At 43.9% G+C, this 51,149-nt stretch overlaps 1 protein-coding gene and 1 pseudogene across 1 annotated transcript; one reads left to right on the top strand and one right to left on the bottom strand.

The window, feature by feature from the left end:
* Positions 1 to 5,531: 5,531 nt before the first annotated feature.
* wu:fa25f02 (cell wall protein DAN4) lies at positions 5,532 to 18,878 on the top strand. Its single transcript, XM_037106886.1, has 3 exons — positions 5,532 to 5,679; positions 8,496 to 8,805; positions 14,732 to 18,878. Exons 2-3 carry the CDS (start codon positions 8,613 to 8,615, stop codon positions 15,781 to 15,783), a joined length of 1,245 nt encoding a protein of 414 aa, XP_036962781.1. The 5' UTR covers positions 5,532 to 5,679; positions 8,496 to 8,612; the 3' UTR covers positions 15,784 to 18,878.
* Positions 18,879 to 20,431: 1,553 nt separating this feature from the next.
* On the bottom strand, positions 20,432 to 37,996 carry LOC119024211 (annotated as a pseudogene).
* Positions 37,997 to 51,149: the final 13,153 nt, after the last annotated feature.

Genomic DNA, 51,149 nt, shown 5'->3' with positions numbered 1-51,149 from the left:
AGAGGTTTTTCAGCAGGCAGCAATCCCTGCCCTTCACTATGATGGAGCTAAAGCTGTAAATAACAAAGGAAAAGCAAATATGTTAGTTAAACAATTCCATAAAGTACATAGCTCTAACAATGTAAGTGACATAAATAGGAGAAGTATTAGGAAAGCAACTGGATAAACTGCAAATTGATAGTGATAATTCTAATGATATCAATCTGTTCTTCTCAGAGTTACAATAAGCTACAAATCAGGGATAAGATACTGCACCCCTCCAGGTAGGGAAGGATTGGGGTAATGTGTGGGAAAGTGGATGTCTTCCTAAAGAATGGAAACATGCGTTCATTGTTCCAACTGTGAAACCTGGAAAGCAATCAGATAACCCTAGTTCCTATAGACCAATTGCCTTGACCCCTGTCTTATGGAAAATTATGGAATGTTTGTTGTATATTATACTGTAGGATATTCTTTCAAAAGCTGCTACTTTGCCTAGCTCTGTAAGCCAGTCTTGAAACAACGGGCCTTCAGCATCATCATCTGTTTGCATATCATTATACTTGTCTGAATCAATTGACTAGGGGTTTTACAATATGGGCCGTGGGCTTAGGGTTGCCTAATCTGTAAAGACTGGGGCAAAACTCAAAATCCACTCTTATGACCTTCATGATATTCTCATGAACCCTTTTCCAAAATGTCTGAATCTTTGGATGTGACCATAGGGCATGTGTTAGTGTAGCCAGCTCCCCTTCACACCTCCAACAGTCTGGTGTTTCCTTTGGGTCTAGCCTGAATAGCCTACTTGGATACCAATAGAAACGATGATATTTTGATATCCATGGAGGCTTGTTTAGTGATTCCAGTAATTGTATGTCAGTTGTTTTTTTCAACTGTTATGTTCAGATCCCTCTCCCATACGATTTTCAGAGCTGTGTTGGATGGGTAACCAGTATGGTTCATAAGCATAGAGTAATAATGGGAAGCCCCATGTCCAATCTCTGCGAGCAGCCTGTCCACACTAGGAGTGTGAGGAGGTGGACTCAGGAGGCTGCTGATGCACCATAGGACTGCTTTGAGTTGACAGACTGGGATGTACTTATTGAGCCACATGGAGAGGATCTTGACAGCATGACCAACTGCTTCACAGAATACATCAGGTTCTGTGAACACACCGCCATGCCAACCCGGACTGCACGTTGCCTCCCTAACAATAAGCCGTGGATCACCAATGACCTGAAAGCTCTTCTTAACAAGAAGAAGAGGGCGTTCAGGTCTGGAGACAGGGAAGAACTGAGGAGAGTGCCGCATGAACTCAGGGATATACTGAGGGCCTGTAAAGACACCTACAGGAGGAAGCTGGAGGCCAAACTCCAGCAAAACAATGTGAGGGATGTGTGGACTGGAATGAAACAGATCACTGGGTATAAGGTGAGTGGCAGACAGTCATCTGCCTGATGAGAGGGCAGCTTGGAGAGGGCAACCGAGCTGAACAGATTCTTCAATAGGTTCACAGCCTTCTGTTGTTTCCCTGACACCCCCAGACCCCAACACACCCTTACTGCCCCATTTGCTTCCTCCCTCCCCCCCTCACTCCCCTGATGTGAGCTCTCCTGTGCAGCACCTCTCCTCCTCCACTCAAGACACCAGCACCCTGTCCTACAACACCTGTACAACCTGAGCCTGGGTCAGGAGAGAATACCAGTGCTTTGGAAGATGTCCTGCCTGGTTCCTATTCCAAAGAAGTCGACAACATCGGACCTCAATGACTACCGACCAGTGGCTCTCACATCTTACGTGATGAAGGTCCTGGAGAGACTGGTCTTGGCCAACCTGAGGCCACAGGTGAGAGCCCTGCTAGACCCTTTGCAATTTACTTACCAGCCCACTTGGGAGTTGATGACGCTGTCATTTACCTGCTGCAACGAGCCCATTTGTACCTGGGTGGTGGATCAGTTACTGTGAAAATCACATTCTTTGATTTCTCCAGTGCTTTTAACACCATTCAGCCACTGCAACTGGGGGAGAAGCTGCAGGCGATGGGTGTAGATGACACAATGACCTCCTGGATTACTGAGCACGAGCACGAGCCATTTCATTACACCGTAACTCTTTCACTTCTGCCTGAAAGAGTAATCTGATCTATTGTTTTTACTCATGTTACATGTTACATTACATGTTTACATCTGCATATTCTATGTTCTCTTAAGTCTATTTATCTATTCATTTTACCTGTGGTTATGCTGTTGCACATTCATACGAACTGTCTATTTCTTGTATAGTTGTGTATAATATTATTGTTTATAGTACTGTATATATACATATTCTATTCTATTTCAAGTGAGGATTGGAAATGAACTATCAGATGAGCTTGAGGTGGAGAATGGAACCCCTCAAGGAAGCGTAATAAGTCCAGTTCTTTTTAATATTCTACTTAATAGCATGTTTAGTAGAGTGCAGAATGGATTTGGATTATCGTTATTTGTAGATGATGGGGCTATCTGGAAGTGAGGGAGGAACCTCCCCTATCTGTCTAATACAATTCAAGGTGCTTTAGAGAAAGTGACTGAGTGGGCTAATGATTGAGGTTTTAAAATTTCTATGGATAAAACTGAATATATGGTGTTTGGGAATAAGAAAAGTATGCCATCAGCAAATACAATTATACAATAACAATCTTGAAAAAGTCAAGTATTTTAAATTTCTAGGAATGTGGTTGGAGGAACCAGGGAAAAACACATATTGAAATGGTTTCGTTAAAGTGTAGGAAAAATAATGTCCTTAGGTGTGTGGCTGGATCTGACTAGGGGGCTGATAGAGAATCGGTGGCAAAGATTTACAGAGGATTGATACAGTCATCAATTATGGATGTATGGTTTATAGATCAGCAGCTTCCTCAGGGATCAGTAAACTTGACAGAGTCTAAGCAAAAGCCCTAAGGGTGTGCTGTAGAGCATTCAGCACAACTCCAATATCAGCATTATTAAGAGAAATGGGGGAGATGCCATTAGAAATCAGGAGGCATAAACTTGGTTTGGGATATTCAATGAAGCTCAGAGGGCAAAATAAAATGTTATCAAAAAAAAAAAATCTGAGTGAGCATTGGGAGTTTGTGAATATCAAAAAAGACTAATTTTGCAGAAAAATTAAAATCTGTGGTGCAGGAAATTGTAATTTTGGGTACTAGTGCATGTCCTCCAGTTGTACCATCATAGTTGATTCTAGATCCCATTGTTGACCTAAAGTTTTTGAATAAAAGCAAATCAGTGATGTCAGAGGTTGTAGTAAAGGAGGTAAAAGTCTGGCAGCAACTAAAAAGGGGAGACCTACAAATTTATACAGATGGGTCAAAGGATCATGTGTCAGGTAAGGGTAAAAGGGAAGACTATGGAAAGGGGAAACAAAAGGTGAGCTTTATTCCACAAAGCTGAATGCAACAGTGTGTGAAACCAAGGGGGTCCCAAAAAAAAAAAAAAAAAAAAAAAAAAAAAAAAAAAAAAAAAAAACACAACTCACCCCCCCCCCCCCCCAAAAAAAACAAAGTAGCAAAGAAAGCAGCAAGACAAAAAGTACAAATCAAAAATTCAACTCAAACCCAAAACATACTAAACAGGGGACAGGAGTTCGAACAGCCAAAGACAAACAAACAATGACCGGACAGGAAGTGAAGGGAACACAGAGACTAAATACACAGACACTAATGACATGACAAGGAACAGGTGAGGAGAGAGGATGCCAGGTGAGGTAACGAGGGGGAGGAGAATATGAGAAAACATGAAGGGAACAAAAACAGACAGAGGGAGCCAGAGGGGAGAACATAGGAGAAACTTAAAGGACACATGAGGGCATGAAAAATCAAAACACAAGACATGGAAAAACAAGACATAGGACATAAGACCTGGAATAAAGACATGAATCAAATACAAGAAACCAAAAACTAGATACAAGAACAAACACAAGTCTTGACAGTAACCCCCTTAAGGGACAGCTCCCAGATGTCCCTAAAAACACAAGTTCAGAGTCCAAGTGAAGCCGGGAGGGTGGAGGTGAGGACTGGGACCCACTGGAGGCCAGCAACGAAGGTGTGACCTGGAACTCGCTGGAGGCCAGCAACGAAGGTGAAGGTGTAGGCGCAGGCTGGAACCCGCTGGAGACGAAGGCGTGGGCTAAGACCCACTGGAGGCTGGCGGCGAAGGCGTGGGCTAAGACCCACTGGTGAGCAGACCACTGGCTGGGAAACCCTCCAGGGTCTTGGCCGGGCCTCCGACTGAGAAGCAGGCGCTGGACTTGGCTGGGCCTCCGGCCGAGGCGCAGGCGCTGGACTTGGCGTGGGACTCAGCGTGGGACTCAGCCTGGGCTGGGGGCTCGGCTGGGGGCTCGGCTGTGGCTCGGCTGTGGCTGGCGCTGAGGCCCCTGAGCCTGACTTCAGGGAGCCGGGATGTGGACGAGACTAAATACACAGACACTAATGACATGACGGGGAACAGGTGAGGAGAGAGGAGGGAGGATGCCAGGTGAGGTAACGAGGGGGAGGAGCATATGAGAAAACATGAAGGGAACAAAAACAGACAAGAGGGAGCCAGAGGGGAGAACATAGGAGAAACTTAAAGGACACATGAGGGCATGAAAATCAGAACATAAGACTCAAGATATGGAAAAACAAAACATAGGACATAACAAGACCTGGTATAAAGACATGAATCAAATACAAGAAACCAAAAACTAGATACAAGAACAAACACAAACAGGAGTCATGACATCATGAGAGTGAGAAAGTGGCAGCTGGTATTAGCATACCTGAAATCGGATATAAGAAAGGATAGAGAATTTCAGATCACATGTCAGTCTTCACAGCAGAAATGGTGGCAGCATTAAGAAGGGTTAAGGATAATAAACAGGGAAATTCAATCATATGCAGTGATTCAGCAGCAACTTTAACCACAATAAAAGAAACTAAATCCAAGTCCAGACCTGATTTAGTTGTAGAAATTTTACAGTCTTTGTTCAGAATTCACAAGGTTCTTTGGGTTCTGGCACATATGGGTGTGAAAGGGAATGAGGAGGCGAGATGGCAAAGAAGGTGGTGAAGGAGGAAAGAGTGCAAATTCATTTAAATTCAATTTCATTTTCAATATGGGGCACCAGAGTACACAGAAAGAATAAACTGGGCTCTAAAAGAGAAGTGGCAGAAATCTTGGGAGAAGGAAAGGAAGGGAAGGGCGTACTTTTCAGTGCAGGAAAGTGTAAGAAAAGACAAGTGCACTTTTAGGTGTAGTAGAAAAGACTCATGTGCTACTCCAGTGCAAAATATACTCCATTCAAGAAGGACTCTCTTCAGGAAACTTGGAGCAGATGGGGAAACTGTTTTTAATATGTGCACGCTTCTAAATCTGGGTTCTTGGGTAAAAACAAAGAAACTGGTGGACTATCTTCACAAAACAGGATTGCACAAAAGGATGAAGGTTTGTTGTAGGTCTTGATAACAAACAGTAGGGGCAGCAATACACCGTAGCAGTGTCTAGTCTGCCAAACTAAGGAAGAAGAAGAAGAAGAAGAAGAAGAAGAAGAAGAAGAAGAAGAAGAAGAAGAAGAAGAAGAAGAAGAAGAAGAAGAAGACGTCACGCTAACAGGAAGTGTTGAGTTGGGCACTTGTGTGTGTGCGCTAGTTCTGTTTAATAAATCAGTTACAACGTATCGCTGGTAAGTCTCCAAAAGCCCAATTGTTGTTGACATGTTAACGGTAACATTTGATAAGAAAATTGCTCGTTAAGGCTTGGTTAGCTTGCCGTTACAATTTGGATGTTAGCTAACTGCCTCTCTCTGTTAAGGGGGATATATGTCCATCATTTAACGTTAAGCTAAATTCTTTAACCCTATCCTGTACACTGAACACCTGCGCCACTTGACACATTTTTAACTCGCCATTAATTTAGCAGGTTAAGGTGTTATCTCAGCAGTCTTAGGTTGAACTGTTTGGCTACATGTTTGTGTTAGTATTAGTTGAATGTGGTGTTTGGGAAGTTAACAGTTATATCCATCTCAACGTAAGTTGGCCATAAGGACTTAAATAGTTGCAAGCTTTTACTGAGCCAATCGTCAGCGCCAGTAATCAATAATTCCGTGTTGTATTTGTTATTTGTTAGCCTATTGACACAGCACACACATTGCCCAGTTGGGTTTGACTGGTTCACAGCTGAGATTTGGGTATTCTGTATTCTGATCAGTGTCATGTTAGCACGCCTCGAGCCACTACACAGCTCTTTAGCTCAATACATTCGTAGTGTCTGGACCGTTACAGGCTCCACACTGTGATCGCTGGCTTTGGGTAAGAGAAATTCCAATAATGAATTTACGTCTTGTTTGGTGAATCGCCCTCATAAACGTTACAAAGCCACATTTGTAATGGAATTTGGGTTTTCTCTTTGAGGCCCTCTCGTTTTAATGGAAACTCTGCTGACTCGGGCAGACCGCATGCTGTGGGTGTGTGCCCATACTTCTCTCCACGTAGGCAGCTGTGCTGACCTTTGAGTCCTGTCTGTTTACATTTAGGGCAGGCTGCCATGCAAAGTTGTGCTGAAGTTGAATTAGACCGTTCCGCACTGTGTAATTGTAAGAGCTCAGTGACTTTTCATATGAAATGCATACCTTTTGTCGTTAAAGGTAAAGGTCTACATGGTACCACCAAAAGCCGATTTTGACTTTTGTTTGTGCCAGTGGTGGATGTAGAAAATTGGTGGATCAAGCCATTTTGGCAGGTTGGCATAAGGAGTGGGTGGAGGTTCACAAATTTAAGTAAATTTTATGTCTGCAGGTAACAGAACACACTCAATAATTAAAACCATGTTACTGAGAAATGATAGATTACAGAGGTATAGCACACATCATTAATTGATAAATTGAGAACACCATGGGTCAGGTGTCTGTTTCCCTGTCCTCATCCCTCTCCATCAAATTCTGTGAGGTTATTTGCCTCAATTGACATTCACATCTTTGCGATGTGACCGTTGCACTTGCGCACATGTTATGTTGATGCTGAAGTTATACATTGTGCAACCCTACTTTCTATCCATCTTAGATCCTGTCACATCATTTTCACACAGTAATAACGATTGCATTTATTCACTGAACCAAGGAAATTCGATTGGAATGAGTCTTTTTTTTTTCCTAAATCAAACCATGTATTCATGAGGTGTTTCTAAAAGTTTTCTTTCTTCTTTAGGAGTAAGTGGGCGTAGAGCTTTATTCCACAGAAACACCAATGAACTTAGAAAGTATCGAGAGATGGACTTTGAGTTATTGATATTAACAAAAAGTATAAAAATTCCACACTTTTTCAAAGGTTGCTGTTCAACAGCTCTCTCATATATAATAACATAACTTTAACACCACAGTGAAAGGTGACAGTATTACAAATTTTAGACCAAAATGAGCGTCTACATGCTGGCTTTTTTAAAAAAAAAATTTTTAAAGATTTTTTTCAGGTGTAGACACCTTTATTTGACAGGAAATGGGACAGAGAGGGTGGTGTGACATGCAGCAAAGGTCCGCCGACCAGGACTCGAATGGGGGTCCACTGCGTATGTGGCATGCGCTCTTATCCACTCCACTACCTGTGCGCCCAGGTTAATTTTATCATTATAATTTTTTAAAATGTGGATAAACTAACTCCCCAGAACCAAATTTAAAGTCAGTTTTCGTAGTGGCCAAACTGTGTAAATACAGTGTCACATGATGATGCGCTGTGGCCCAAAGATATCTTTTTCCTATGAGCTTACATAGTGAAAGAAGTGGCTATAAGATGGTGCATACTTTTTTGGAGCCTCACAACCCCTACGAAATGACTAATTTCACAGTCATGATTAGAGCCAATGGGTCCAATAGGATTTAAGAAAGTTTAGAACAGTGGTGCACTGAAGTAATTCTATCCCTGTTCAAGTGAGACGGGGGCTAAAGTTAGTTGGCTCATTCGTCATAACTCCAGTGCATGCTCTATGGGCGCACATGGCAGAAGGTGCACATCATATCAAGCTTTTTTGGCTTCAGTCACCACTGAGCAGCTTTCAGAGGACTGAACAGAGCCCTCCCTTCAATGCTGTCTCTGGATCCATCATTAGATCTATGGGGTAAACTTGCTTAAAATGTTTTTCATCTGGGTTTTATTCATTTCTTGTTATGTTCATCATTACAAGTGTGGTGGAAGAGCAGGGTAACTTAGAAAGCAGTAGATCATATACATCATCAGACTCCATCTTCAACTGAAGTCAGAGCATCGCGTCTGAAGAGTGGTAGATATTAATGTGTTCACCTGGGTGTTCATCACAGCTAATTGAAGCTGGACCTGATGAACACCAGTGACTACTACACAGTGACAGACGCAGGAGTAATGTCAATTGTACATATTCACAGTTAAGTCAAAAGCACAGTGTTAGCAGGTCTAAGTGGGGTTTTCTCACTTTTTTATAGCAGTATATTTTATGGCTACTGTTGACACCTGCTTGTGTTTATGTCTTGTATAGGTTCAAGAATTGGATACCTTCACTTCCTCCTGGTCTCACATTTCATCAACTCCGTGTGTGTGCCCCTGACTGCATCTGTTGTGTGTGTAAATTGTATCCTGCCGTATGTGAGGGTGTATGTGTTTGTGTGTGTGTGTCTCCCACCACCACCACCACCACCACCAGCACCACCACCAGCACCACCACCAGCAGCCCAACATGTCTCTGTGTCTCCAGAAACTCCAGCAGAGTCCATGGGTATTTCTTTACCTCCTCTGCCTGCTGCTGCTCCAGACTGACTCCTCCGCTTCAGTAACCACAGATGATCCAGGTACAGCTGGCACCCTAACAGAGCTCAGAACAACACAAGCTAACTGCGCCATTGCATATCATTATGATAAGGATTCATTTATAAAGGAGCTGTGGCTACATGCTACAGCTGATATCAAACATCTATGTCAATACCTCCATCATGAGTGTGCTTGGCTCTTTGTTTAATTGAGTGGCATCAGCAAGAACCCAGTTGCCTTCAAGTTCCAGTAGCTGGTGTTCCAGTCACTTTCAGGCTAGGTGCACACACATTTGAATACATTCCCTCTCGCACACCTGTCACACATCATGCCATGCCAAGAAAACATGTCAACATCACAAAAATCATAGCCATAACAAAAGTTGCAGCATTTTTTTTTTTATTGCAAACAGGGTTCCCACGCATCCTGTAAAGTAGTTGACCAATTTTCCAGTCATGGAATACACATGGAAAATGAGAGGAAAATGAGAATATCCGGGAGAAGCTTTGTTTTGTCCTGGAAATGTATTTAAACATTTTCCTATTTGTCTATCAGAGCTCCCCAAAGCAGAAGACAGTTAAGTTAAGGATCATGTTAATGTTCAAATGGTAATGTTACTTTATGGAGTATTTTGATAAAGCTGCATGTTGTGAGCACACCCCAAGTCACATCACACAGCAGCACCTACAGGTTGGGAGACATCAGTGTAGGGGTTAGTTTCAAATGTTAGTTGGGCATTGTTCAGAGAGTTTGATGATAATGGATGGGACATCACGGTTAAAATTATGAATGGCAGCCCAACTCTATGCATGTCAAACACTGGCTAACAGTCCTTTTCCACTTTGCTAGTATGGTCCCTTCAAACACCATGCTGCACTGGAATGGTAAATAGGCTATAGTATGATATGAAATGTTTACGTTTTGTAGTGGTGTGTTATAGTAGTTGGTGTATGCATTGATAAACTGATTAGTGGCAGTTAATACTCTGAGCAGACTTGACTCTAGGGTCAACTTTAGAGTCTAACTTAATTTTTTTATCCATCATATGGTAAAATACAGTTTTACCATCTTTGTTACTTTTATTCCCTAAATGAGGATGCAGAGCTGCAGTGAAAAGACCAGACGGATGCACTATGGGTTTTACTCAGCACTGTGTGACACGGAGCGACTGATTTAAAAAAACATTTAATGGTACCATCAGTTTTTCTTTAAAGGAAACCGGTTAGTAGTTGGATTTAATGATGTACTGTAATATTTTAGGGGCGGCTGTAGCTCAGCAGGTAGAGCAGGTCGACTAGTGATCGGAAGGTCAAATCCCGGCTCCGGGCAGTGCTGAGCTGCATGTCGAAGTGTCCTTGAGCGAGATATGAACCCCACGTTGCTCACTAGTGAGGGCCCTGCGATGAGCTGGCGACTTATCCAGGGAGTACCCTGGATTGGCTCCAGCAGCAACATCCCCCAAACCACATTTTAAATTAGACTTTCCCAGAGATGATCATATTAGTATATGGGCCTGATCCTTGTCTGTCATGCCAGCTAGAACATCACTGAGAATGTCCTGGAAAAGTGCATGAAAATCATCTCAAGAAAAGAGTGGGAAGCCTGCAAAAGCAAAGGCTTAAGTGTTGATGGTCTTAGGATTTAAACCATATTTATTTTTGACTTAAAGGGTAAGGAGACCCACCAATGATGCCCATGGTGCAGGTGCAGGGTTTCATTGACAGTTTAGCATGGGGTTTCACCAGTTCACATCACCTCACATCACACTAAACCAGGGGTCTCAAACTCATAGAGCTGGGGGCCACTGCTCATATTGTTATTTTGTAGGTGGGCCACTTCAGCATTCCAGTTCTACAAGAACCCTCAATATTTCTGATTTAGTGTTCTATCATTAACAGAATAATAGAATAGAATTGAATAGAATAGAATATGCCTTTATTGTCATGTTACACATGTACAATTTACAAAGTAAGAAAAGGAAAGTATACTAAATGAAATATAGTCAAAATATACTAAATTTACTGTATACAGTATAGACAGAAGTAGCAGCTTTAAAAGTGTAATTGTGCAAAACAGTGGTGGTGCAAGATAGTGCAAGTATGTCAACCGCTGCTGCAGTTTCTGTGGGTAGGATTGTTCATTATGGGGGGTGGATGGAGCTCACAGCAGGGATAGAAGCCGTTTCCTTCCTGAGCAAAAACAGGAAAACTAATATTATACTACTTTTAAGAGTTCAAAACTTTTGTCCATATAAACAACTTATTTAAAGTAAACCTTGCACTGCACTAAAATATGCAATACCCAAATACACTTGTACTATCACATTTTTGCATTTCTTCTCATATTTTCTTCATACCAATACAATGCAAACAGCAGTTCCCATGCATTTTTTTGTTGTGTAATACTTGCAATAACACATATCACTTTACGATGTTGCAGTTGAGCTACATAGCTTTTTGGTAAATCTAGCTTTTTAGCTTGTATGCTAACTCTGGTGTTTAGCTTTGCCTTTATGGCTCCTGGTTAGCAAAAGTGTCTTTCAAGTGACTGGGCAATTATGATAACGTTAGTTTGTGTTCAGTATGCTCTGAAGTGGTTGAATTGGTTTAGAGAAATAATGTTACTCATGCTTCAGAATGGCAGAATGGCAAAAATGTTGCACCAGGTAATGATTACCTGGGAACTCCATCTACCGCCATGTAAGGAATATTCTTTGTTACTCTGGTTACTACAGTCTCTCGGCATGAGGCACTCGCCATTGTAATTTAATTGTATTGGTCAGAAATAGAACAATCAGGGCTTATTTTGTTGTTGTTATTTTGAATGCGCTGTCTTGGTTATCTGGTGTCCTCTGTTACCATGGTTTCAAGCCTGCTTATGCACAGCAAGCTCCTCTGTGGGGAGGGGCTGTGAAGGCAGGGCTGCAGGCAGCAGAGAGGAAGAAGGAGGGACATTGGAGCTGTATCATTCAAACTTTCTGGCTCCACTTTTTTCTCAAAACACCAGACTGCAGCTTTAACAATAATGAAGAGCAATAAGTATATTGACAGATCAACCCTAACCCTAAGCCTAGATGGAAACAAAAAAAACCTTTAAACCAAGGGAAAAAAGATGGAAAAAACCTCAGGATGAGCCACATAGGAGGGATCCCTCTCCCAGGACGGACAGACATGCAATAGATGTTGCACAACAAGATCCCACACTTACCTGCTCCATGGTTCTCTGATTTCTGACATAACTGATCTGTAAGACACTACATAGTGGGAGCACTGTTGGAAATGTGTCCCCCTTACTCTTAACATCCTTACCTGAGTCAATATAAGAGTTATTTGTTTTGGCCACTAGATGGAGCCAAAAGAATAACTGATGTGATCAAGTCCCTTGAGACACACACACACACACACACACACACACCAGCACATCAGGAGCAGTTGGGGTTCAGGTCACATCAGTATTTTGCCCAAGGACACTTAGGCATGCAGACCAGGGGAATCAAACCAGCGACCTGAAAAACTATTCCTGGACTTTTGCCCGTATTCTGTTTTCTAAAATATAAACTTAAGAATTTCCAAATTTTAAACCACTATTTCAGCACACTGTTTGTGAACTTGAGAGGTGGTCCCATCTCCCTATCACTTTGGCAGGTAGAATCACTGCGGTAAAAATTAACTTCCAAAATGTTCGTTCATATTCCAAACTATTCCTAAACTAATACGAAAATCATTATTTGTATCCATTGATACAATAACTTCTACTTTTATTTGGAGTAAGACGAGACCAAGAACCAGGAAAGCATATCTGCAGAGGTCGAATCCGAGTAGGGGAATGGGACTACCAAATTTTCAGCTTTACTACTAGGCGTGTAATCTTCATGCTTTCTCCTTTTGGTCCCATTTTGACAAGCAGGCAGAAAACCCAATTTGGATACAAGTGGAACACCACTCATGCTATCTGACATCTTTTACTGCCCTTTTGTTTTCTTCAATTCCTCTATCATTATAATATGTGAGGAACAATCCCATTGTAACACAGTCTTTGAAATTATGGTCCATTATTAGGAAAAACTATGGTTGGCAGAGTGGTTCTCTACTTGGTCCTGTTCACCCCAGCCACCTCTTCTCTCCGTCCATCAGGGATGACTCTTACGGCATTTGGAGTCAGGGTGGTGTGGACAACATGAAGGCTCTCTTTGTAGATTATATATTTCCTTCCTTTGGACAACTGAGGCATAAATTTAATTTACCACAATCACATTTTTCAGACTCCTCCAGGTTCGTAGTTATATTAAAGCTAATACTCCCTGTTTTCCCAATCTGCCTGATGTGTTGCCCATGGAAACCTTACCTTCCTTTGAGCCCTCCCGACGGGGTGCAATATCCTGTCTTTATAATCTCCTATCCAACCTGCAAAATCCTTCTTTGGAGACTCTTAGATCTGCATGGGAGGGAGATCTGGGGTTGGCTGTGGCAGCAGAGCAGTGGAGAAAGGCCCTAGAGGGTGTCTTATTCGGCATGGTCTTATTCAGTTCAGGGTGCTGCACTGCCTTCATTTCTCTAAAGATAAAACTCTCTAAAATGTTCCCAGGTGTGGACTCTACCTGTGACAGATACAAAGTATCACCTGCTTCTTTAGCTCACTCATTTTGGCATTGCCCTAAACTGTCCACCTATTGGAACTCAATTTTTGGAACACTGTCAGATGTTTCCAAATGGTGATTGAGCCAGATCCTATGAAAGCCATTTTTGGTGTAGCAGGAAAGAACAACAAGAATCTCACTGGAATTAAACTCAACGTGAGAAAATTTGTTACTTTGTTAGCTGAAGACTGACTCTTCTCCATTGGAAGTCTCCTCAGCCACCAAGCTGGATTCAGTGGCTGAGGGAGGTGAAGCAGCATCTCAAGCTAGAGAAACTGAGACACACAATTCACGGCCCCTCTGATAAATTTGATCGAATTTGGAAACCATTTATCGAGTATATCAGAGCTAAGTTATCCCCCCATCCCTCCCCAGTGTATCCCTAATATGAATTAAGTCAGGTTTATTTATTATCCTAAGTATGTCTTTGCCCTCATAGCACATCACAATGACATGTAATTTGCCTTTTATTTTGTATAACTGCCTGTTACTGTTTTATGTCGTATGTATGTTCCATCTTTTGGGTTTCTCTCTTGTAATGTGTTCTGAAAAAAAGCTAATGTTTTGGTTTTTTTTTTTAATTAAGAATTTCTAAATGTTAATTAGTCACACAAGGATTTTATTTTGTTATTCATGTCATTTTGAGCACGCAGCCAGAGCAGCCAAAATGCTCCTCACTGTGTTCGAGAGCGTGGGTCAGTGCGGTCTAGATGTTGACAAGAGCATGGTGTGAAGTAAGACATGTGACTGAATACACACTTCTGCCTCCAGGCCTATATGTCACAGGCTTTAAAACAGATCTGACCCAAGTGCTTTAAACCAGATCCAAACCCAGACATCTGCAACAAGATATTTTTGAAAGAATATGAGGCAATATATCTAATTGCATACATGTATATGGTCACAACGAACCAAATATTAAAGGTATACTATACTATGCAGGATTTTCATTAAAAAACATGTTTAGACTCAGACAAAAATAATCTTTCTCTACTATTAGTAAGGACCCACTGTGGTGTGTATCTACAGACACCCTTCACTCTGCCTGTATTTTCCCATTTTTTTTTCAGCATTTTGCTGTGTAGAGATGTTTGTAGGTGTCTCCTTTTGGGCACTTGGTGTGTAGACTCCAGCCAATACTGATGCACAGGATGAGGCTGCAAAGGATAGGTGCAAGAGGGCTGAAATCTATGGTGCATTGTCCTGACAAAGCAAGAGAAATTTATACTCTGCATGTTTGTGAATAAGATTTTTTTTTTTTTGCCTTTTACTGTTGATTGATCATATTTTATAATTGAGTGATGTCATTAATGGAACTTTTTCTTCCCCAGGTGATGATGACAGTGAAAAGGCACCAGTTAAGGATAACTCACAGACCAATGCCACTCAAGGGGCAAAATTGCCATTACCCAAGAATTTGGAATTCAGTCACAGATTAAATGTCACAGCAGCGTCCTTAATTCAGCACGTCCCAACTGCAAGAGGAAACCAGACATCCACAGTCTCATCATCTGATCAACAGCCAGTATCACCAGGCCGTCAGCTTCAAGCACCAGACAAGATCACCACAGGCTCGCCCACACAGACTACTCATACTGGATCGATTACCCGCACTGGTACTATTACATCCACAAATGCAGAGCCTGTTAGGAATGTACACACAACCCCTGTACTGGTGATCTCTACAACCACACCAGCATCTACTACAACAAACACAACCACACCAGCATCTACTAAAACAACCACAACTGCACCAGCATCCACTCCAACAACCGCAACCACACCAGCATCTCCTACAACAAACACAACCGCACCAGCATCTACTACAACAACCACAACCACACCTCTGATTACTACCACAACAACACTAGTGTCTACTGCTACAACAACCACAACCAAAACAACAATAGCAACATCTAGAGCAGCAACACCACAACGCCCTGCAACAACCGAAAAATCAGTTACACTTACAACTGTTGCAATCACATCAACTACAGGTAAAAGGAATTTGATTCTGCCATCATCTTCAGCTGCTACGCCACAGCCAAATGCCCAAGGTACTGGGGTACCACCAGTTCAAACCACCTCTTTAACTGCAGAGCCTCCTACCCTAACTGTGACCAGTACCATAACTCATCCTACCAATGGCAACAAGCTTGTTGCCTCGGGCACAAGGGTTGCAGTGGTAGAAGTAGCAGGAGCTGCTCTGACCAGGCAGCTGGTAGATACAGCATCTTTACTCGCTGTCCTGCTCTTTGGCCTGTTGTTCTTCTTGGTCACTGTGGCTGTGTTCATCACACAGGCCTATGAAAGCTACAGGAGGAAGGATTACACTCAGGTGGACTACCTGATCAATGGCATGTACACAGACTCTGGGGTATGAGGGGATAAGCACAACTGGTGGTAATAGTTTTTGCACTTGGAGTCAGACTGGATAGTATCACAGTGGTGCTGTGAATTCACAAGGTGATCAATGCTGCTGTTCGACAGTTCAGGGAGAAGCAGAAAGGGACTAAACTGCCCGGTAGCTCACTGAACTGACTCTGAAGCAATTACTGATCTGTTTCCATCATAATTGTTCCACTTAATGCTCTCGCCTTTCCTGCATCCGTCTTTTATAGTTTGATATGAAAAGTCTGGCTTTTCACATTTTTTCCAAATGTTGAGCAACATAAACAAAGGTTACCTGGATGTAACTCCTGTTTTATGAGTTCTTGCCAAGCCCTCTAACAGGGTTTACAATTGTGCCACAACAAATCTCACACTACTTGACAGTCCAGCACTTGGTTCTAGAGTGGCTGGACCAATCAGGATGTGTCTGAGGTGGTAGAAAACTCAACAGATGGCCTAATTAATGAGGTTTCATTGTTGTTTGTTTTTCCTTTTATAATCTCAGGCTGAAAAATGTAAACATTTGATTATTTCAGTTATTGTTCCTTTGCAGATGAATGTAGTCACACACAGGTCTAGTGCTCATTTAAAACTAGTTCTGTCACGATGTCAATAAGTCAGACAGGTCATTCTTTCAGTTTAATGTTACACAACCTGTATGGCTTAATGCACTTTTTCTTAGGGTTGAATGAACATTCAAATTTCAAATAAAAGTCACAGCCCTTTTAAGGACCAAAGTACATCTGTGTATACTATATCTGAGATTTTGCTTTCATTTTCTAGTAAAGGATTAATGACTTATTTCGCTCTGTAGAGTGCATACCTCTGCCAAGCCCCCACCCCCACCCAATTCAGTCAAACCTATTAAATATTAAACTCAATAGCCCAGCATAGCATAACTCTAAACCACCTTAAACCAACCATAGCTGCATAACTGTGAAGGTAAGGGGGAAAGAAAATGCCTGGATTCTCAGCTGAGGCCCTTCCTCCATCCAGGTTTTGTTGAAATTCACTCATTTATTTGGTAATCGTATCAATTAAAAAACAGCCAACACAAAAATTGATATGGTAGAGGTAAAGAACCTAGACATCTATTATGAAACATTAACACATGTGGAAAATAGAACATCAATAGGCCTAAACTGCAGCTGTCTGGTGAAATACCATCCTAACCAATTGCGGTAGTGTGCCATGAAAAAGGGCTGACCTTAGTGGCTTAAAGCATAAATTCCATTCTTTTTACATGCTCCTGCTAGGTGAACAGAGTGAAATATGTATTTCCGTTGCTCTTCAGTCCCCCAGCTGTGAACTGGTATGGTGATGCTCTTAGTCAGGGCCAGATTATAGTGTGGTGTCTGTTTTAGTCTGTATGCTAGGGAGACAGACTACTACTAGACAGTTAAGTCAAATCATGAAGTTGATGACTTTTTTTTTTTTTTTTTTTTATCATGGCAGTCTGTTGACATTAGCTCAGTGTTATTCTGCCATGCACAGCATAGGCCTTGTTCATTTTCATTGTTCATTTTCATTTCATTCATTGTCATTCTGTTGTCTGGATGGCAACCTTTTTGCTTGATGCAAGTCGGACATAAAACAAACTGCCTCAATAAATTCATACTGAGAAGTATAAGTATAAAAAAACATCCCTATTACACACTCCTCTTTTTCAGGAACTTGATCAACAATTTCAAAGAAATCACATCAGGCAGAACATTAGTGAGGTCTTTATTCTGCCCATTACAAAATCAGCTGTACTGGCCCTTAATCAGTTCATGTTGCACCTTGGATTGTTTGTAGGGGTCAAAATAATAATATCACTTTTCCACGGAAGCTTTCTTAAAACATTTCAATACAATCCAAATGGTGAGTAATGGTCTGAAGATGTTGATAAGAAAACAGGCTAATTCAAATGAACTTTAGTATAACCATGTGGAACCTGACTAACAGTGATGGTATGTGCAGACCTTTATATATTGCTGTAATAACATTTTGGTTGTTGCTGCTGTTTCTAGTTGTTCAACATATTTAATTTCATCACAGACATTATTGTCCAATATTTTGTGAAATGTTTTATTTGCTGTGAAATCCAGTTAAGTGCATGTGAAAATGCCATGCAGTTCATTTACATGTTCCAGGATAATTTTAGCTTATCTAAGTACAAAGCTGCATGGTTTGCTGGGTCAAAGTCCTGTGCTTGTTTGATTCAACTATGAAAGCAAGAGGTCACCAAAAGCAAATATTGGTGATCCGTAATAACCTGTTTTCACTGTTGCTCTGTATAGTGAGTCTTTTGGATGGGCAGTTTTGTTTTTTGTTTTTTTTTTAGATTCAACATACGGTTGCCTGGCTCACCCCAGGGGCTGATGCTGTATCATCTACAATCTGACTATCTCAGCCGCAATATAGCATGGGTTCAGCTAAACAGAACTTGCACATTCAAATTAAACCTCTGATGCTGAGACCTTGAGTGACATAGATGATTCCTAGATGTTACAGAAACCAGGTTTGGCAACTGGTTAATGGCAAATAAAACTTTCTCAAATACTGTAATGTATAAGATTTAATTTGCTTTACTTAATTAACATTTCAGCTGTTTTTCAGTGTTGACTTTTTTTGCACACATTTCCAGCAGTGGATCATAGGAGCATACTAGATTGTTTATTTTTATATATTTTATATTTTTGATCACAGCATATAAAATTTTTAACGCGCAGCTGTTTTTGAATATATTAGAGTTTATCTCTAATTCACAGCCAGTCCTTCTTCACGACCGACTCATGGGTTAAATTCAGTCAATAATTCTGCTTCCAGTTCCAGTTCATCCATCTTTCATCTAGGTAAAATGTGCCTCACTGTCCATTTTCCATAATGATGTGTGATATACTGTAGCTTATGAGAAAGACTGCTGGGAGAATATTTTTTTTAGCTCCCCTAATTATGAATCACAGTTCAGAGCTGGGGACATTGTAAATGTAATATGAATGCACAGATAACAATTGTCTAAAAGACTTGTCATGTTTTCCATTTTTTACATGAACAATATATGATATTAAGGACAGATGTTCCCATAGCTCCTAACATTTTTTTTTCTCCATTCCTGGAGCAAAATGCTGCAAACTAAATACTGTTGCCTTTTAGTCTTCTCTTGACCAGTTTGTATTAGTTTTTTTATTTACTTATTTGTTTTTTACTTCTGGGGGGTTTATGGTTGATGGACAATTGCCAAATATTCACTGAAGCACATAATTATATGATAAAGCCAAGGGAATCATAAAGCCATCATCAATATGAGACTGACTGAAAGAATGACATGAACTGTCCTCCAGAAATTGAAAGGGAAGAATTATGAGTGGATCTGAAAGCTTGCACATGTTTTCAAATAAAAAACTAATAATGTTACTAACTGTGTACTGTAAGCATTGGATTTTGACCTGTAGGTTAGACCCTAATCTTTTTTGGATTAGATCTGACATTTTCTTGTTAATGCTTAAAAACTACTCTGTGCATTATCTCAGGGGCGAGGTCTGAATCCTAATATGTCAAAAAACAACCTTTTGTTTTCTAATGAAAACTGAACTTTATACCATAGTTCAGCGAAAACAAGAGCTGTAACTCACTAATCCAGTTGATCTTTTATGATTTCATTTGTTTTCTCAAATGTACATGTATTCATTTCAAGAAAACTAGATTTTTAGACAGTTGCTTTAAAGGTCCCATATTGTGCAGTGTGAGACATCCATGTCTTTTTGATTACAAGCAAGTCTTGGTGCTATAAAAATCATATAAAAGTATCAGTCCACAAGAAATGCACACGGCCAGAAACTGGGCCTTCAAAACAAGCTGTCAGGGCCTCTGTAAGTTTGTGATGTCACAATGATGTCACACAGTCACCACCCTCAGCAAATACCATAGCATGGTCGTGTTTGCAAATACAGTGGCAGATATGATGCGGAAACACAGTGGGTGGTGCCTGCTCAGGCTTGTGAGAGCTGACCAATCTGAACAGACTGGGCTTTTAAAGAGAGGGAATTTTGAAGAGACAGGCACTAAAACAGAGCATTTAGAGAGAGGAGAAATAGAGGTCCCACAGCAGTGGACAGAATGAGAAATATAATGTGTTTGAACATTAAACATTGAAGTTTGTAAACATTTTCTTATAGACACTCAGAAGTATGAACTTGAATGGGAATTATATGGGACATTTAAAACAAATTTGATATTTTTTGTCTCGACCAATGTAAATGTAGGAGCAACATAACATCATGGCTGTCTGCACAGAGTTACCAAGATAATCCTAATGAGTCTTGCATAGGGCAGTGCTTCTGTTTAATAACATGGGGGGGCCGGATTGCACAACCTACTCAGTCTCTCATTCCCTGTCTGTCTGTCTGTCTGTCGGTGTGGTAGCGACGTCTGCAGCAGAGTGGCGCACCTGCAGATCATCAATTCATCAACCTCCCCTAAAAACTCCTAGTCACTTCTCCACTCTGATGCCAGATTGGTCAGTCTGATATGGTGATTATATCAGTGCTGCTTGCTATTGTATTAGCCATGTTCAAAATGTTTTCTGTTTTTTTTCTTGTGCCAGTGTATTTTACGAACTGGGCTTTGTTTCACTTTTTCCTTTTGTGTGCAGAATCTCCAGCGCCTCTGCGTTCTGCTTCCTGCTCCACTGGCTCACCTGAGAACCTAGTCTGCCCTCCTCATCCACTACTTCCACAACAACTCTGCCCTGAATTAAATTCCTTTAAACCTGATTTCCAGCCGCTGGTCTCTGCATTTTGGGGTCTAGACAAAACCTCTCCATAACAGAGGTGGAGGGAATGTAAACATATAGCAGCTTGTTCATATTGTGCTTCAGCAAGGATCACAAGGAGGGGCTTCCTCCTCCTTATGAAGCTGGGCGTAATGTCAACTATTCAGTCTGAGCAAATACACCTCTTCCTCGCTCCAGTCAAGGAAGGTGGTCTGGTGAGATACCTCACTCATGTTTCAGAGAACTGGGGTTCATTTCTTAACCTAATGATCTCTTTCAACATTTGTTTCAATATCTCACTATGGGATGTAGAGACTCCCGTATTGCCAGACAAGCTCGAAGACAGGCATACTTGCTGCTGAACCCATGCACAAAACTGTGTGAGACAGTGTGGGCGCAGTAACATCCAATTTATACAATCTAGAGAAAGTGTGAGGCGTAGCCCAGCTGGCAGTTGCGAATATCTCTTCAATAGGACTGCCCTGAAACAGTCCCCACGATGCAGCCACACCACGGGTGGAATGAGCGTGCAGCCCCGCAGGGGGTTGCAGCCCCTAGCTGTCATAGGCCAAGGCAAGAGCCTCCACGATCCAGTGTGACAAACGCTGTTTCGTAAGAGGCTTCCCCAAGTGTGATGTGGGACAAGTGTGACATGACACAAACAGCTGCTCTGAGTTCCCGAATCCAGCCGTCTTGTCAACATATGTGCGTAATGCACACACCTAGCAGAGCGCATTCAGGCATTCATGCTCCTGCGAGGAGAAAGGAGGAGGATAGAACGCCGACAGCTCAATAGGGTGGCATGACAATGCTGAGTTAAAAACCTTGGGCACAAACGTGTGGTTAGGCTTCAGTAAAACCTTCGACTCTCCCATTAAAAACTGCATGCATGTCAGGTTCACCGACAACTCGTGGAATTTCACTCACACGCTTTGCCGAAGCCAACGCAACTAGCAGAGCCGTTTTAATTGAAAGCAATTTGAGCTCTACCTGATGCAAAGGCTCAAAGGGTGGGCATGACAGTGCATCAAGCACCAAGGATAAATCCCACGGGGCAGCCAGGCTCCTTGTCACTGGTCAAAGGCATCTAGCTCCCTTCCTAAACTGACAAATGAGAGGATGCTGCCCTGCCGTCTTCTCTCCAAAGCCTACGTGACATGCCGATATAGCGATTAAGTACACTTTGACAGTGGAGAGAGCCAAACCTTTGTCCAGCAGCTCCTGCAAAACATCACTATTACAGGGATGGGGCTCTGGAAAGCTATCACCTCTGTTTTGACGCACCAGTCTTCAAATGCGCGCCACTTGCCATCAGAAGCACAGTGCGCCAAGGAGGCTCTGGCACTCTGAATAGTGGCGATGGCGCTCTGTGGGAGCCCAGTATTAGCCAGATTCAACCTTTCACGGGCCAGGCCCATAGAGCCATGCACTCCGGGTGAGGATGAAAGATCTCTCCGCACGCCTGCGTCAGGAGGTCCCTGCTGAGGGGCAGAGGCCATGTCCGTGCAGCAGCTGAAATATCTCTGCTAGCCAGTGTTTCCCCTGCCAGCAGGGAGCCATCAGGATGAGAGTCAAGCCCCTCTCCTGCACTCTGGTGAGAGTAGGAGTGATCAGCTCTAATGGGGGAAAAGCATACAGGAGAACACGAGGCCACTCATTCGCCAAGGCATCCAACCCCATCGGAGCATCGGAGATCCACCTTTGCTCGGGTGTATCTCTCCCAAATCTGAGCCACCACACTGCTGAGTTTTCAATCCTTGTAGCGAGGGTGGCCCCTGGACAGCAGGTCTGTCCGTAGGTTCAGTACTCCTGGTACGTGAGTGGCTCTCAGCGATAATAGGTGTGAGCTGCTCCACATTATTAGTCTTTGTGCCAGCATGTGGAGAAGTTAGTGGAGAAACTGACTGTTTACTGTTTACCCCCATCATGGGGTCCGCTGTCGACAGGCTAGCTTGGTGTGCTAGTCTGCGTTGGCTGGTCTTAATGGACAGGCGTGTGCAGTGCTGACAAGAGGCCTGGGATGCTAGTGCGGCCACGACATGTTGTAGCCCAAGGTACGCAGCACATAGTGGGTGTCTGCTCTTTTTGCCGGATGCACAAGTCCTCATCAGTGGCTTGACATCTTCCATGGTGAGGGAAGGTACAAGCTCCAACATATTATTAGCTCTGTAAAGAGTGGAAGCAGCTACTGTTTGGGACAGTCTAGCTGTTGCACTCAGCTACACCTGCTGTCTGAGAGCTTGCTTCTGGGAGCGAGAAGAGGTTTAAGACTGAATAGTTGATGTTACACCCAGCTTTATAAGGAGGAGGAAGTCCTTCCTCCAGGGAGCGGATGTCACGTCTGTCTGCCAGTCGAGACTGGTGTAGTAGAACCTTCTGGGGACAAGCACAGGGGGCGTTTCCCATTGTGAGTGAGTTTCTCTTTCAATGAATGTTGAAAGAAAAACTATATTACTGTGTCCCCCTCCTTACAGATAGATGCATTGTAAGACTGGGTTCAGAGTATTGCTGCAGGAGAAGGCAAAGAAGCACGTGCTCTCATTGGTCGGTGCATGGCTCTTCGACCCAACCCTTCCTGCTGCCAGTTCCCGCTTGATATCTTCAGGCCTCTGCAAGGCATCAGTAAGCTCTCGTATCGTTTCTGTGAGCCTTATACATTGAGATCCTTGCTCCCAATTTCCCAGTGCCTCTGATCTGAAGCTGTTTTCTGTGATCACCAAAAACTGTTTGTGAGTGGACAATCAGATCTAAAATCCTGTAGTGTTAACGTATTGCATTACATCCCCAGAAAATCTTGTCATTGCTGACCTTCAATGCTGAGGCTTCTCACTTGACTGCAGTCATGTATTCTCGAGACAGTGACATCTAGGGTGACCAAGTGCCCCTGAAAATGTCTGGATATTCCGGAATTAAAAGCAGTTGTCCTAAATCCTGCCCTAATTTTCCAGAAAACTTGACGAAACCAGAGTTTCACCCATTCACATCTGGTCACCCTAATGATATAACTGTTTGGTGTGGTAACTATGGGTGAGTGATTTGACCTAAAACTTACATTCAAAATAAAGAGATACTCCACTCAAACATGATTCTGTCTCTGTTCACTCTATTTGGCACTGTAAGGGAACACATCACAATAAAGAATTTATTATTTGTGTTTGTGGCTTGAAGTAGGAAAAAGAAGATATAGGCCTACATGTGTATAGAGAGGAGTAACTTGCCTGACAATGTAGGTAGGTTGTTAAGTGTAATGTGATTAATTCTGAGTTAGACAAGTGGTACGATAAAGCATCTAAACAGCATTTATTTGTAGAAAGCCCTAATAGAAAATGTCTATGTATACCATAGCTTTTCTATGAATATACGGCAGCAGCAGCCACACACTTACAAAGATCACGGAGCAAGAGGAGATTTTTAACAACAGAGCCAACTCGTGTTGCAGTATTAAGTTCCACAAAGAAAAATGAGAAGTAGCAGTTGCAAACTCTGGTTATTTAATCACCTCCAAACAAGGCTTAATACTTTAAACTCTAACACTCCTCCAGTGCACGACTACAAACACTAACCACATTAGCCATGGGACATGCTAACAAGCTAACCTGCAGAATAAACAGACTGAGTTTTAGGTACATCAGCTTCTCTGAAAAGAGGAGGATGGACAAGTCACCAGGTACTACTGTCATGGCCTTGAGCATGGACACCTTCCTTTTACCAATGGGATAGGAGGTGGTGTCAATCCCAAGATTCTCTGCTGTCGAACTGATGTTGAGAACAGTGCCATCCCATCTCTCCATCTGCAGGTGACATGTGATACCCACCTTCCAGCTCCAATAGACAATGAGCACAAACACATCAGTGTCATTGCTGAGAATATGGACAGTTTAAGCACCACACCTGGCTGCATCGAACATGTGTTAGATGAGACATCAGCTTTGTCATAAGTGACAATACTGACTGCTCTGCTGACCATCTCCATATGATCTCCTATGTTGTGTGTGCACAGGAGCTCACCTAGTCTCAGCTTGTTTGTCTTGTCCTTCATCACTTTATCGCGGCTAGGTAGGGGGGTTGTCAGTGAGATTTGGTACTCTGTTGAGCTCTCCCCAGCTCTTCTCTGCCTCTCATGGTCTTTGGCAGAGACGTACTCGTACCAGTCAAAGATAGCAAATGTTTGGGTGATGTGGCTATCAAGCCTGCACCCCAATCTGACTGCGAGGTCAGCCACAGTGCCTGATGATGGCTGAGATGAGCTGCGATGCATCGAGTACAACGTCTGGTGGGTGGAGATTGGGAACAAGGATTCCAAGACGCTGAACAATCACAGACTTGTTACCGTTTCTGAGGCATCCAAACTCATTGACTGTCATACTGATTGTCACCACCTTATTTGAGATGGGTGCATGAAATCCCCCAGGAAGCGATGAAGAGAAAAGTGTGCTCATGTTCTGCCTGATCTTCAATGCATCTTGCACATTCAACTTTCCATCCGCCACCTGGCCATTTATGATATGGTAGGGGGTAGCAGTCTCGGTGGTGAGTAGGTGAGAGTTTTCCCATAGCACTCTCATACCCTCTTCTTTGTGTCTGTTGGGCTTCATTGTGTTTTCCAACTCTTCAGCATCATCGTACAACTCATTCAGTGACTTGGAGAGATGGGAGCAGATGCTGAAACATTGGATCCACACTACGACCTGCTCAGGGTTGGTGGAGATGCCCCTCATGCCTCCTTCTCCCTTCCCTTTGCAGTAACAGGAAGGTGCTTATGCAAAAGAACTCCTACCATATTTTAGCAATTTAAACCACCCCAAGAGACAGTTTAGAAATAGGCTATAGAGATATTAGTCTTTATATAACATTTTAAAAATGAGATATGCACTATATACACACTAATCATGGTTATCTGCTTCTATTTGATCAACTTACTTGCACTGATATGATATGATCTGTTGGGCCTTACATTACGCAAGGCACAATTAAGCGTGCGTGCGTGCGCGTGTGTCTGGCAGAACAAAGAAACAATGGTGATCACATGCATTTACATGACACTCCAGAAAACCAAATTAGTCTGACTATGATTGGATTTTTGTGCGTGTGTGTGACGTGATGCCAGGTTATAGAATATGGTTAGTTGCATGCAAAGACCCTGAGTCTGTGTGAAGCACATCAAATTAGCCGTCTGGGAAACCAAACTACTAATAACTGAGAGGTCACAATAACACCAAAAACAGTGAACAAACACATAAATTGAACACATGTACATTACATCAACCAGAGTTTAAAGTCCTGTGCTTAGCTGTGCTATGCTATGGTATTGAAGCTCAGTTCAGCGTTACCAGTCTTTGAAGAAAAGCTGCTGGTGGTTGCAGGAGAAAGTTGGTGCTCCAATGATGAATGCTGTTCTTGCAACGTTTGATGAGAGTAGGCAGAGGAGGAAACTAGTTTCCTTTGCGAGGATAGCAGCTGAGCACTAACCTGCTGGGTGTTCCTCAGATCCTCAGATTGGCAGAACCTTGTGTCGCTGCAGTGAGTAGAAGTTATTTGGATCTGCTGCCAAGGCAGCTTGTAGCTCTCTACAGCTTGTTCGGCCCAGAAGAAGAGATCTTGAGGGCAGGCAGCCCTGTGGGGGGAAGTGGAGAGGTAGTAGTAGAAGTAGAGGGCATCGAGTGAGAGACAGCAAACAAGGAAGGCACTGGGATTTTGACTACCTGAGCAGCGGGGGGTTACCCTGACCAATAGTAGCTCAAACCTGAATTTTGCACCTAGGTGTGAAGAAAGGGGAATTCTGGGACAGTGAGTTCAGTTCAGAATCCATTTTGAAAGCCTCAATGAATGACTTCATCTGTGGGTCCCAACATATTCAAATATAAAAAGCTCTGTTTTGGCCGTCTTTCCATCCAGCCAAGTATTCTGCCTGACACAGTAACCACAGCGACAATGACACAAAGTTGTGCAGTCAAAACACGCAAGCAGAGCTGAATAAATTCAAAGAGGTATTGCATCTAAACATTAACACCAATGGCATTGTGCACTTTTGATTCTGAAATGCAGGTCCAAAGTATTAAGCATATATATAAACTCAAAATCGACTCAAAATTAATCAACATCGGTCCACTGGGAGTTGATATATGGCCACTTTAGATTTAAACTGCCAGGTTGAATTTTGATGTGGTACTTGCCTTTGTTATCGCCAGTGTCACCTCAGAGTTTAATGTTATGTGAATTAAAATGTACATATTCTGCATCATTTGGATAGTTGTGTTCAGAAATATTCTACAATTATTTGTTATAGATTCAGCCAAAACTACAAAACTGACTCAAAATTCATAAAAATCATCTCACTGGGAGATGAAATATGGCCACTTTTGGTTTAAACTGACATTTCAAATTATGAAAATGTCAGAAATGAATTCAGCATCCTTAATCACCCCCAAAACCATGCCACTATTGTCCAAATCAACCAAGCAGTTGCTGAAATATTGCCCATATATGCGATTAATGCTAATTCAAGCTAATAATGCTAATTATGCAAATTGCCAAACATATGCAAGTTAGCATCCGACAGTTTCTTAATGCTTGGGACCCATACTGTACATTTCTAACATAAAACTTTGTTGTACTCAACATTTCTAGGTTCACAATGGGGCTTTATGGGCTGGCAAACAGGCTGCATCTAGTTTGTGTAATTATCATGTACACCATATACGAAATGTACAAAGATATAGCTTCTCCTCGCTCCTCGAACGCCATCTTTCTCGAATGCCGAGGCATCCGATAACATTAAGGGGTCAGCCGGAGGTGGCTCTCTGTTACCGCTAGTTGAAATGGTTACAGCGCCACCTATTGTACCAGGCTATGAAATGCTTCGGCCACTAATTCGAATTTCTCACCGGCATGTATACTCGGACAATTGCCGTTGTCTGATTGACCAGCATAGTCAAACTATAGCAGTAATCTGACTAAGCTGTGCATGTAAATGCACTGACAGAGTTTGCTTCACTTAGCCCTATTTAGCAACCTGAACTAATGAAACGGACCTAATAAAACATCTGAAATGTCAACAGTTCAATAATCATGCGGACAAAACACTGGACTTTGGGAGATAAGCATAACTTTACCTGCTCTGTTGAACTCCACATAGACTTATCTGGCTGGAATAATAGGCTGCAGCTGTGCTCTCCATAGTTAAGTTCAGTATTAGCCAGGTAGATTACATATTATCACTCGAAAATTAGTAGTTTGAGGAGTTTGATCAGTAAAGAAGTGCTATCATCAAAATAGACACATACGCCCACAATCATCAGTAAGATGCTGATGGATAATGACTGGACTTGAGAAGGGATGTTAGCACATGTCTCCACTGCTTGACAGAAAATACTGTTTTATACTGTTAAATTACAGTTTCTTACTGTTAACTGAGCATTAACTGTTAAATATTCATGCTTACATGTAAATTAACAGTATTTTACAATTATTTTAAAATAGAGTAAGATCGGGTTGTAATCCACCATAAATTTACAGCAATTCATTACAAATACTGTTTTATACTGTTAAATTACAGTTATCTACTGCAATTGTTAAATTACTGATTTAACTGTTAATTTACATGTGAGGGATGAATGTTTAACAGTATTTTACAATTATTCTAAAATACAGTAGGATACTGTTGTAAATCCACCGTAAATATAAAGCAGTTTGTTACAGTGTTGTTTCAGTATTGCATCTGAATATGCATGTGTGCCTTTGGTAAGTAAAACTAGCCACTTGTCTGGGCCCAAAGGTTGGGACCGGTAGAGATGACACTGCTCCAGTAGCAAGGCATCCTTCCTTCCAAGTGTTAACAGTAAACTGGACTAAGGTTTTCACATTGGCAGTAGGAGTAATGCAGGGCAGGTACACCACACTGCTTGTGTTATTTCATACAGTTTAATCTAATGTGTTTCAGACTTACTCTCATCATAGTCATTATAACATTGAAAACACTTGAATCCAACCAAGAACACAATTCTGAGATCAACTTGTGAACAGAGCCGAGTTTGTTATTGTCTAATATTTTCATTAGGATCATTTGACTCCCTGCACTGGTGCTAGAAAGTGTGTTTAGTATGAATTTTTATTTGGATAGAAAGTGTTCTATCCCAGAGATTTAGGGGTGTTTTATTGGCGTGTTTTTGTGAGTCATGTCTCACAAAATTCAAGATTAAGCTTGAGACACAAAAGTAATCCAGTGGGATTTCGGATCACGAATTGGATCAAATATTTGAAATGTTTTTTTTTTCAAAAGGCAAAAGAGGGATTCTGGATGAAATGAGATCATGCAATCCGATCTTAAATTTGATCTGAATCGAACCTGCCCTTTGGGTTTTTCAAAACTTTTAACTCGGTTTGGGATCCATTTGATCCAAAAAAAAACCCCAGGATTATCCTGATACCATCAGAAGCGTGGATTGATTTGTGATCTTTCAAACCAAGTAAAATCAGAGAAGTTTTTTTTTAAGTGAATGATCACAAAATCAATGTTTAAGTTGGGGTTTAAAGGGGAAGGTGGACCCAAATGCAGTTACACATGGGAGGCAAGGATATGGGAAGACAAAAGACGAGCTTTATTAACCAAAGCCAAAATTCACAAAAAACAAGGAGGACTTTTGTGTATTTTGGGTTATAATAGGCCCCGTAGTTGGCATGCACCTGGTGCATGATGGGTAACCTTTCTATTGTTGTCAGAGTAGCCATGTGCTAGTAAGTTATGCCGCTATCAATAAACCTTTAACATAGATAGAGATGGATAGAGATAGAGATAGATAGAGAGAGATAGAGATAGATAGAAAGATAGAGATAGATAGAGATAGAGATAGATAGAGATGGATAGAGAGAGATAGAGATAGATAGAAAGATAGAGATAGATAGAGATAGAGATAGATAGAGATGGATAGAGCGAGATAGAGATAGAGATGAATAGAGATAGAGATAGAGATAGATAGAGATGGATAGAGATAGATAGAGATAGAGATGAATCGAGATAGAGACAGAGAGATAGATAGGTAGAGATAGAGATAGATAGCTTTTGGGGGAAAGCTTATGGAGCCTTTCTTACCAGTTCAGATTAGGTGTATCCATAATTTGTCAATTTGTTCCTGAAACATGTGAAACTATCTGCTATCTGCCGAGTGTTGAAAGAAAAATATGTGAAGGTAAGTATATAAGTAAGGGAAAATGCCTTTTGAGGTGTCCATAATCAGGACATATCAAATCAATATCAAGATTTACATGAACAAATGATTGGCCGTGTGTAATGTTACCATGGCCACAGCCTGAAGTAGAAAGTTGAACGGTGAATGGGATGTGATATTATTTGCTTTAGAGGGGAAGTGTACTTTATGCAGCTTGTGTGTTACAGTCACCACCCTGTGGTGTTCAGAGGATAAGGCACTGAAGGACTGATGGACTGCACTCAATGTTGGAAACCAATATACCTGCCCCTGCCCCACTTCCTGGTTCTGACCAGTTCTCGCCGTACTGCATTGTAGCGGATGAGGCATTTCCTTTGAAGGAGTACTTCAGGAAATCCACACTATGGGCTCTCTCTAGCACAGCATGTTTTCAACTAGCCCGGTCAGAATCTTGCTAACAACCATCAACTTGGAACACTGCCAAATTAGACAAGATTGTTTTGGCTTGCTGTGCTTTGCAAAACTTTCTGAGGACTCAGAGCTGCGAGGCATGTATGGCAGACATTGTGGATTGGGAAGGACAGGATAATGCCATTTTACCTGGAAGATGGTGAGAAGACCCTGCACTACAGCAACCCTCCCTGCCACGGGCCACTAATGCGGCTACAAGAGCCAAACAGACAAGAGATAACCTGTGTCAGTATTTCATGTCTGACTGTGATGCTGTGCCTTTTCAGTGGGGAAAAGTATAGGATCGACCTAAAGTGGTGTACCATGTACACCAGTACAGTGTATTGAAAGTGTACAAATGTATAAAAAGCGCAATGTAAAGATAACAGAGGACTTGAATTTGTTTGATCATTTGCACTGTTGTAAATGTGTCATCTGTCAATAACTGTATGATTCCAACACGCTCTATAGTCTGTGTGTTCCTGGGCTTCATCATATATCATAGTGCAATGTGTTGCAGTTGTGGTTCATATGCAGCTCTCAACTGTCTCAGTGTCCAGTTTTTCCAAGGCTCCCATCTCTATCTTAATTCTGATGCTGAAGGCCATTGGAACTAATATACAGCTGGTAGGACTTGGACGGCAGGTTCTTCTGTTAGTTATACCGTCATCAGACTGTGGGTGGGTTCATTTGATAAATCCTCCCTCAGTCTTTCATGTGTGCATATGATGTTAACTTTTTGTGAGCATAAAATGTCTTGTCCTGATAAGTTGATTGGTGTATTTTTTGAGTACAACAGGGGTGCTGTTATGAGTTTTTCTGTGATGAGCATCGGTATAGGCCACGTGACAGGTATTATCTGTGTCTTCCGAGAGAAGCCTACGGTCTCTACAGATGATCCTGACAGGGGGAATCTGGAGCCGGCATTTCCAATGCAGGAATAAGTTACCCCTGTGTCTATCATGAAAGATTAGTCATGATTTCATATTACTACCGGTATTGTCAGCTCATCTTGTGGTGGCTTGTGTAGCAGTATGAAGTAGTGTTTGATGGGTTTCAGCTGTGTGGCTCTTCACAGCCAATCTCTGTGGGGGAGCACCTTATAAAGGGAGGCAGAAGGCACCTGGTTGTCCTCTTGCCTGACAGAGCCTGGGTCATGTCACTTCCTGGCGCCCTTCACTTTCGCCTTCGCTTGGTGATAGGTAGGCTGGCAGCAGTGACAACAGTCTGGTTTCACGCTGTCCATCCAATTGCTTCATTCTGGTTATTTTATTTCAGCGGCTCGCTTGGGTGTTGCTGCTGGTTGCACGTTGCTCACTGCTTGTTGTGTGCCGCTTGCTGTCCGCTGCTGTTTGTCATGTAGCTGATCGCATTTCTCCATGCCGTGCTGACTGTGATTGCCTGACTTGTATGTAGCACAGTGACTTTAGCTTCCTCCTCCAGCCACTTTTAAGTTGCTAATATCTGTTCTTTTACTGTAGGTTAAAGACATCTGTGTAGCGGCATAGCCACCGCAAACCTGTCTGCAGGAAATCACTGCTGCTTTGCTTCACTGTTTTGCCTCATGGCTTGCTGCTTTGCCTCACCGCTAGCCGCTTTGCTGCCCGCTCCCAGCTGCTTTGCCTTGTAGCTATTGCTTTGACTCACTGTTTGGCTTCACACTGCGTTGACACAGACTATTATTTGCATCCGCGGTTGCGGTGCTCCAACACTGTCTACCTGGCTGCTCATTATGGCTGGCTAAAAGCATTAGCTATCGTCTAGGTCTTGTTTCAGCGTTGCCGTGGCCGAATTGTTGCACGGCAAGGCCATATCGAACTGTTTACTGTCAAACCTGTCACAGCTTAGTGTTTGTTTGTGTGTGTATGTGTGTGTGTGCGCACAGGAGAGAACAGTGGGAGAGTTCATTTCATTTTCTTCATTAGTAGTTTCTTTATCTTTTGTAACAATTTCTTTCACTGCATCCTGTAATTTTGATTTATGTTGGCTTTACGGTTATTTTGGACTTTGCAGGCTGCAGGTGAATTTCATTGGATGTAAATCTTGTTAATTCTATTTGATTTCATGAATTAAGTCTCCTTGTTTTTGTGATTGATTGCATTTAATTTTGTTTGTTTTCTCACCTGCTGTCCTCCCCCCCCCCCCATTCAGGTGCTGAGCCTAGGGTGGCGGATTGGTGTCTCGGTGGTGGTGTCCCTCTTGTGTTTTGCACTTTTAGGTTGACTTTGTTTCAATTTTCTTTACTTCTCGTGTGGTGTTCCTGGGATCCCCTTTGTTTTGGACCCATCTGCCCAGTAAGTCTCAGCCCTGATTGGTTCCCCGTTGTTCCCCCAGTGAGATTTCTTAAATGCTGACGCTTTTAAAAGATTTTTAAAGTTGAAACGAAATCAATAAATATTTTTGTAACCAGAAAAACTGTCTCTGCCTCCTTGCCTTGTAAAACAGACCTGAGTGCCTTATTTATTAAGTTGAGTTGTCATAATCCTTTAAAGATAAAAAAAGTCCCTGGGTGAAACACCCAGGGTGGCATTGTTTGGCGTAAAAGTGCACACTTATCCACGTGCTGCTTAGAGCACGCTCCTCATGCTGCCACAAACGGAGACCACTGGTGTCATGCGTCAGGCTCCTCTGGCAAGCCCGATTTCCACTCTGCTTGCTTGCCTTCTCTTTTGCTGCTTGTGTTTTTAGCTTTTTAGTATTTGATGCTGATTGCTGATGCTGATATTTTGATTACTTCCACCTTTTTATAACAAGCTGCTTTAAATGTTCCTTCCAACGGCCACTGTAATTTTCCCGATGTGTGTTTATACCACTCTTTTATACAGACTCTACAGACTAATCTACTTTTTGTGATTAGGCTGTAGTTTTACTAACAATGCGAGTGGAGTTAGCACCCCTTCCCCTTTTAACATTGTAGCCCCCATGTATCCTTTTCTTGCTACTCCATCTTGTCCAGAAATCTCTGGTTGTCCTTCCTCTTTTGTTCTTATCCACACCACTATTTTATTAACTGTCACACCAGGTTTGAACAAAATATTATTTTTTTTAATTAATTTATTTTTTATTCTTTTTTTTTACCATTTGGTAATATTCAGTGACAAACATAGACACAGTAACAACACATTGATGAGTGCACCCAGCCTTTGTTTCTCCCTTCCAGCTTTTTATGATGTTTACCTTTGTATTCAGTCACCAAATCATATTTGCAGATATTAAAGGCTCTGCTTAACTTTTAACTGTGGAGGCTGGGATGTTGAAGTGCAGGTTGATCTCTCCCCCCGCTGGCGGACCCCAGAAGTGGCCCTGGCTCCTCCTGGAAATTGGCTCGCCGAAATGTTGTGTATCTACCTTTTCGTTCTTCGTTTGAGTCTCAAAAATCACAAGAAGTCTTCAAATTTGAGTGCAGTAGAGTCTTATTGCTGGCAGCAAAACCTGAGATCACATACACAGACAAAGTCCATGAGGAATGACCAAACATTAAGCATTAAGTGTTTTATGTTCTTACTTGCTTGTCACAGGTATTTTTCCTTGGTATTCCCCTCCTCCTTTTTCTGAAATCAAGGCTGTGCCTGACACCAGCATCTCCTTGTAGTGTTGTATCGGTCGCGAACGTGTCGTTCGAATGAACAAATTGAAAGTTACGTATGTAACTACGGTTCTATGAATCCTGGATGACCGCCAGAGGCGGTGCTTCAGCACTGAATGTCTCCATCTTGCGCATGCACAGGTTGAGTGTTAATACCAACAAAGTCACCCGTGACCCCTGACGATAGCCTATATCTTCTGGTGACGTCAGAGGATCTGTTCCTGCAGAATCTTCTCGCGAAACCACAAGGATTCTGAGTGACAGAATGCTCTGGCGGTCATCCAGGATTCATAGAACTGTAGTTACATACGTAACTTTCGTTCTATTTCATCCTTACTGACCGCCCGAGGCGGTGCTTCAGCACTGGATGACCCATAACAACAAAGTCACGAGGAAAGCCAATACATACCTCAGTGAGAGGAAGCAGTAGCGGTGGGCAACACGGCCACACCCAGTGGGTGGGGAGTGGCCACATTCACCCGATAGAACCTGGAAAAGGTAGTTGGTGATGCCCACTATGCCGCATCACAGATGTCCCCCAGGGGCACACCACGCCATGATGTAGAGACAGCCCAAGTAGAGTGGCACCTCACCACGGATGGCAGGGGGCGACCACTGTGTTTATACGCCTGGGTAATGGTATCCACAATCCAATGTGACAGTTGCTGTTTGGAGAGGGCAAGGCCTTTCTTAGGACCACCATAACAGAGGAACAGCTGACCATCTTATGCTTGTGGTCAGAGTTATATAGGCTCTTAAAGCCCGCACGGGGCACAGCAGTCCTAACCTTTCCTCCCCTGCAGGGGGGATAAACTGTGCCAGGTGGATAGGTCGATTAAGGTTCGACAGTGACAGAACTTTAGGAAGGAAAGCTGTATTCGGCCACAGAGTGACCCCTGAGCCATCTGAGTTCCACCTCAGGCATGAGCCACTCAGAACATGTAGCTCCCCATCAGCTTTGCTGAAGTGATGGCAAGGAGAAAGGCGGTCTTAGCAGACACCCACTTCAACTCTGCCTGCGCCAGAGGCTCAAAGGGAGGCAGACACAAAGCATCCAGCACCAGGGGCAGATCCCATGCTGGAATTCTCTGTGCCTTCGGGGGTTGTAACCTCAGGGCTCCCTTTAGGAAGAGGGACACAAGTCTGTGGCACCCCACGGTGCTGTCATCAACTTGGGCGTGTCAAGAGGAAATGGCCGCCACATACACCCTCAAGGTAGCAGGGGACCGTCCGCTGTTCAGGAGTGACTGTAGGAACTCACCCCTGTCTGAGCACCAGATGGTGCCACCTGTTCTCATACTGCATCCGGGTAGAAGGTGCCCTAGCATTCAGTATAGTATGCTGGACGGTGTCTGAACACTCTGTCAGCAGCGGGTCGGGCCCTGCAATGGCCAGATCCAGAGCTGCAGACGATGAGGGTCGGGATGCCAGACCTGGCCCCCTAGCTGAGACAGGAGATCCATCCTGTCGGGGAGACGCCATGGTGAGCCACGGCAGAGCCTGTGCAGCAGGGGAAACCATGTCCTCCCTGGCCAGAAGGGAGCTACCAATAGCAGCCTGTGGCCCTGCTGGAGGACCCTCTGCAGTATTTGACGAATCAGAGGCATCGGAGGAAAGGCATAGAGAAGACCCTCTGGCCAATCGTGGGCGAGAGCATCCTGGCCCAGAGGGCTGGCCTCTGTCAAGGAGAACCAGAGGGGGCGATGGGTTGACTCTTCTGTGGCAAAGAGATCCACCTCTGCCCTGCCGAAGATGTCCCAGATATTGAGCACCACCTCTGGGTGGAGCCGCCACTCCCCTGGGGGTAACCCTAAGAGGCGCATATACTGGACGTAGCGCAAACAGCGGCCCTCCTGGAAGAGGAGAAGGAGGCGGAGGATGTCGTCCACGCGCCAAGGTGATAGACAGGCCTTCATGGCAATGGCATCCAGTGTCATCCCCAGAAAGAGTGTATTCTGTGAGGGGACCAGGCAGCTCTTTGTGAAATTCACTCTGACACTGAGCTGGGCCACATGTGAGAAGAGAATCGCTGTATCACTGGTCACCTGAGACCAGGACGGCGCACAGACCAGCCAGTCGTCCAGATACGGCAGGATCTTCATGCCCTGCGACTGCAGGGGTGAGAGGGCTGCTGCCACACACCTGGTGAACACCCGTGGGGAAAGGGAGAGGCCGAACGGGAGCACCCTGAACTGAAAATGGCGGCCCTTGAAAGGCAAACCGCAGAAATTGTCTGTGGTGTGGTGCTATGGGGACATGAAAGTATGTGTCTTTCAAGTCTATTGAGGTAAACCATTCCCCTCTGGCAAAAGTACGCAGAACCTCTGCAGTACTGAGCATGTGGAGCTTCAACACCTTCAGGAACCTGTTGAGTCCCCTCAGGTTGAGGATAGGGCGGAGTCCGCTGTTTTTCTTTTCGACAAGAAAGTAAGTCGAATAGAACCCCCCGGGTGACAGGGGGTCTACTGGCTCGATGGCACCCTTGTCCAGGAGGGCGGACAACTCCTGGTTGAGGGCATGAGCTTTTGCCGGGTCGCATATGATGGTAATCCTGACCCGGCCGAAGGCTGGGGGCCGGCGTCGGAACTGAAGTTTGTACCCGTGGGTTAAGGTGGAAATCACCCAAGGGTCCGTGGTGGAAGCAGCCCAGTAGCTGAGCTGCTGCTGGGAAAAACAGCTGACGACCGGCCCCGGATTCTCAGCGCCTGGTCCCCCGGCCTCTAGAGGCCCTGGGGGGATGATGGGCAGCGTCAAAGGTCTGAGGTTGTCTAGAGGGTGGATGTTCAGGGGCTCGAAAGCCCTGAGGACCTCTTTGAGCCGGCTTTTGAGCCAGTCGCTGAGACCTAGGGTAGCCACTGGGGAGAGTCTGTGGCTGAGAGCGGCGCCTGGGGGGAGCTGAGGAGCCCCCCGGCCTGCTGGGAGGAGGCATACTCCTATGAAGCCCAGAGAGCTGCTGTCGAGTCTGCCTGGCCTGGACTGTGTGCTCAAGCGCCTCTACAGCAGCTGACCCAAAAATCTCGCCGGGTTCCACTGGAACGCTGCAGAGGGTTCTCCGACATGCCTCGGTGAGAGGTGACTGTGCCAGCCACACCTGCCGTCGAGCCTGGACAAGTGTGGACATCAGGCGCCCCAGTTCTCTGGACATCAGAGCAAACGCCTTCAGAGATGCGTCACCAAAGCTGTGGACGGAAGCGTCCAGCGTAGCCTCCTGCAGGGATGCTGAGAGAGCGAGCATCAGATGCGAAAGGGAATTTCCAATGCATCCCATGCGTGCTGCTGCGTCATAGGCCTTAGAGAGCAGGTCATCTGTAGCCTGACACTGGGGGCGCGGACACCTGGCATCCGGCCTCAGAGCCTCATCAGGTGAAACGATAAGAGCCGCTATAGCTGGCTCAACTACTGGCATGTGGGCCAAGCCAAACTTGGCTGCATCCTGCATAGCTGCCAGGGTCCGGCCATCTGATGTTGCATGAGAGAGGGCTCTAGTAGCTCTCCAGCATGCGTGCAACTCCCTCAGGTATTCCTCTAACGGAGGCACAGTAAAGGTGGCAGGGGCTGGACCACGCCTGAAGAAAGCACTGGCGGGAGCCGGCTGAGCCTGCGGAACATCCAGCTGCAGGCGGGCCTGGGCCATACGAATGATGGCACCCATGGAGTTGTCCTCGGACCTCGCACTGCAACTGCGGGCTGAGGAGTGGGAGCTCGCCCCTGAGGTGTGGGAGGCAGCATCCTGGGGGACCACATCAGCCCCATAGTCAGTGAACTCAGTGGCTGAAGCCGCCAAGGAGAGCACATCCTCCTCTGGTTCGAGCATTGTAGCAGGGGAAGCAGGAGCACCCACATCCACTGCACCAGTCCCAGACTGGATGGCTAGGAAGAGGGATTTCATTTGATTTAGCTCCTCAGTCAATTGGTCCACCCTAGAGGCCAGTTTAGACTCCTTGACCCTCTTCCCGGAGGAGGCGCCTGCAGCCTCTGCTGCCCGACGTTTAGGTCGGCAAGGCTGTGCCGGAGGCAATCGCTGGGCTGGGGTCAACTGGTCCGGCTCTGGAACATGGCCCAGCAGGTGAGCAGCCTCAGCCAGTCTGGCAACACGCACTGCCCGGGGCATGAAGCTACAGTTTATGCAGAGGTCCTCTGAAAGTCCCTCCCTCAGGTGTTCGAGGCCAAGGCACGGAGGACACATATCATGACCATCTTCAGACTGCAGAGGGGCCAGACAGGCCGAGCAAGAGTGGTCACCAAGCATGGTGACAACTATTCAAATACAAACCAACTGAGAAAGACAACAGATGCTGGGAGAGGGAGCGAACACATTGCCTTCACCAGCAGGTGTCACACAACAAACACAGTCAGTCTTAGTGGCTAGCACATCTGCTAACTACAAGGGCAACAGCACCCGCCTATGCTGAGAGCGGGAGCGGGAGTGAGAGCACTGCCTTCACCAGCAAGGGTCAGGCTGCTGCGCAAAAAAAACAAACCAAACGGGCCCAACCGCAGGTGCCACGATAAAAAACTTAAGTAGGCCGAGCGAAAAACGCCGGCAAAACTGCCAGAGAAAACAAACACAGCTCAGGATGCAGCTTTTACAGAAAAATATAATAATATACACGTATGATGGGAGCGGGAGCGCACACACTTCACCAACACGGGAAAACTATAATTAAAGCGGGTACAAATTGTACAGATTACTCGCAGATGTAACGGTAGTACAGATGTCGGGAGAGGGAGCGAGTACACTGACTTCACCAACATATAAGAGTACAACGGAAAACGGATACAACCAACGGTGTACCGATTACACAGACAGTAGGTCAAGCGGACAACGCTAGCTGCTAATGCCCGTCAATAACAGCACAAATGTCGGGAGAGGGAGCGAGTACGCTGGCTTCACTGACATAAAAGACTTAAACGGAAAGCGGGTACAATCAGCGGTGTACTGATTACACAGACGCTAGGTCCGACAGGCAATGCTAACCGCTAGCACCCGTAACTAATAGCACAAATGTCAGGAGAGGGAGCAAGTACAGCGCCTTCACCAACCTTATTTAACAAAGAAAGAGATACCCAAAGGAAACGTAACACTATGTCTGGTATACTCAGCCAGTTGTAGAGACGAACCGATGGTGATCCGAAGGGGTGTCTGCGGCAAACCGCAACAAACCTTCCGTCTCAGCTCGTCACAGCCCTTGGAGGGCGAGCAGCTCACAGCTCCAACAGGTTGTCACAGGGCTACCAGCGACGAAGTAGCAGTGAAGTACACGTTTTAGTTCAGCTAGAGCTCACTGATGTACGTCTATCTGCAAAGCGAGAAGATGACAAGGAACAGATCCTCTGACGTCACTGGAAGATATAGGCTAGCCGGTATCATCAGGGGTCACGGGTGACTTTGTTGGTATTAACACTCGACCTGCGCATGCGCGAGATGGAGACATTCAGTGCAGAAGCACCGCCTCTGGCGGTTAGTAAGCATGAAATAGAACTTTTCAGTGAATGAAGTGAGCGGGATCACTTCATGGACTAATTCGTTCCTTTCTCAGTTAAGTTGAGCTCAGCCGCAAGCATGCCAGCCGGGAGTGGAACTGCCACGACTCACTCAGAGAACTGTCAGGACGTGATTCTAGTTCGCGCTGTGATTCGTTCATGATTCGTGAACCTCCTGCACACAGAGAACTGACGCTGAGGACATGAGCTCGTTCAGGTACTATGTTGAAAATGGCGCTGTGTCACTCACCCAGGGCAGAGGAGATGATTCACATTCAGTTACCGTACTGCTAAAATTAGCGCTGTGTTGCTAACATCCGTGTAGCATCATCTTAAGTGACTTTACTGCACAGTAAAAGTCACTCATGTTCGCGAACGTGATTCTCAGTAGCTGCCGTTGCGAACATGATCATATACGTGTCATATAGCACAATTTGGGAGGCATTTAAAGCGTATATAAGAGGGCAAATCATCTCCTACTCAGCCAACTTGCAATCAATGCATCACTCGCGACTTACTGATTTATCTAGGCAGATAAAAGACCTAGACTGTAGCGCTGCTTCTGATCCTTCGGATTCTGATCTGCACAAAGATCGTCTATTACTGCAGTCAGAGTAATATTGTTTATCCATCAGAGACACAGAACGGCTTCTCTTTAAATCAAAGCAAACACATTATGAACACAGTGATAAAGCAGGCAGACTCCTTGCACACCAACTACGCCAGAAAACAGCTAAGACCACTATCCCTGAAATCCATATTGCACCAGATAAAACCATCACCCATCTACATGACCAATTCAGACATTGTTATGCAGATATTTATACATCTGAGGCTAATGCTAATGCTGGGGAGATCCAAGAGTTCCTGGATAAACTTGTCATCCCACAGATAAGCCCAGAAGCACAAACATTTATTGATACCCCTATAACGTGTCAAGAAATTATACAAGCCATCAGCTCCTTGCAAAACGGTAAAGCAGCAGGCCCTGATGGGATATCAATTGAATTTTATAAAGCTTTTTCCAATAAACTGGCACCTATACTAGGTTCTCTATACGCTGACATTCTAGCCACAAAGACAATGCCAGAAACAATGAATCAGGCTATAATAATAAAATAATAATATAATAATAATAATAAAATATAATAATAAAAGTCTTACTAAAGACCGGCAAAGACCCCCTAGAATGCAGTGGGTACCGTCCAATTAGCCTTCTTTGCTATGACTACAAAATTCTTACAAAAATTTTAGCACACCGACTGGAAACTGTTATCTCTGCCGAAAAGGCTTTTGACTGCATTGAGTGGTCATACCTTTTCGAAGTGCTTGGTAGATTTGGTTTTGGCCCAGTATTTCTCACATGGATTAACCTAATTTACAGCACTCCACAGGCAGCTGTGCACACTAATTTTATAAATTAAAATTTCTTTTTTCTCCAACGTGGGGTGAGGCAAGGCTGCTGTTTGTCACCTTTTTTGTTTAATTTACCAATTGAACCCTTGGCCATAGCTCTCAGAGCTGACAACAGAGTGCCTGGAATTCTTAGGGGGAGTATTACTCGCAAGGTTTCACTTTACACTGATGACCTTCTTCTGTATCTTTCTAACCCAACAGATTCCTTACCTTATATCACCCATCTGCTGGACGATGTTAAAAGGATATCTAGCTACAAGCTGAATCTTTCCAAAAGTATTCTTTTTCCTATTAACAGTTTAGCACAGAATCTTAATTACAGTTCTTACCCATTTTGACTGGACAAGGAATCCTTTATCTACCTTGGTATTGTCGTCACACGCTCTTACAAGAATTTATATGAGGCCAACTTTAAAAAGCTCCTTGAAAATATGAAACTCAATTTGAAGCGTTGGTCTACCATCTCCATAGCAGGCCGTGTTAACACTGTGAAAATGACAATCTTACCTCAGTTTTTGTATGCATTTCAAATGCTACCACTCTTTCTTCCTTTCTCCTTTTTTAAAGATCTACATTCTCATATTTCGTCATTTATTTGGAACAAATCTGTCCCAAAAGCAAGAGGGGCTATTTTAGAGATGCCTAAATCAGCTGGTGGACTTCCCAACTTCATGTTATAGTATTGGGCAGCTAATCTCTCCAAATTGCCCTATTGGATTACATCATTCAGAACAGGGCAAGGCCCTACTTGGGTCGCCATGGAAACTGAAATATGTCCCTCTCTTTCACCATTACCTTTATTAGCCTTTGTACTTCTTTTTCTAAGAAATCTAACTACGCTTCTTCAAATCCTGTGACAAAACACTCTCTCAGAATATGGCATCAATTCAGGAAATGCTTTAACCTCACTCAGACAAGTGCCCCTGACTCATAATGATATTTTTCCTGCTGCACAATCTGATCCAGCTTTTCGTTCCTGGTGTGATAATGGCATAGTGTTTTTCAAAAATGTATTTGTAGGTGGCACCTTCATTTCATTTGAGAATCTGTGATTTTACATTACCTCAGGTTCACTTCTTTAGGTACCTACAGGCCCGAAGTTTTGCTAGGGAACACTACCCATTTCCACACCTACCTGATATTGATTTGCTTGACAGAATACTGGGGCGCGACCCAACCCTCAAGGGCAACATTTCTTTTATATACAACATCATTCTCAATTTCAGTATGCCTTCATCAGAGAAGACTAGATCCTCATTGTTTGTGATGTCGTCAAGGTATAGCTACTATTGGACAAATGTTCTGGTCCTGCCCAGCACTGACACATTTCTGGATCCAGATATTTGAGGCTTTTTCACATAAATGTGGCAGACCCATCTCATCAGACCCTATTACCACTGTCTTTGGTGTTACAGCTGGGGAGGCTCAGATTTCTACATCCCAAGCACGTGCCATTGCATTTGCTTCACTTTTAGCTAGGAGACTTATCCTACGGCAGTGGAAATCCACCAGTCCCCCATCTTTCCTTTGCTGGGTATAAGAAGTCCTCGCTCTTCTACCCCTAGAAAAACTTAGATATTCTAGGGGTAAATCCTCAAACAGATTCTATAATACCTCGAGTCCTTTCTTACAATTCACAGACAAGCTGCCCTTCTCTTGATCTCTGATTGCACACATGACAGCTGGACGAGTGAGAAGCCAGGTGCAGTACAATTATATTATGTATGAACTTTAACTTACTATCAAAACTTATAGGGTGTCTTTTAGTATGTCAAATTTTGCCTTAAAGGTGGCAGACCTGCTTGTTTTGTTTTGTTTTGTTTTGAATTGATTTATGTATTTATTTCTTCTTGTATTTGTGTGTGTATTATGGGTACCTTGGATGGGTGGGTGGGCTCGGGGTTGTTGTTTGTATAATTGTACTATGAAAACTTTGAAAAATAAAGTTCCAAAAAAAGAAGAAACTTGGTGATTTATTGAACACTGAATAAACAAACGCTTGAGCCCCCCCGATGGAGTCCCTGTTGGGTAGAGTGCAGACAGTCTGTGCAGGGGTTTTCCCCAAGGATGCCGGTGTTGTGCAGGGGACGCCGGGTGGCGCAGGGCGAGGGAGAGCCGGAAGAGGTGCGAGGAGCTGGGAGGCTGGAACAGGTTGAGCAGGTAGCCGACAGGTCGTGCGTCACTGGGAGAAAGGACACGAAAGTAATTAGTCTCAACAAGAGAGCGGAGAACACAGTTGAAGCCATAGTAGCTACAATCTATGTGGGCCATGTACCACATCTAGTCGTAATAATCATCTGGCAGCAGGCAGCACCTCCACCACGAACTGGCGAGCCTGGTCAGGTTGTTGTAGGACAGGGGCGTGAGTGAATAATGTCTTCAGTCTCTGGAAGGCTTGGTAGGCTCCTGGGGACCAAGTAAAGGGAGAGGTAGGAGAAGTGAGTTGAGTGAGCGGGGCTGCGACTCTGCTATAGTCGCGGATGAAGGTGTGGGCTACTCCTCGACCGCTCGTACCTTGGCAGGGTCCAGCTGAAGCTTTCCTTGAGCTAGCAAGAAGCCCAAAAAACTGATATCAGAGGTGTGAAACTCACATTTCTCCGGCTTCACATACAGTTTATTGTCCAAGAGTCGTCTTAACACCAACCGCACCTGTTCAACGTGCTCCTCCGTTGTTCTGGAAAAAATCAAAATGTCATCGAGGTAGACAAAAACAAAATGATTAATCATGTCTCTGAGAATATCATTGATCATTGCTTGAAATATGGCAGGAGCGTTAGAAAGGCCGAACGGCATCACCTGGTACTCAAAATGCCCCAGAGGGGTGTTAAAAGCAGTCTTCCATTCATCACCCTCTCGGATGCGAACCAGGTGATATGCGTTTCGTAGGTCAAGCTTGGTGAAGATCTTGGCGTTACACAGGGGCTCCAAAGAGGGGTCAATAAGAGGTAGGGGATACTTGTTATTTATGGTGATTTCATTTAATCCTCTGTAATCGATACATGGGCAAAGACTCCCATCCTTCTTCCCCACAAAAAAGAAGCCAGCGCCGAGGGGAGACGAGGCAGGTCGGATTAACCCGGAAGCTTGTGACGTATTTATGTAGTCCTCCATTGACTCCCGTTCAGGGCGAGACAAATTGTAGAGCTGACTAGAGGGAAGAGGAGCACCAGGGAGCAGGTCAATGGCGCAATCGTAAGGGTGGTGGGGTGGCAGAGACAGTGGTGAACACCGTGGCCAAATCGTGATAAACCTGGGGTACAAGAGACAGATCAGGTGAGGGAGGAGCGATGCAGTAGGACGGTTTGACAGTGGTGGCAGCGGAGCGTAGACAATGGGAATGGCAGAAAGCGCTCCAGCTAGAGACAGCGGAGGAACTCCAGTCTATGTGGGGATTGTGAAGGCGTAACCATGGAAGACCCAGCACTACAGGAGAGGAGGGAGAGGAGATGACGTAGACCTGTAGGTGTTCCCGATGATTGCCAGAAATTATCAATGAGAGGGGTGCGGTGCGGTGAGTGACAGTCGCCAGGCGCCGCCCATCCAAAGCATTAGCTGTCTTAGGGGCATAAAGGGTCTCAAGGGGAATCTGAGCACTTTCAACTAGTGAAGAGTCAATGAAACTGTCGTCTGCCCCAGAGTCCACAAACACATGCAGAGGTATAGACTCATGTGACCACTGAAGTGATGCTGGGAGGACGATGCATGTAGCAGGGCTGGGTACAGATGTAGTTTGGCTCGCCAATGTGCCCTTAATCACTGGCGAGCTGGACCTTTTGGCAGGACCGGACAGGTGGAGATAAGGTGTCCGGGCTGACCGCAGTAGAGGCACAGCTGTTGGTTAAACCGGCGTTGTCGTTCCTCAGGGGTCAAACGAGTCCTGCCCACCTGTATGGGTTCCTCCGGAGCAGGAAGAGTTCTGGGGGTCCAGGTGGGGTGTGAGAGGCTCGCTCTTGGGGAGCTCTGCGGTGTGGGCAGGGGGAGAGGGAGTTGGCTGGAGGTGGAGCCAGCTGATCTGTGGCTGGAAAACGATCTCTCTCTCTCTCTCTCTCTCTAAGCCGGTTATCTAGCCGAATTACAAAGGAAATTAGCTCCTCGAGAGAGTCTGGTTCGTCCTTAGAGGCTAATTCATCTAGCAACCTGTCAGATAACTCCCTCTTAAAAAAACTGATGAGCGCAGACTCGTTCCACCCTGTCTCGGTCGCCAAAACGCGGAAGTCTATGGAATGATTAGCTGCAGATATATATATATATATATATATGTTTTATTCTAATACTGGTAGCTAGTGGTTTAATAATTATAGAAAATGAAAAAGGAGAGAGGGAGCACCCCTGACGGGTTCCACGATTGATTGCAAAAGGGCATGAAATATTTTAGTTGGTGATAACAGAGGCAGTAGGGTGTGAATAGATGAGCTCAATCCACTTCATAAGGGAACGTCCAAATCCAGACTTTTTTGTAAGCAGCATATAGGGCCACTCCACCTGATCAAAAGCACGCTGCACATCTAAAGAGCTCACTACAGCCTCCTTTGTATGTTCTGTAAACAAAACATGGAATAAGTGGCGCAAGTTGAAATACATATGTCTACCTGGCATGAAACCTGTTTGGTCAGGATGGATAATAGAACAAATGTGCTCTTTTAATCTGTTAGCTAAGACTTTCCCTAGGATTTTGGTTTCAATAGGCAGCAAAGAAATAGAACGATAAGAAGAGACCAAGTTAGGTTCACGACCAGGTTTGGGGGTAAGTGAAATATTAGCCTTGTATAGAGTTAGAGGTAACCCAGTATTGAGTGATTTAACATGCGTAGTACGAGAGTAGGGCTGCGTATCGATTCAAATTTCAATAATCGATTTCGATTCTCAAGATTCAGAATCGATTATTACAATTCAAGTTGATCTGATCCATTTCCATCTGATATTGATTCGGGTTAGTGTTATTAAAACTGTTTTTTGGAGCTGTTACCTGAGATACATGACTGAATTGTTATGCAACATTTATACTAGTATTATACTGACATTCAACAATAAATTAATGAAGTATTGGTAGTTAATGATGGCTGTAAGGACCAATCCCCCCTCCCAGAATGTTGATACAATTGCTTTCACAAACATGCTATGGGGCAGAATTACCGAATAGATCCAGGGCAGCAAACAGAGGACGGCATCTATACCTGCAGCAATGGACTGATATTGGGACACTAACCTGGTGCATTATTAAAAACATGACATTAATAATTCACCCAAAAAGTGTTGCTGTTGAATACAAATGCACTTTTATTTTAATTATCTATATGAAAAAAAAAACAGACATTCTGTAAACAGAGTGCTCGTTAATGGTTTCAAAGTAACCTAACATTAGTCCTTTACTGTATGTAAATAAGAATTAATCAAAATGTACAGTACCTTAGGAAACGTAAGTGTCCAGGGTTCTCCCCAGACAATGGAACGGTGAAGCAGTGCCGCTATCCTGCTAGCTCAGCGCCACTATACTAATTGTCAATGTTAGTTGGTTTGTAGCGGGTGAGGGTGATGAGTGAGCGCCCGTCCGTCCCCCTGTCCAACGATAGCGACCGTTTCGACCTGGTAGTTGTAGAGTCTGCTTATGTATTGCTGTTAAAACATCTTTGTTTGTAGTTGGGGCTCTAGCGCTAGCAGCAATAGCATCTGCCTCTCCAGTGGTCTCTGTCTCGATGTAGTTTTTGACAGAATCTTCTCAGAAGGGATTTTTTTCAAGTCAGAGCCCCTTGCCTTTTCTTGACATTTTGTATATATTACTACTTCTCAGCTTAAGACTGCAAAAATAAAATCAAAATCTTCTGGGTGGGATGAATTAATTGTGTGAAGGTGGAGCTCCCTACAAACTCGTCTACGCCGTACCAGGGTCCGCCATCTTCCCTCTTTTATATGAAAATTTATGGTAATCTTATTACCAGCCCTCTTCTGCTCTGTGACCAATGAGCTGACAGCACACTCACACAAGAATAACATTGCAGAATCCAGCTCTCCGGCAGGGTACTCCCTGGACAAGTCGCTAGCTCATCGCAGGGCCCTCACTGATGAGCAATGTGGGGTTCAGTGTCTTGCTCAAGGACACTTTGACATGCAGCTCAGCCCTGCCCGGAGATTTGAACCAGTGACCTTCCGATCACTAATCAACCTGCTCTACCCGCTGAGCTACATCCGCCATGCAGATATGGTATCTTGGAAAAAAAACAAACAAACAAACAAAAAACTTGTTTTTAAGTCCAGTAAATGTCACATACAATTGATACATGAATACATAAAATAGATAATTAATACATAAAAGTAATACATAGATGAATAATAGATCAAGAATACACACTACACTGTATACATACATATAAAACCTTACACATGTCAGTTCAAACAGTCCATAGATAGATAGATGTAACGTGCATAATTTAAAATACTCCTAGCAAGTTAGCTACGTAGCATATCAACCGATAGCATAGTATAGCATAGTATAGCAACTCACCGGAGTCCTCGGTTAAAAAAACCCCAAACAAAACAAAGCAATTTCTCCAGTTACATCTGTCCAGGCACCCTCTCATATAACAACTTAAAAACACATACAGACTTGAGTCTTTGAAAGTTAACTAGTATTTCCCATAAAGTAACAATAATCTTGCTCATTAATAACTTGTGGTAGCATCAGTATCGGGGCTTTTCCTAGCGTGCCTCCTTCCCAGCATGCAGTGCAGGCAACATATTTCGAACACAATTTCCTTCATTGCATGTACATGAAGCGCCCTCTTGTGGCTTCTCAAAACAACTACAACCACACAGTCTTTATGAATTCTCACAAAATGAAACTATTTAGCAGGAAGCCAACAAAAAAAATACATTTATAGTAACTCCAACTGTATTTTCATAGAGGTTACGTCCACCTGCCCTTAATTGGCATGCGTCTCTGCATGTCAACTCACACTTAAATATCAATAATTGGACTAGTGTAAGGGAAAGGTGAAGGGCTTTGTACAATGGGCAAATCAAGAGCTTCGGTGAAAACTTGGTCAAGGCTATGCATTATGGAATGCATGACCAGAGTCAATGGATTTCCAAGATACTTGTATAATAATCTGTCAGGCTCTCTTCTAGTTCTGGTTGGCCTCTTGTTCCCTTTCGTCCTGAACAGAGTTGGTATCAGTCAATCCAATCTCCTTTCAGACATTATCTCCTTTGTTCTCCTCTCTCATCTCTCTCTGACTCTGATTTGCCAGTTCTGTGCTGGCAATTTTCCTTTCAGGTTCTCCAGTGACTGGTTCATTAGGTACTGCCAGACCTTTATCAACAGGTACACGAGCAGGTAGGTTTATTTTTTTCCACAGGAAAGTTTGTCTCGTCCGGTAAGGTATCCAAAGGTAGGTCTATCGACATCATCCACAGATAAGGGGTCAGCAGGCAAGTTAACATCTACATCTACTTCCACACTTGGAACCTGGGATATGTTTGAATATTTCTCTTCTTCCACTTGTTGGGGATGGAATTCTCTAGCAGTCAGGTTGAGATTTGACCCCTCTGGGTTCACATCCACTTTCAAGGGAGGCGTAGTCTTTGTTCTGGAATGTCATGCATGACAGTGAATGATGGGTAAGTAACTTCATCTTGACTTGTTGATGGATAGTGCAATTCCACCTCTTCATCACTGTCATGTAGATTCTTAACTTCAGTTACTGGATTTCTCCCTGGAGGTTCTGGCAGTTTTCTCCTTTCGGTTGCTCTGACTGACTTCATCGACTTCAGCTGACTCTGAAGGTGCGAGGAACCCACAAGGTAGGAGCAGATCTCAGTGTAATGTTCTTTCTGGGCCGTCAGAGGTGAGTGGAGCCACTACATACACTGGGGAATCATCAGTGTGTATCACCACCTTGTAGACCGTTTGACTCCACTGATCTGCAATCTTGTGTTTTCCTCGTATCCCCACATTTTTCACATGGACACAGTCTCCAACTTGTAAAGTGGATTCTCTGACCTTCAAGTCGTACCTTTGTTTGTTGCGTAGAGACCGTCTTATCACTGTGCTCAATAGCCAGTCTGTAACTCTCCTCCAGTGTTTCTCTGTGTTTTTCGCATACTCACTGTGAGTGACCGTCCTCTGTCCTTCAGGATTTAGTCCAAAAGGAAGACGGTTATCTTCCATGCATCAGTTCCAGTAGTGTCGTTTTTAGTGTAATTATTGGCTTGGACTAATGGACGCACACGGTTACACCGCCTCACCTTATCTCCTTCTTCAAGAGTTCCGAGCATTGCCAGCCCCGGATAAGCGGAAGAGGATGGATGGATGGATGGATGAATAGATGGATCTTAAAGCTTTCAGAAAATGAACAGTAACAAGACTGGCAAAGTCCTAATAAACACTGTTAATTTTTTAGGTTTAATGGCTAAAGTGCTTTGAGGGATTACATGGTAGGGCCATTTGAGCCTTATGAAGATGATACATTTTCAAATGACTACAAATGTGGACATTACAAACCTTTACTACTGGTTGTTTCTATTGACATCAACCTGAAAAATTAACAGTTTATGAGGTAGCTTCTGTCCATCTATCACAAGAGAATGTTTTGATTGAAAGTAAAGAGAGTTGCATGCATAAACCTCTCGTCCATCATCTTTAAGCCAAGAAAGCCCACATATAAGGAGACCTAGCTCAAGATGACTAAAAAAACTACAAATGTTTAACAAAGGAGGAGGATATAACATCTTTATTTGTAAAAAAAGTTTTAAAATGATAAAAGTCTAACAATAACGGTATGACAATCCATCTGTAGCTGCCATTTATTGAATAAGCTAAATCAAACATCATGATAAAAGAGCCACTATTGTACCATGGGCTTGTAATGTATGCAGGCAAAAAGAAAACTGACTGTTAAACATTAAACATTCCTTTGGGTTTGGATTTATTTTCAAAAAAGTCACAACAGTTGAGACAGCGTCAGACTCATTTACATTTAGCAGATGTTGTTTTCCAAAGTAACTTACAATAAGTACATTTGTCATTTTGACATTGATGGAGTTTGTTCCACCACTCAGGCGCCAGAACAGTCGTGATGTCACTGAGCGACCATAGTTTTCTCTCAGCGATGGTGGTACTAGCTGGCCAGCCTATGTAGTGGAGCAAAGAGGGACAGTGGGTAGAACTTCGCTTGCAGGCAGGACACCTGCTGCAGGCTGGGTTTTCCCACACAAACCATGTGAAACCATAGGTGACACGCGTCACATTCAATCTGAAAGATACACCAATTAGATTTTTAGAGAAGTTACATCCACACTTTGTGCAAAGAACGGTAGTCCTCCAACCCAGTTATCCACAGGTGTCTCTGAAGAGCCCCGTTCTCCCGCGTCCCTCTTCCCACAGAAGCAGCACAAATCTGCCATGTTGTCTATTAACAGATATTTAAATTTCACACTGGTTAAAGTGTAGGTAGATTTCAGCTAGGCTTATAAATAGACCGAAGCTTACCTGAGTGGTCCATTAGAGCAAGAGCTAATTTTTTTTTTAGGTGGTCTATTCCCACCACGTCCACTGGAGAATATATCTGTTCTTTTTTCAGCAGTAGCTCTGCAAAATTAAAGCACAGGTTACTGTCAGTATGACTCAGTTCATTTAAAATGCTAAAAACCATTTAACATACTCTCTCCTCTGGCTCGATGTTATGTGTCAGCTGGTCGAAGTTGGCCTAAATTTGGTGTTTTTACTGGCCAGACTTACATGTTTCCCCTTAATCCATGTTAGAGTAAAGGGCCCCAGCATATCCGTGGCTATTTTACCACCGCTGACATTCACGGAAATTGATCTTCAGGACAACATCCCTTGAAATTGTCATCATGGCCTTGAGACAGATTCTTACCTCATACTCTTGTGGTACCTCTGATGCATACCTGGCCTCCCTACCAAACATCAAAGTAAGTATGGGCTGTACTTAGTTGTCAGATGTTTTTTGGATCTCAGACCAAAAATTCTGGCCTGGAGGAGCCTGTCCAATGTTTTGGGGTGCTTATGAGCCTGCTTGTTTAGGGACCTGACAATTGTGCATATTGGTCAAGGAAACAGCAGCCATTTTATCTCACCAATTTGGTCTATCCGCAGGTGAAACTGCTGGGGTTGGGTGCGCTGCTACATGGGTGGCAGTGGTGGTGACGGGCCTCAGCGACCCAGACCTGGGTTGCAGAGGCTGGCTCTGGGGACGTGGAGTGTCACCTCTATTGGGGGGAAAGAGTCAGAGCTGGTGCGGGAGGTTGAGCGTTACCGGTTGGATCTGGTGGGGCTTACCTCCACGCACAGCCTTGGCTCTGGATCCAAACTCCTGGATAGGGGCTGGACACTATTCTTCTCCAGAGTTGCCAAAGGCATAGCGGGCGCCAGGCAGGTGTGGGGATACTCACAAGTCCCCGGCTGAGCGCCACTGTGTTGGAGTTTACCCCGGTGGACGAGAGGGTTGCCTCCCTACACCTAAGGGCTGGGGGGAAAACTCTGACTG

The sequence above is a fragment of the Acanthopagrus latus genome, chromosome 8 (assembly GCF_904848185.1).
Source record: "Acanthopagrus latus isolate v.2019 chromosome 8, fAcaLat1.1, whole genome shotgun sequence".
Taxonomy (NCBI): domain Eukaryota; kingdom Metazoa; phylum Chordata; class Actinopteri; order Spariformes; family Sparidae; genus Acanthopagrus; species Acanthopagrus latus.
This window is presented reverse-complemented; position numbering and strand designations above follow the sequence as displayed.

What these genes read in the sequence shown, in the direction of transcription:
- wu:fa25f02 (XM_037106886.1), top strand. Translation starts at nt 8,613, where the DNA reads ATGTGTTTGTGTGTGTGTGTCTCCCACCACCACCACCACCACCACCAG. An exon ending in AGTAACCACAGATGATCCAG is followed by an intron (nt 8,806 to 14,731) that starts GTACAGCTGGCA and finishes TTTCTTCCCCAG; the next exon opens with GTGATGATGACAGTGAAAAG.